Source organism: Oxyura jamaicensis, chromosome 2 (assembly GCF_011077185.1).
Source record: "Oxyura jamaicensis isolate SHBP4307 breed ruddy duck chromosome 2, BPBGC_Ojam_1.0, whole genome shotgun sequence".
NCBI classification, from domain to species: Eukaryota; Metazoa; Chordata; class Aves; order Anseriformes; family Anatidae; genus Oxyura; species Oxyura jamaicensis.
Window position 1 is genome coordinate 94,701,643 of NC_048894.1, and position 72,089 is coordinate 94,773,731.

Consider the following 72,089-nt stretch of genomic DNA (forward strand, 5'->3'; position numbering starts at 1 on the left):
AAGAAGGCACTTTATTCCAGCAGTATTTATAAAATCAATAAAACAAGAATAATGAAATAGAGTGAATACAGTCAGTGTCTGGAAAACGCTTGCTGTTCTTTTTTTTTTTTTTTGTGCTGCTTATTTATGATTAAATAAAGAAACAAAGCAAACCAGAAATTCTTTAGGGACTTTATTCTGAAGTGTACTACTTTGCTGTTTAAAGAACCCTATTCTTCATTAGGCAGCCCAATGTTATCCCCCAAATGATCTCTAAAATTACACCGACTTTTCCTTTGTATCACACTTATGTTGATCCAAATAATTTTCTGGTATGAGCTGAGATAATTAAATCAGTGTCTGACCGAGATGCTAATCTACATTCTGGTTTAAGAAGACTACAGTTGATTTACTGAGAAGATAAAGGTATACATAAAAGTCAAACCAACTAAATGTAGAGTAAAATGATAATGTAAACAAAGATAGCTGTACTTTTTAAAAAAATCATGTGCAAGTCTTCTGACAACCTCTAACAACTGTAAATAAAAAGTTTCTGTTACAAACAGTTAAACTGTGGAGATGAAGTCTGATCTGACACATTTAAAGTTGGAAAAATGAGGTATAATACTCTGATATGAAGAGTATCAAAAATCCACAGGTGTAATAGGATGGTTTACTAAATCATGTAATAGCTGGTGCTTGTTTAACAACAACATCGGTATAGGTAAAAACAGTTTGTTTAATGACAGCACAAAATACAAGTGAGGGACAGTAATATTATGTTTCACTTTTCCCTGTGGGCATGAGAAGCCTCATGGCAAGACATAACTAGTATTGAAAATTATTATCTAGTATTATCATCAAATTCAAGTATCAACTGTAAGATACTGAACTACAATTGTGACAAAGTTCCATTTTTGGCAACATTATGAAGCCTCATGAATAGTAAGTTATATCTTGCTTTTGTCAGGATAAAGTCTATGTTTAAGAATTCTTTGACAAGATACATTATTCAAATGTTTAAAGTACACGTGTCAAGGAAGTACTGGATACCACAAATAAAATGAATATAGCAAAGCATCTTTATTAAGGTGTAGGGCTTTAATGCACCTAAGACATTTTAAAGAATTGCTTTTTTTAAATACTGAAAAACAGAATTGAAAATAAAAAGCTAAAATATAAAACCCCTTAAAACATAAATTATAATTATTCTGAAAAGAGTTTGGCCCACACTGTATTCTTTAGCTAAGGATACAACACAGTAAAACACAATTCCAATTTATTTCTGCACTACCAGTTTGGGTAGCAATTGGTTCTAGAACAAGTATCATTTCAATCCCAAAGTTTAACTAATTTCTAATTAGACTTTGGAATCAGAGACAGACATGTTGAGGACAAGGCATCCTTTTTGAAGTACTCACCATCTATCATCATTCTATGCTATTTACAGTACAATTAGACTGTTAAGTTAACCTGCTCTGCCTCTCAACAGAACTTTCAAAAGCCACGAAGAGTCAGTAGACGAGCCAGGAAGCGTTAGTAGAAAAAAATACAAGGAACAGTTGCCACCTTTCAGCTCATGCCAACTAATATTTGTAAGCTTTTCCAGCCCAAACTGTAGAGGAAGCAAAGAAAGAGGTGGCTCTTCGATAGCAGTCTGCATGGGAAAGGTTCAACATTACACAGAGGAGATGGAAGATCTAAGTTGCCTGTGAGTTAGGCTTTAAGCCCCACTGGATAGGAAAAACAAACAAGCAGACCACTCCAAGCATAAAGACAATCTACTCCTTCTAAAGCAGGAGTAGGCTGGTCTAAGAGTTGGACCAGCACTGTAATAAATAGTGAAAAGAAGGCCATCGAAGAAAGCTGCCTAGCTCTTACTTCTGTTTAACTACAGATGCTTAAACACAGTGTCAGCACTGGCAGGCTAACCAACAGTTGCGTTTAATAGGAATATGGTGTTCAGAACAATTCAGTACTCTACTTATAACCCCAAGCACAGAAGAACCCAAGTACTAGCAGCTTCCCATCAACCTCAGAGTCACAGTGAACACAACCATCTCATTATTGTTCTTCTGTGCTCTAGCCCACCTTCCCTCTCTGAGTTCCAGGATATTCACCAATCAAATTATATAAAATAATTCACATTCCTGGAACTACAAAATTAGAAAAATATTTGGCATTTTAAACAACCATGAAAAATGCTTTAATAAGTTATATTGCAGATGTTTCATTTTACATGGCAGAAAACAGAATTCAAAAATCAATATGGTTAAACGAAGTTGAAATAAAATGTTGTGAACCCATTTTGCACAGACAGGCCTGCTGTTTTTTCTAAAGAGCAAATCTGTTGACGTTGAATATTTTAACACAGTGATCAGCTCCACAACTTGCAAGCTGCAACCATTCGCTGTTTTTCTGATCATTATGTCCAGCTCTGCCCTCATGATGTCTCCAACACAAACGTTTCACAGCAAGAGCATGACTTTGGCTGCAACAAAAAGAAATCCATACATAAATGCAAAATGTCAAGCACAGTTGGGTATGTGACTGTAAACATCAACATTTATATAATTAGTACTCTTAACACTACCGACTGAGAAAAAACTGACTTGTGACAACCAGCGGGTATTAAGTTCTTAAAATAAGTAGGGCCTTGAACACCAGTGACATTTTATCCTCTCACTCATCAATAATTTAAACAGCTATTGATTTCAAGTTTTACCACATTAAGCTGCAGGTCTAGTATCTCATTTATTGAGATATGAAGATTTCTGGCTTTTTGTCTGCAACTTCCTGTCATTTGGTGTTTCTTTTGAATTCACTTCAAGTACACACAGGCCAAAGTAACCATCAACTTTCATTTCTGGTACCATCAATGCCAGATGCTAAAAAGAATCTAGGAAAATGCTCCAAATGAAATATTCAAAGTCTCTCCGCTGAGATTTTCTCTAGCTGTCACCATAGCAGCACCACATATAGCTTAACATTCCCTTGGTTTCTGCTAGAAACTACTCAAGAAAACTTTCTATCATCCACTCCAAAATGCTTTACTGATGTACGTAGACAGTGAATCTTTCCCCCTTCAGTGTTTTCTATCATCTGATTTTACGGTTAACAACGTGTTTTTTTTTTAAACGCAGCTTTAAGCCAACAAAACGGTAATAATATTTCTCAGACCAGGTACATAGCATGAAGTATTTTGGAGTTTAACTTCCCTCCTTCTGTGTTTCATGTTTTTTGTTTTATGTTTTTTGTTTGTTTGTTTTTCTTCTGGGTTTTGATAAAAACATCTGTAGGCTTTCAGAGATCAGCTTTTTCCTAGAAGGCTAACAAATTCTGATATAAAAATAAAGCAGTTTCATATCATTTTATGATATAAGAACAGAATTCCAGTGCTATCAGTATCAATAGGAATACTTCCTTGCTGCTAAGTTACTTCAAAAGACATACCTGTTATCTATCTCAATGCACTTAGTCCAATCAGCTAGTGCTGGTTCTTGCCCACTCTGCTTCCATGTGTACAAGATAATCTTCCCATTCTCTAAGCCTACTGCAACAATATACCTATCAAGAGAACAAATACATTATTTCTAAGGGATTACAGTAGGCAGTTCAGCAAGGCTAGCTCTAATGCAAGCTAGAAAGACCTAGCACTCAAAGACGGTGTGTTGCACCTTGCCCTACAAGTCAGTACAGAGTTTTTCATGAAAAAAAAGTTTAAATCAGAGCTTCTTCATAAAAATGAACAAAGCAGAAACCTGCAAAATGTATTTGGTTAGAATAAAAAAAAATAAATGCAACGCACATAATGAGGTTATTACAGCATCAGACCAGTCAATATTGTAAGAGTGAATGTATTTCAGATGCATTAGCACTTCCCCCTTGCACTCCCCTCCCTTTCTTGTTACACTGTTTGGAGAAATTACCATGTACCTGAGCAAGGCTAGGAAAGAAGAAAGGAAAGTTAATTCTGCCAAAAAACGGTCAAAATATTTGACAGTTAAATTTTAGGAGCTGTTTAGTCACTGAAAATTGACTAAAGGGAGAAAAACTTGAATACTAATTTCAAGTTAAATGTAAAATGGCATTATAGAAAACAGCAATACCTTCCATCAGGAGTGAGCACGCGGCTGATACTAACTGCAGTAACAGAATCCCTGGTATCCAATACTGTTGAACACGGCTTGATTGAATCCAGCATACTCCCTTCAGCAGTCAGAGATAAATCGCACTGGCCCCAGATAATGACCTGTTAGAAAAAGAATCATCTAGGAAGTTCCTCTTTATTCTTTTTGTAAATGCATTCACAAAGGGATTAAGGAATTACGTAGTTAAAATGCTCTCGGAGCACTGAACAAAGGAGATGACCACTAAAACAGTCAAAAATCTCTGTCTACGAAAATCCAGCTTTTAGAAAGTCTGTTGCATTGTATTAAATACACTAATAACAAACACAGATTCCACTACAATAAAAAAATAAAGAAAAACTTAGGTAGAATCCCATAAGAGTTATGTGACATGCTTATCTTACTGTGTGAAGTTAAGACGGGAGAAAGTCCAACTGACAGACCGTTGTCTTGTACATACATATTCAAGCACTTTATTTAGCATATGAAAATCTCCATGATCTCTGTGGCAATACACACTACAAGCTTTTTGTGTTTATAAATTACAAGCCCATGAGAACATAGCATTTCCTAACCTAACATATATTTTAAATAATTCTGCATTTTTAAAATTCCTTTTATATTAATTACCTTTTTGTCTCGACTGCCAGTAACAAAATACTTGCTATCTGGTGTCCAATCACAGGACCAAATGATTCGACTGTGAACAGCTGTATTTTTGTCTGTGTACGCACAGCAACTGAAAACTGGGCCTGGAATAAAACAGAGAGAGGAAAAAACCCTTGCTTCAACTACTTTGTTTATTAAAAGTAACTGTTACCCTCACTTACTATAGTGAGAACTGCAGGAATAGTTGGACATTATTCCACTCATCTTTAAAGCAATTTGGAGTACACTTATCATGCAACTATAATTATTACCCGTTTAAGACCACACCAGTCAGCCCTGATTGTGCGAAAACGGTGGGAACAGTATCTTTTACACACTTACCTGCTTCAAAAGAAATGAATTCCAAGCATAAGACATTGATGTTCTTTGGACGATTTTAGTAAGAACACTGACTTCAAAAGCCTTAGTATAGAGTAACTTTTACCATGTGCACACATACACCCCAATCTCATTACAGTTACTATTTACTGGTAAAGCCCTGAGAACTTAAATCATAATGATCCAATCCTAATCTGCTCCCAAAGAGGCTGCCATTTCACTATAGGTACAATCAGGCAATAAATCTGATTAGCAGATCACTAAATAGGAAAGCTTTTCCTAAATAGAAAGGACTGTCATTTTGGAACACAGATGTTGAATAACCACTTGTTGGGATGACAATAGAAGCAGCTTTGCTTTATACTTATAACAATGTTCTTTGTAGATAGAAAAGTTATCAATGAACAGATGAAAAGAGGGTTTCCTCTACTTACTTCTGATATCAATTTGTACTCCTTAACCCAAAACATTGTTCAACTACTGTGAACAATATGCCAGGCTTTAGAATAGAAGCCTGAATAGAACAGAAATCTCAAGCCAGAACACAACGAGACACAGTCTGATGGGGCCAAAACTCATTGCCAAGTCTCTAGAAAAACTCTACAGAGCTCAGTAACCTTATAAGAGCCCAGTAGTGTTTATGCGCTACCAAGTCAACAGGGCAATGATAATTTTTTAAGCACAAGCATCTGTTCAAGGAATCCACTGAAGTGTTCAATAGCAACCTCCTCATGATTTTACAAGGCTAAAAATCTTAATGACGAAGTAAATGGAATCTTTACTGTCTGCTCTGTTTTACAGACAGAGCCAGCCCTAGTCAAATTAATCAATTGTGTAGGATTACCAGAAACCCACACCAAAGACAGAAATTAATCCTGTCAAGGGTCTCAAAGTGTCATGCTCTGCAAAAAGGGATAAGGCAGTGCTATGCAGGACACCAGTATAATTATGAATCTTCCAGCCTAGCCTGCACAGAACACCAAGGCAAAGGTTTTGCATGGTAGAATATCAGTTCGAAATTCAGACATCACGCTCTGGAATGTATACGTGATTTCAGTAAATCAGAGGTGTACAATCACAAGCAGAAGGCAGGAGGACAAACAGCAGACTTCATTATGTCCATCAATTAAACATCATTTACTGCCTGATTATATCCTTTTCTACATTTTCTAGCGTTTCTATACACCATTAATTGCAGTTCCAAAAACCACAGGAACTTATACCACTATTAATTCTTAAAAGTTGTAAGGAAAATGTCCTTTTTTTTTTTTTTTTTTTACCAAGTTTCTTTCAAATATTTTTAGCCAAAAATGGTGAACAAATGTCAGAGTCTTCAAATTAATATATCCATTTCACATATCTTACCTGACTCTGGTGAGTCCTGTTTCCTCCAGAGTGACCAATTCCTGTCTCTAGAAACTGCTAATAAAAATTGGTCATTAGGAGAAAACGCCAGCTGAGTTACAGTCAGATTGTGAAATGACAAACTCTGTACTTTCTTCCAAGAAGTAGTGCTCCACAAAATAATTGCTGCATGTTCTTTTTTGGAAGCCTTTGAAAAAATATCAGTGAGAATTAAAGAAAGCAAATATAAAAAATCACACGTCTCAACATACTAAAATATTAAGGGGCTTACTTTAAGGCTTACAATGGAGTTGGAGTGTTTCTTCTGCAAATTTTGTTTCACTACCTTCTATCAGAGTTGACAATGTATCATTAAAAATGTTTTGTATCTACATTTGTTAAAATTCATCTTACTAATATCTTCAAATGAACTACATATCATTTATGAATAATACAATTTCTGTATTCACTCTCGCCTTTACAAGTAAACTGTTATTTACACAAAATCTTTCACATTCAGAGCAGATTCAGCTCAGGCTGAATTCTGACACCTGCTCTGTCAGCCCAAGAAATATGGCAGCACTTTTCACTAGATGGTGCTAGAATCTTTTCTTACCTTACATGCCGATGCGACTATAGTGTTTGAATTATTGCAAGCAACACAAAAAATTTCATATCCATGTCCATATCTGAAATAAATGTGAAAAGATATTTAACACATCACAGTCACATTTGTAATATGCACCAAGGTTTTTAGGTTAATTTCAATCCCTTTGCAAAAGAGAAAGGTATAAACCAGAAGCATCACACCACTTTCTGTACTGCATCCGAAATAATTCCTAATAATGCTCTGCATTCAATTTAAAACATCTACATAAATTCTTTCATGCTTAGGAACAATCTCTCCAGCCCATTCCACAGTCCTAAAGCGCCAGCAATGCAGACACTACTGCAACGATTAACAAAGCAGACTAAGACAGCATTTAATGTATTCTTATTTTCTTGTAAAGCAATTTTAACACTTCTGATAAAAATCAGAAGCCACATATTTGAAGATTACAAAATCTATACACCACAGACACTCAGCTAAAGGATGCGTGCTCTGTGAAATACTGAACAATTTCTCAATTAGAGGACAAAAATCATATCAGAAGAAGGAAGAGAACTGTAAAAAAAGAAAGATCTTTACACAAATTCTCTTGGAACATCACATATTTGGGTTGGGGTTTAACTAATAAACAGAAAAACAACACAGGCTAACATAAATTGCAATTAGTCACAAAACAGGCTAAAAGCAGAATAAAATTGGAAGTATCTAGAAACAGTAAAAAAAAATTAGCTAAATACCAGTTCCTACAGAAAACGTAAAGAACCAGTTCCTACAGAAAACGTACAGAAAACCAGTTCCTACAAATGTAAATGACATTTGTACGTGGTCAGCCTCACATGGAGTCTCCTCCCTCTTTTCTAGCTTTTCCAGCACCATTCTTGAACAAAGATGACTTAAGGACACTGTTTTCAGTGTCATCAAGTACAGAGGCACCAGAACCTGGTTATTTCTCCTCATGGCCTTATGCTCAGAGATTGATTGTTACTTCTGCACAGGCAGCAATCAAGTAGGCTAGACTTCCTCTGCCTGGAGAATATGACAGGGGTAACAAAGCTCATCTGCAAAAAACACAAGGGTTGGATGGGAAAACAAGTTTTTGTTGTTTTTTTTTTCTACTACCAAAAATAGCTAGGAGGATTCTTCACACTTGCTGACCTCTGTGAGGCAAGGTATCAAGAGAGTTGCAATTTTACATTGGTTCAAGCAAGCCTACAAAAGATTATGGAAGAGAAAACAAGCGAGTGTTGTTGAAACAAAACAAAAATGCATATTCAGCTTGAGAAGCTCCTGGACTGAAAACAGCTAGGCTGGGAGAACACTCCAGAGAACAACTTTTGTTTGGGTGGCTGCTTACGTGCAGTTGTCCTCTCCTTCTTCAGAAGACAGTGTAAGAAGCGTTCTTACACCCCTGCAAACAGCATCTCTTACTGCCACTGTCTTTACTGGAGATAACACTATATAGGCTTTTGGTCTGACCTATGGTAGTCCTGCTCGTGTGACTTTGCAAAAAGATGTTATCTTAGGTCTTATTTTCTTTTAAGGAGAAAGATTAGATTTTAATGCCTCTATTTAACAAGAGCAAAGTGGTGTGCAGAAGCTCAAAATGTTATTGTTAAATGCTCTGCAGTACTACATTACATGAGATAAAAGCAAAGCAACTGTGGACTTGTTTCACAAGTTATTCCACGGCTTATTTTTCCTTCACTGACTTTCATTGAAAGTATACTTTTCATGGAATAAATTTTTTTTCTGTTCAAGGAACCAGACTTTCAATGGTTTTCAATACACAGTAGCCTCCAGAAATCTGCCTTAAAGGTAAGCATTATGTTAAAACTCCTACTGGTGGCAGGGTGAGAGGAAGAAGCACGTAACTTCATCATTATAAGACACAATCAGATTTGCAAATTAACATTCCAATTAAGCACAGCCACCCGTCCCTCTCCCCCCAGACAGCCTGGACATGGTTACTCTTCATAAAAAGGCAGTGCATGCCCAAACTTCAGACAGAAGTGTGGGAGTCTGTCTGTAGGATGTATCCAGCAGCTACTCTTCTGGACTCTGTTCAACAGATACAGACAGTAATTTGTCATTTAAACAGATGGCTGTTTTGGCTGCAAGTAAAATCCCATGAACATCAATCCCATGTAACGATGTCTTTGCAACGCTGCTGACCAAGGAAGTCATTCTGAGAACTGTCCACCTCTGTAGAGCTAAATCAGAACAGAGTTGTCTCCTAAGCCTTGAGGGCAGAACCCTGTAAACCGGGGGAAGAGATGAAAAGGAAGAGAGGAGAGGAAGGAGCCTCCCACTGCTACAATGGTTGGACATCATCAGCTACATCTTCACTCCCCCAGACCAATCCCCAAAGCTTAAAGCAACGCTGTGAACAAGTGACAGTTTGCGCCATTTAGTTTCACGCAATCCCTAGAAGGCTGAAGGCGATACAACCCCCACCCCCAAGTAAATACATAAATAACAAACTGAACTATAACATGCATCTCTAAAAGCAGGGACTCGTTTCAGAGATCACCAAAGTGTGACTTCATTAAAGACGAAGATTGCAAGTACAGAAGCCCTGGTACAACCCCTTCTTCCGCCCCCACGCATTCAATCTGATCTCTCCCTTACGTAACGCAGCACAAAAAAGCTTCAGAATGGAGAGAGAAGCAACTGCATGAATGAAAAATGAAGTGACATTTCCAGCCACAAGCGATTTTGCCCTAGCAATGTGTAATTCATAATGTTTTTTATGCACAGGTAAGTTGACTGGACATTCAAAGTTTCCAGACAAGTGATTACAGTAATTTTCTAGTGTTGAAAAGGATCTCTCAAGACTTCCAAGTGTATTATACGAGATGTACATACTGCATATAAACACTCCATGGTAATTTTCCAAGCGGATAAAGATTAGCATACTCTCACAGGATTTATCATATTTTTATTTTAAAGTTATCAGATTATGCAAAAAAATTCATCAAGTTCTTCATACTAAAACCCACTCAACCAGTTATCAACACCAAACACTAATCCTTCAGAATCTGGTGTTGAGTTATAGCTGGGAATACACAAATGTCAATAACAAACAAGCTATTTTTAGCAAGTCAGTTCCTCATGCTGTTTTTCTGCTGCTATGGCAACTTGAAATCTGCATTATGTGGTTTCGTGTTACTTCTTTCAAGATTATCCTGAGGAAAAAAAATTGAAAGTATAAAGCCACTCTACATCTCGTTTCCTTTGAACAAAGGAATTGCTATCATTAGCAATTTCTCTAAAAACAGAGGAAAAACTGCTCAGATAAGTCACCTGAAGACAATCATAAAATATGAGATATTTTACTGAATGGAGAATAGAAGAGTTGATAGCCAGTATTCCTCTAACAGAGTATCAAGGATTAACACCATATTAGATGTTCAGAACTGTCAAAGGCAAATGAAGAAAAATTTGCCTTTTTCACTACTTATGTAAGTGGCCACAGCATGCACAGGAGAAGCATTTAATAGAACAATTGCTAATTACAAAATGTACAGATACAGTCTAATTCTGGCCAGCTTCCCTGGCAGTAGAAGATTTTAAAAGCATTCAAAGAAGATTACATGCCCAGTTGAAGGTAAAGTTGACCTCCTACAAAATCTCCTACTCGATCAAATGAAAGCAACTTACATACTGTCATCCCGTCTCTCCCCCCCCTCCCCATTTTTTTTTTTAATTTCCCTTCCAGAGAAAGTCATAAAACTGGTAATGCACAAACGTAAATGTAGTTATCAGCAAAGGGTCAACATTTTCATTTCTGCCTGAGACCACTGTTTCAGGAGATTCACATAAGTAAACCTGTAAGAGCTTGAAATGATTTTATGTTTCTGTGCTGTAGAATCAAGATCAGAAATAAGAATGCCGCCCAATACATATAAATATTCAGTTTCTTATTCATGTCTCTGCTTCCAGAGCAGCATTGTTAACTAAGCTCACTTAAAGCAGTCTTGCAAAAGCTGCAGTTGAAAAACCTTTTTGCAATATCTTCTCCAGTTCCTCTCACCTCCCTAGCACTGCCACTTGCAACCATGCTGAGAAGTTCAAAGAACTGATATGAGCAACAGCCAGACAAGAAAAAAAAATTGATTAAGCCGGTAAAGGTTAGAGGCAGCAACACATAGCTAAAACCAACTCTTCTGGTTGAAGCCTGCAAGTATGAGAACTTTGTAGACTGCAATTCATGTTACTGAGACCCTGAATGAACAAACAGGTTACAAATCTTCCATTGCAAATTGTTATGAAATCACTACTTAAGGTGAATCTCAGAACAGAAGAAACAAAACACAGTAGAATAATTGTAAAACCATGACACCTCAAAACAATTATTGGCATGACCTATTATCTTTGCAATCCATAACCTACCCTGCCAGCATTCAATACCCAAACTAGGTCTGTAAACATCTCACTCAACATTTACCACTTTGCTCCACCACTAGCCACAACACCTGTCTCAGCTGCTGCTTCCACCTATTGCACCTTACAACTCTGTCAGCCTTTAAGGGAAAACCACTTATTTGATACTTCAACCTTTAGCTGTGGCAGTACATCCATACCAGAAAGACAGACTTGATCTGCAAAGTCTGCCATGAAGCAGAAAGAAGCAGAAAATTCCTTACACTGTGAGACCTTCAGTATGGGCAAGGTTTTAAGTAGATGCACTGAGCAGACAGACATAAACCAAGGTTACACAGTGCAAAGAGCCTATCATATTCCAGAGCACAGATAAGACCACAGAAATGTGTAACAGCTCCCTATAGCAGACTAGAGCAATTACTGTTATCTTGGTACAAGGAGGGAAAAACAGGGATCTGTGCCCTACACAGACCTCCAAAAGACAAAAACCCAAAAGGGACAAAAGTCAGATCATTACAAATTCTAAAGAAGAATAGCTTTGTGCTAAAACATGAAAAAATTCACGTGTACAAACCAGTGAAACACAGTTTTAAGACACACAACTCCCTAACTGCAATTTTCTTCAATTTCTTAACTTTTTCATGCATGTATTTATTTAACAAGGTATACACTGTATGAAGTCAAATCAGGTAGTAAGTCAGGCAGAGTTGTAAAAACTGACCAGATCAAATTAATGTTACAATAGTTTTCTACGAAAAAAAAAAAAAAAAATTAAAAAGAAAAGAAAACTTACAACTTCTGAATTTCAGGCCACAAGGTATTCTGCAGCAAGTGATCCTCTGGGGGAGGTTCTAAAAGACATTTGTATGACACGTTCAAAATTTGGTATGAGATAATCTAAAAACAGCTAAATAATGCTTCAAAGCTAACATCCAATGAATCTCATTCTCTACTTCATAAAATCTAAATTAATCTCATACCTGTAAGGATCAAAGGTTGAAAATAAATCTCAGGATACTGATTAGAAACGGTATTAAAAGCTTCTTCATCCTCAGCTGGTTGAACAGGCATATCTCCTATTCAAAACAAGGACTTTATTAGCTATAGAGAACATTTGACACAATGGAAAATATAAGCACATATTACACAAGTGAAAACCCTCTGTAGAATCTAGTTATTTTAATGGACATGAGACTGAGAAGACAAAAAATATATATTAAAATAACACCCTTTGGACCAATTTGAGTATGGGACTGAGCTCTCCATTGGCACAGTCTCTTTTAGAGATTCCTGAAGAGATTTTGATATATCTGAAAGAATCAGTCACTTGGGGCTGAAACTGTGCTTCCCAAAGTTAAAACTTTTTCCTTCTGCACTAGAAAATTTTAAGCAAAAATCTCAGACACAAATGAAGAATTTCCGGGTTTCATATAGACACTTACATGAAAAGCAATACTTGTAGAAGTCTCTATACAGTGTGCAAACTTCAGCAAAACTGCCAAGAACTTAGCCTTTAGCTTTAGGCAAAAGTACTAAAAGTAACTGAAATTACTCAGTTATGTTAAAATTCATCTCTGTCCTTCTCTTTGAAAGTATTATTTAAGAAAAAGATACAAAGGCAGGGAATAGTGCCTTTTTGCCAAAAGCACATTTTAAATACAGTATTTTTAAAAAATCAAGTATAGAGAATTCAGCAGAACAGAGATCATCCTATCCATCCTGCTTTCTCCACTTGAAAAAAAATACATCAGCATTTATCTAATTTGAGATCATCATTCACCATTAAGATTCCTCTGCAGGGTAAACAGGAACAGAGTTATAAGGCACTTTAACCTAAGCCGTCAATGATGACAGCATTTGGTAGACACTAACAGACAATAGAGGAAAATTTGTCAGGTTTTCTATTTATAGTGCTACTGCTGGATGTGCCGCATGAAATCAGTTGAAATTAGTTATTGTATGTGTGAAGATACTCTAGAAGATGGAACTTTTATTTCCCTCTGTCAGTGGAAGGATTGAAAGAGGTGAAAGAGCAAAAAAAGACAGGTTTTGCCAAATTACGTTTTATGAATTACTTCGCGTACAACAAAGCCACTTCTCATCTAGGGGATAGGGAGAAGCATGGAGAAAACAGAACAGCAGGTTGGGGATTCCAGACTCTTCCAAGTCCATCTCAGGAGGGCAATCAGCCCCAGTGCCTGGGTATGAAACCCATCCAGATCAGTTGACAAGGTGCTCTTGGGAGCACTGTACAGACTCAGTGGGGTTACTCCCTCTAGGGTGTGGGACCCGGTACTGGAGGTAGGGAATGAGCATTTGGGGGTTGCACAAGACTTATTATGGCACATTTAGGGGAGGAACAAAAAGCAGATAAAGGGACAATTCAAGGAAGGATTCTCACTTGTGCTGTTTTTGTTAAGCACCAGATTTAGGTGCTGTCAGACAAACACATTGCACAATTTTACTTCTAGCTTCTAAACTTGTAGTCAAGCTCACAATGATAGACCTAACAAAAAGACAAACACTAAAGTAATTATTTTAAAAACTTTACACATGAAGCATCGTCATGATTATTTCTCATTAACCGTACCTTCAAAAACAGCTTTATTGGATAAACCCAAAGCTGGCACAGTTGCACCTTCTGGAAGATCAGATGATTGCTGAATTAAAAAAAAAACAGAGAGGTTTCACAGATTGTCATATAGGATTGAGTTTTAAAGGGCACAGGTTAACGAATCCCTGTGATAATAACAGAGATTTTTCTGTAGAGAAGTAAAGGGGAGGCACTTTGAAATGCTCCCAGACAAAATGAAGAATGATACTCCTCAAAAAAAGTAAAAAAGGGAAAAAAAAAAATCTTTCTCTAAGGCATCAGCATAAGAGTTTGGCCATCAAGCATGCATCTTCATTCCTACTTAAAGGTTTTCTACCACAATTTAATTTATCCTAGAACGCACATGATAAGCACTCAACTGAGAGCACTGCAGTTTTAAATGCAGTAAGATTTGGCACAGTCTGCTCTGACGTGAAATAAGAAGGAAGCATTGGACAGAACGGAAACGTGGACAGAGGGTGAGTGTCTCTGCTCATAACTTCAAACACAATCCAGCACATAACAGATGTGGCTGGAACACGTGCCCATTTAGAGAAGCCAAGAGGAAAGACAAATAATCAGAAAATATTTCCATAAAGATGTGGTAGAAAAACTCAGAATCAGAAAGGGTAAATAAGATTGAGGCCCTTTGTGTAGAGATGGAAAAGGGTTTGATCTAACAGCTATAAAACCCCTTTGTACAAGGGTCTGGAAAGTTCAAAGACTGTTTTACATAACTGGATTTATAATTTAACTGTCAGATTAAAAAAAAAAAAAAACAAAAAAAAAAAACAACAATGCTATTTATTTATATGCTCATAATTTGATGAGACAATGTGTGATACAAACATAGCAGTCTGAGGCTTCTAAAACAACAGTGCTTCTTCATTACAACCCAAGCTATAATACAAGTCCATGGATTTAAACTGAATAAAATCCTATTCAACTGTTTTGAATATAAAGTTAGTTTTCCTGGTTTTAAGTAACTTTTTGGAGGGGGGAATGCACATGAGCTAAATTAAGAAAAAGCTTATGCACTAACGAAAAAAAAGCATTCACATAAAATTATTTAAATTAAGCTATTTAAACGGATCTGTATCATTAGAGCTCGTAAAGCCTTCCTCTTTAAACAAAGTCCATCTGAAGTACTTTGTGATATCATAGATCAAAAATAGCAGTCAGAGGAAGAGCTGATAAGGAAAGTCTACATAAAAGTAAAATAATGATACCTGCCAGCATTATAAAAGAACAATGTTATTTTCACGTCATTAACACAAATGCTTACAAAGACTTACGGAATTAAAGCAATAAATAGCTACTTATGTAACTTCTTGCTATCAGAAATGAAGAGATTTCTTTCCCAGATATTCAATTGTTAAATGAAATGGAAGGGCTAATCCATCAACAAGCAGCTACCCAGAAAACATTTGCTTTTGAGACAGAATTGCAAAGAGCATGCAAGGCACTGAACAGGGGTAGCTACCCTGAATAAGGGCTGCTCTACAAAAAAAAAACAGAGAAAACCAAAATTAGATCTTAAAGTGAATGGGTAGCAAACAAAGGATGGCAATGCTGCAGACATATCTTTCCACAGAGTAGGAAACCATATTTATCTACAAACAGCTATAGACCTAAGAACTGAAATCTAAAGGACTCACAAGAAAATTTACACAGTCAAGAAGAAATAAAGCAAAATATTTATTTATAGTAACTAACAACAGTGCTGAAAGCTTTATGCTTTTTTTAATCAGATGCTTGGAAATAAAAAACAACACATAACCACACAACAATAATTACATCTAGACAAGTCTACTACACCCTTAAATTAAGGAGAAGTACATTTCCAGGCTTTATTGTTTTCAAATCAGCAATTGCATACAGTAGTCTACTTGGGCTGATTTCATAAAAAAAAAAATTACCAATGGTCTTTACAATCTTCAGACATTGGGCCTTGCTTTGTTTCAAAGACAACCTGTTTTATAAGACAGCACCATAAAAATACATTTCAAATAACATACAGGAAGCCAATAGAAGTGAAAGGAGAAATAGAGTTAAGTTTCAGAACCATTAAAAGCATTTTTATGGAATTTCGTGCAATTTGATGTTTTCTAAAGCACTGTTTTTTATCTATATAGAAGAGAGTTGCCTTCATTTTGTATTGCTGTAAAACACTTACCTGGGAGTACAGCTTCTCCATTGGAATACCAGTGATGTTACTGAAATTTTCTATAAAATTCTTGGGAGCACGAAAAACTCGAAGCACTTTTTCATCTGCTCCTGATACAAACTGAAACCGGCCAATCATTGCCAGACAACGCATATCATACCCGTGTACTTGAGGCCTTGCAATTTCATGCCAGGTTACCTAAACAAACAGAAATGCAGTTAAAATACAATTCTTGACCAGAGAAGCAGCAAGATTTTGAGTTGCAAAAAGTACTAATACTACTTGCTGACTTTATCAATGTAAATAGAAAAGTTAATAACAACCTTCTACTGATGTATGTACACATACATCAGTTAAATTTCATTCTTCCATTAAACAATTCTTATAATTAGTAAATGGTGTCCCTGCCCAGGTACTCCAAGGCATTTTCTTACCTTTCTTACTAAAAACCAAGCAAGAATATTAGATTTTTAGAAAAAAAAAAAAAATATATATATATATATATATATATGTAAATAGTTTATTCTACACATGAAAAAAAATGGTTCTTCATGAAAGGATTTTTAGGAAGTATTATGTGCTGCTACTTATATGCGGTATTTCAGTTGGAACAACACAGTGTGCACTTCAGAATTAATTCTAGTTCTGCTAGTTGTTATTCAATTTGAATTACTTTATATTACTTCAGAATCAAAGTGTTTGAAAAACTGCAGTAAATACAGGATTTACATTATGCTAGATATACAAACATAAGGAAAGGCATTATGTTTACAGTAAACTGCCTATACCACACTAAAATTTCATTTGAGTTCATTTTTAAACTTCCCATGCCACTTGAATGGAGTATTTGAGAGAACCTACAAAATCTCATTCTTCACAAGAGTGTGATTTGATTAAAAAAAATAACAGTACAATAACCCTTCTTCCCCTTCACTACGTGTATCTTCACATATTTTAGAACACAGCACAGAATAGGAATGAAACAAACAGGAGAAAACAAAAAACAAACAAACAAAAAAAAAGACACCAAAACCATGGGAGAGTTGCTGAAGTTGTACAATAAACTTCATCCAGAAAAATCCTCGTAGAAGTTTGCATGACAAACTGAAGCTAGCTGTTATCCCTTATTTCTGGTATGTGAACCCAGTACAGCATCAGAACTGGAATTAAGAAAGGATAATAATTCTCATTTAACTCTCAGATACTGAGCTTTATTACTAACTTCTCATAGGTATCTGAACCATTCATTGTATCTTAAGACAAACATCAGGTGTTGCCTATTGCAATTTTTTTCAAATGCTGAACTCTGTATGGTAAAGAAACGGAGGCATTTTAAAAGCTTACATTATCTCATGTTCCATTCCCCTTCAAATGACCCATTTCTACCTCAACCTTTCACCTCACTCCACCTACAGGATACTAGAGTTTTTTCCCAGATCCTATGATGCAAAGTGTTGGCTCTACCTGGCTTTTCACATCGTCTATCCAGCCAGAAGGCTGCTCTTTGTCAGAACGGGAAGGGGAAGTAAAATAATTCAGTCCACTTAGGTATGAAGACTACCATCACTCTGCTACATTAGTTGATTATTTTAAAAAAAAAAAAACAGGGGCAGCAGGAACAGCTGCACAAGTAAATCATATAAATCTCAGTTCTTTCTGATAAAAATGTATCAAACAGTACACATAATGAAAAGTGGTACTTTAGTAGGTTACAGAGGATGTGCTATCAGTAACTGTTTTGAATGCTGCCAACTTCCAAAATGTGCTAGTTCTGGACTAGCTTCCGTATGTCAAATCCAACATACTATCATTTCCACAGAGGTGTTGCACCCTCCAGGTTGGAGATTAGGGGAAGAGGCAGGGAAGGAAATTGAAGATGCCCTTCCTACAAACACAATGCAAAGCTTAGAACTTGAGCCGGGTTTGCTACCACTTATGTGTGGCCTAGAAGTAAATCGAGGAACTGGTGCCAAATTCACTCTTCCCTGAACCATAAGACAGCCTGTGCTGTTCTACACTCCAGAAGCTTTGCTAAGGCAGTTGTAATAGCTACCCTTTACTTTCCCCAGCTAATAGCACAGCTTGCACAGTGACTTCAATCATTCTAGTTTGGGGCAGTTGCCTAAAGGGAACATTAGTACAATCTTGCCAGAAAAAAGAGCTGTACTTCTAGACTACCAAAATGCATGACCAACCAGAAAAAGGAAGTTCTGCATTCCCAGACAGGGTTTACCACATTAAACTTTAGACTTCTTTTGTAACATACAGTTGTTTAAGAATAGCTGTTCCTGAACAGTTGCATACATAGGTGCCAAATGCAGTTCAGTGGCAGGCAATCATTCTGATAAAACAGTAACATTCATAAACAAAATACTGTAGAAAAATCCAGTGAGAGATTTGCTTAGATTAAACATGTGGGAAAAAAAAAAAAGAAAAAAAAAAGTATCTTTATGATTCCCTGCCACAATGCTAAGCCAAATGTTTAATGAGGGCAATAAATGTTTACTAGAATCAGGCAGGTATTCCTCCTCTTGCCTTATTGCAGAAGTTGGTTTTTAAAAGCCTACAGAACACTAACTGAAGGTAATCCAGAAGTGAACTCAAGATTAAACAGCAGTCAAATCATGTGAAACTAAAACTTGCCACTAGTATTTTTAAAGTGAAAACACATACTGAATGACCAAACCAAACATTTACACAAGCAGTTTTGAAGAGATCATGGCTTAGGGAAATTTGAGGTAAGAGTTATACTTGTTCCAAACTCAGGACAGGAAAAACCTCTATAACAACCCCACAAAGTCTTTGAAGACCATACCTCTGTCTCATGTTTCTTTTTCCATGGAGCAAATAGTCTAGTAGTTTGATCAGATCCAACACTGATGATAAATTCTCCTTCTGGATCCCACTTTACATCCTCTACACTGTTAAAATGTCCTGAAATCACAACATCTGGAGTCCATTCTTTCTATAAAAATTAAAGAAGCCAAAGAAGCAAAAAGTTTTCAGTTGACTGATTAGCATATTCTAACCTAAATAAGTAACAAAAAGCTCATTGGGAAAGAAATAAACAGAACATATGAAAACAGCAAATACTTCTAATAGAACTCAGAGTGCCTACAAGGACACAAATGCCGATTCCCTGCTCCAGTTTAGAATAAATTAGCGTTACTGGTTTAGATGCTATTTCTGAGCAAAGCAAAACTACAGATGTGCTCAGTTTACTCCACCAACTTCGTGGTTGTTGCAAGAAGGCATAAGATTTAGAATCTGGGTAATTCCAACCTCCCTTCTATGCAGGAGTGAGGCTCCTGCAGAATGATGTATTCAGAGGATGGACATTTCTATTATTAATTTTAAGCTGCACTGTTACATTTGATATTTTCTGTTAACAATACAAGTCAACTGAAATGACAAATGTAATTTTTTAAGCACTAACAATAATAAATAATAATGTACCTTATTAACCGAAGACTGTTTCCAAAGGTGAAATGCTCCATGAAAAGCATGAGCAATGATCATTGAACCATCTGGACTAAACTGGCAGTCAAAAAATCCAAGGGTATTGCCCCCTACTTCACCTACCCGCACCTGAATTAATGAACAAGTGAGATATCCATGAAAATAGCCATCAGTTCATATAAACTCACCTTAATCTCTTGAGATGAAGATTTAGTTATAGGCAAGAGTTTACATTATACAATATTCTTCACATGTATTTTGTGTAACAGCAAAGCTGAGCACTAAAGTATCAAGGGAATTAAAGCTGCATGCCACTGCTGCACACAGTCTCCCTTCATAAACATCTCGGGAGGGGGATCTTGCTCAGTCTGAGATCTAATCAATGCAAATGGAATCTAAAAAGAAAGTAACGACTCACAAGCTTTACAGCACAACTGCTTTTTAGAAGCTTGTAAATTTAGGCACAAACACAAACAACAAATAGATTCTCTGTATGATCACTCTATTATGAACTAACTCATACTTCAAGTAGAAAGGCACAAGGACTTTTCAATGGAACTGGGAAAAATTACATCCACTACTCTAATTCTCTTCTTTCCCTCGAGAGAGTATTAAAACTTTATTTGTGACCAGAAGTCATAACCAATGGTTGGCATAACCCAACACAAGCAAATTCAGCTGAAATACTGCTATATGTTTTTAGTTAATCTGCTTTTCCAAAGACATCTACCAAAGCATTAAATCAATCTGTTTGTACTACTTGTTTATTTAAGGTGATCCACATTAGAACAGCATTCAAAATAATACAGTGAAATATGAGCATCCAGCTCAAATGGAAGAAAAACCTCATGTCACAACCCATGAACAAGTTACTGTGAATAAAACAAGGCTTGTGAATTCTGTGTCAGCTGCTCTGGAGAAACTGCTTCAATGCATGTTCCCACAAGGATTAACTATAAATATTTCAGGGTGGTTTCTTCCTCTTCTGTCTGAGTACACAGTGTGTGTTACTATATAGCACCTGACTTGTTATTCTGTGAATGACAGTTGAGCAGAAACTGTTGTCAGAATCTCCCCAGTATTGTAATAAGCAAGCAATAAAAATTATACTGCATCAAATCATTTTTGATAAACATAGTTTTACTTGCAACACAGTGTCAGAATGAGTATTCTGCAAGAAAAAAGTTTTTCTCTCCCTAAAAGAAAAATGCCTTTCTCTCCCAACATTTTATAGAGTTTGTGTTTCCTCCTCTATACGTATAATGCTGAAAAGCCACTTTTAATACAGCATATATTGTAAGGAAGACTGGCACTTGCCTGTTCTAGCCAAACTCCAGATTCCTTATCAGGTTCCCAGAGGATCACAGTTTTGTCCATTGAAGCAGACAATAACCTCATTGGTTGCTGTATGCTGCCACCTACAGTACAAGGAAAAAGATTACCCTACAACGTGAGAATGCTCGCTAAAAGAATTTGCTCATACTGAAATGCAAACATGCTAAGAAATCAGTTCAGCAGTGGGGACGTGCAATGCCACACTTTAATGCCACACTTTATAGGCCTTGCTTACTTACTAGGCCTTCATTAGGAGGTACTGAACTTTTTAAAACCGTAATCTTACAAATGAAGTGTAAAATACATACATGCGAACAACCATATTCTACTGTTTATTCACTCCAAACAGATGTTGGAAAAAATTCTATTCAGAAGAAAAGCTAGAGCTTCACAGAGAGACCACATAGAAGTCAGTTCTTTTCTTCACCTAAGTTCTTACCAGGAGATTTCCAGTTTAAAACAAAATAATCTCTATGCCAATACTCACTGTTTTTTTCAAATTCAGTGTTAGATTCACTAATGGATTTCAGTTGACTATAGCACCCTGCAGTAAATACAGCAGTAAGGACAGCTCCCAGAACTCAGTGAAACTTCCCAGGGAGCTAGATGGTTCACCATGCATTGGGGAAACACATAGGATAACTGTTGAGGAGCCCTTCAGAACAGAGACATCGGTGGGCATCTCCTGAGGCAGTACCTATTGTCAGCACCAGATCTCCTAGCTGCTGCACTGAGAAGTCGTAAGCAATGCCCTGAATCTGTCTCTCCACTCAGCCTGCCTCTATTGAACAAGAAAACCTATTCTGGGGAATGCAAGGTTGTGTAGGACCAGAACGCAAGCAGCTGTATGTATGTAAAAGATGGTGTAAGATACCTGGAAAGCTTCACCTCTAACATGACAAAGGTTTTTGGATTGCAATGTAAGATTTGCATGCCTATATTTTGCCTAAACCTTGACTTAAGAGGTAGAAATCTTGTATTGTCTTGTACTGGTGTACCCCTGTTTCCTCCCACCAAAAAAAAAGAAGGAAAAAAAAAGGGTGTGGTGGGGAGAACGGACTAAGCCAGCATTTCTAAAGCAAATGCCATGTCTTTCACTACAGCTATGTTACCATCCTAATTGCACTCTACTGTTCAAGTGCTGTATACGTACTGTCAAAGCTGTACTTTGTACTGGTAAAGTCACCTGCCATCACCAACTAAGACATCTCAGGAAGAAAAAACAAAAGGCAGCTTTGCCAATAACAATACACAAGGACCTTTTGATGATGCAAGCATATCAAGTCAAGAATCTCAATCCCTTACACACCAGGCAGACATGCACTAGCAAATCAGTACTGCAAACAAGGCTGTCAGAATTTAAGGATTTAAAAAGAAAAATAACAACTAGATCAAGATATAAAATTAAAGTAACTAAATAACAATTTTTCAACAAGAGTCAGTGTTAATGCCTTAAAGCTACATGCTAGCTAGAGAAAACTGATACTCAAGGAATTCCTGGTATGTTAAATTAATGCATGGAAGACTGGAGATTAATCTTCCAAATGTTGCTATTTGTTCCTTTGTAGTCCAAGAAAAAGAAAGGAGTGCTCTTGAGCTAATACTGACCTTCCAAAAAACATACATTTCAAATACATATATCAAGAGAAAATATTACAGCTATTAATTCAGTTACAAATTGAATTTTTTTATCCTCTAATAAATCAATTACAATGAGGCAAGTGGAATACTGCATCTTGCAACAGACTGAGCCTGTGCAGCATGAACAGCAGATGTGCTACTGGCATGTTCAGCCAAAATATCCATTTACCTATAAAACATTATTTTCAGAATTTAAACATTTTCGTAGTCCACGCTGACAAGTGAACATGCAAACGCAATGAAAAGACACATGACTTTAGTCATGCGTACAATGTTTAATATAACTGCTATGGTGTTTAGTACCCATTTACCTTTGGAAAAGGAAGGTTGCCAGTGGACTGCATACACCCAGTTTTCATGACCAGCCAACACAGACTCCAAAGTAACTGCGTATGTTGTACCAGTATCTAGCAGAAATCAGAGAAAAGCACATTTCTTTCTAAAAGCCAAGAAAAGAAACAGACCATTTCTGATACCTTCAGTGATAAAAGCAACTACTTTCATCATCTATCAGTATTTCAATAGCCTATTGACATTGAACAAGTCCTTGAAAACGTACTTTGCTGCAAGCCCTGCATACCATGTTGACACTAACAGGTCACCTATTGCCTCAAAGTGGTATCATAGAACTCCTGAAGAGGTCTCAAGGAATTTTGAAGTAAACTCTCTGACATCATCTCTGCCCATATTCTCAGACATATCTATATCTCCAAACGACTGTAAAAACAACGATCCATTAGAATTTGGAGAAAGTATCATGAGCACTTGTTACATGCATCATACAAACATCATTATATTATCTAAGTTGTCTAGTAATTTACCCCATTATGTCAAAACTGCAACCCTCTGACATTACAGTGCTCAAATAGTATGTTAAATGACCACAAAGTAAGTCTGCACATACTTACCTGTTGTCTCCAATCCTCTCCAAAGGTTTAAGTAACAGTGGTACCTCTTAATGCATTGAATTTAAAAGGAAGTAAGAAGTATGTTATTAAACTGGAGGAGAGCTGCCTAACAGCATACCTCCCACAGACAAATATATCTCCTGGCTACGTACTGCATTTGGAATATGCATAACAGTACAGGTTGATATTAAGCTCTCTCACTGCTTTACCATTTTTGTAATACATTGTTAACTTCATACAGCCGCTGCTTTAAAGTCCACTTTTTCTAACAGCTGAACAAAATAATGCAAACTGGTTTCTGATTCTTTTAATACAAGAAACAAAACAAATTAAATGTTAACCAGCTTGATAGCTCCCCCTGAAACCACTATCAGATACGCAAGAATCTATACATGAGAATTTTACAGCTGATACCTACCTTTAACAGTAAAAACATTTTCTTTCAGTCTTATGGAATAATCTTCAGTTTCTGAAGATTCCTTCGACTTCATACACACTTTCCAAATTCTTATCAAACAATCCTGAGCACAGCTTGCTAAGAATAGGTCTTCATCTATTTGGTTAAAAGCATGATAATAATTAAAGAGCCGTATTTTCATTGCAACCAATGCCATGACAAAACTTCTGTCTTTCTGAACCAGCATTATTCTCATTTTCCCCATTTTACACATACCATAAATACTGCTATTTTATTTCAACATCAACTTATTCTACCATTTCAAACTCTACACTTGTTTAGAACATACTGACTATGGACATTTCTCTGCCTAGATAGGGAAATGTCTTGTGGCAATACTATACATGAGCTTCCCTGCTATGGCCTTCACTCTCCCAGTTTCAACATCCACAATGAGTAACCTAATACTAATAAGAACTTCTTTAATACATTTCTTTCTTCAGGACTGTAACAACCTCTAATGCTTTCTATTTTATTTTTGCCATTGCAATAAATATTTGATTAGTTAATGTCTGAATAGGTTCTCTTCTTAATCTCCTATTCTTACAAAAAAGAAAAAACATGGGAGGAAGAAGAAGAATACTTTCACTCTATTTTTACCCCTTTGAAGAAGCAGCAAACTATTTCTCATTCAGATATAGACACTGCTATACTGAGAAAGACAAGTTGCTAAAATTCCTATTTGTTTGCATTAGGCAGCAGTTATGTAAACACACTTGAAGCAAGCAAAATAAAATGAGGAATGCAAACACAAGTATGTTCTGTATCAATCTTACTGTAGTAAGATTGGTAATTTTGAGAACTGAAACATGGTTGCAGTATAGGTTCAAGAATTCTTGTTTTTAACAGGTCAAAGTTCTACCTTGATTTTTAATATTTATATCACCATTTCAGAAAAAAATAAATAAATACTCATTCACAAGAGCTACAGTGCATCAAAAACATCTGCTGGAGTGGTAAAATATCAGTAATGTTATTAAACCGGTATTCCACTTTATTTATCTTTCATACTGACCACACACTGCCCATTCAATGCCTCTTATCCAATCTTCATGGCCAGGGAGGATTAATGTTTTCTGAAACTGAACAGAATTTCCTGTTAGATCATAGAAATATACTTAGTTACCATGCACATACGGTCAATTAGCTTTGGATTTTGAGGTCTTTTATATTTACAGCTTTTATTATTTGAAATTGGAAAAATAACCTGTTACAAAAGATTGCAATGTAATGATAGGTTCTAAATAGGCCTTTCTGGTTTTGTCACCGTTGTGTAAACGTGTTACACTATGGCACTTCCCACATATGAGCAGGAAAGCACAAGATTTTAAGGAGCTGAATTTATTTTATTTTAGCTTTTTAAGTTAATCATGCTGACGGTGGTACACACAGTATAACAGAATTAAAAAATAACACAGTACATAATTTGTATTAGACAAAGTGGATGCAACTAATGAACACAGGTAATGAATACAGGTAAATGAATATAGGTAAAAATCAAGCATAAAAGGCTAGATGTGCCTTAATTTATTTCCATCGTTAATTTTTAATATGATACTGTTAAGAATTACTACTTAGAGGGCTAGAAATATTCCCTATGTTTCTTAAGTTTATTACTAAGTTTCAAAGGGTGTTATCTGCACTGTATCTGCAGTGTTACCTGAACTGTATCTGCATATGGAAACCTGTGTACGAACACAGGAACACAAACACAGTCTCTTTTGAGAAATTTCATTAGTAGTATGTTTTCACCTGTAACGTATGTAATACTACCACTTTACAGACTGGAGTGGTCTGTAACTGTTACTGGGCTGATATGTACCTCATGAAGTTCAACAAGGTAGAACTGCCAAGTCCTGCACCTGAGGAGGAACAACTCCAGGTACCAGCACATGCTGAAAGGAGCTGGAAGCCCTGGTGGGTGCCAAGTTGAACGTGATTCAGCGGTTTGCCCTTGCTGCTAAGAAGGCTAATGGCATTCTGGGCTGTATTAGGCAAAAAGTATAGCCAGCAGGTTGAAGGAAGTGATCCATCCCTTCTACTCAGTGCTGGTAAGGCCACATGTAGAATACTGTGACCAGTTCTGGGCTCCTCAGTACAACTGAGACATGGAGCTACTGGATAGAGTCCAGTGGTCACAAAAATGACAAAGGGACTGAAGCATCTCTCCCACGAGGAAAGTCTGAGACATCTGTTCAGTCAAAAAGGAAACTTAGAGGAATCTCATCAATATATACAAGTATCTGAAAGGAGGGTGCAAAGAGGATGGTGACAGGCTCTTTTCAGTGGTGTCCAGTGACAGGACAATAGGTAGCAGAAGTCCAAGTCTTACTGCTTTTCTCTGCCAGGCACTAAATGTGAGCTCCCTCCTCCATATAGCTGACAACCGTCATGGAATTAGAAAAAAGCCCAAATTACCTTGACTCTCTTACTTCACTTTTCAACTAGACTGAATTATTTCAGGGAAAACACACTCAAACATACACAGCAAAATCTTCTTACATAAGCCAAGCTCAACATACAGATGTTGTTTTAAAGCTATATTTTGACAGCCTGGTTTGCTTTGCTTCCCCTTCACAGGGCCATAATATCTCTAGCAGGAAGACGTAATGGTTTTTGAAGATTTTTCCCTGAGTGCTTTTATAAATCAATACCTTCTTTCAAGAACTCAGAAAAGTAAAGAGAGAAACATTTTTTCTCTCTACTAAATGCTTTAAGGGATCTTCAAATAAATTATCTTTAAGGATGTGAAGTTTGCCCTCTGAATTTCAAAACCATTTTTATGAATAAATATATTTCAATTGTAAGATTCATGAGATTACCCAAAAGGCAGCCTGAATCAGCTAGTGAAAGAAACCTGAAAATACCTCATCCTTCCTCTAAGTATAACAAAACTGTCTGAATTTCATTACTATTTCCCACAAACTCACATTGTACCTTTGCATTCCTGCAATCTTTGATCATGAACTAAAGGAAGAGATTTCCAAGAGTTAACAGGACAGAGCTATGGAACCTTACCAGAGAGGGAAGAAGGCAAAAGTTCAGGTTCTAGTCAATCTCCTACATCATGTTTTATTGAAAAGCAGCAGGACAACGTTAATTTCTTCAAATACCTCTAAAAGTAGAGCTACAGAAGCCACAAAAGGTGTCAACAGATCTGAGAGAACCTGACTAAATAGGAGAACCAAGCAAACTGAAAGTTTGGTCTGGACCATAGAAGTAAACAAGTTCCAGATTTTGAATCTGGAAAATCAGCTGCACATTGGCAGAGATAGAAGTCTTTCTTCAGCACCACTGCACGCTAAGAATCATGAGAGGCATTCTGCCACTGCTAGCTCTTAGAGAATGTCAATAAAATGATTTAATTCATGAGCTTCCTTTTTTCCTTCATAGGAAAAAATAAAGCTGAGAAACCATTCCTCCCTTCCTGCTTAGAGGTCAAGATATCACTGACATAGGAGATAATAGGATGAAGCATTTTTTTTAAATCAACAAAAAATGTCTTATTATATACTTGACAGCCTGAACAAGCAAAATAATCCATAAGAGACATTCATTTGTCTCAAGAAGCAAAAAGGAACACCTATTTTTCAAAATCTCAGAAAACTGAGAAAAATAATTGGTTCCTGTACATGTTGGTTCAGTAAGGGTTTTTGGTTGGTAAGCTCATTTGTGCATTGTTGAGGGGAAGGGTGTGATCCCTGTTTGTTTTTTAAAGGGACTGATAGGAGACATTGACTTATGTTTTGGCAGCCAAGTCCTGCAACACCTTCTTTAGAGTCTAACAAAAGAATAGCTGCAAGAGAGAACAGAACTTCTTTGTAGTGCACCAAAGGAACATTTAACTGTATGAAAAACTAAAGATTGCCAGCTTCCAAATAATACATGAAAAATGTGTATGCCTATAGAAGGTCAGATACTATTTTAAGTATTTGTTTGGACATTCAGAAGCATTCAGCACAAACGGCATACTTAACAAAAATAAAGTTCAATAAATAAAAATCATACCAGTTTTTCTGTAACAATTTATAGACTGAAAATAATATTTCCATGTGAAACACTCAGTGCATGGATACTGAATAAAGACGCGGCCATAGTTGTTATTTCATGTCAGTAGGGACAGAAACACAGGGTATCTTCAAGTAGGGAAAAATAGGGAAAATAACACTTTTACAAACAGAATCCACTTCAGCATTCTGAACAAGCATTTCACCATTATGAAGAAAATGAATGAACTTTTTGAACAGGGGTAGTTTTGTGTGATGGTTATCACAGAGACAGCAGATATTGAAGAACTTCAAAAAAAATCAGTAGCACATATGAAAAGAAAAGCAGAACTGTGTAACGTTCCGAGCAAGACAGGAAAGCTATGATTACCTGACTGTTCTGCTGTATAAACAAATGTATTTTGCAATCATCACCACCACAAGCCAGTATTGGTACTGAAATGGAAAAAAAAGTCCATTACTAAAGTTACAATCTGATGTTCTAGGATATGAAAAACTACATAAATAAAAGCAAATACAATAACATAAATTCATAGGAAGGCATTATATCACTTTTTAAAAACTGTTTTCTAAGACACACACCTTATATTTTTAAAAATAAACTAGTATTTCAGGAACACAAAACTCAGAAGTTATTTTGACATGTAAGTAAACACAGCTCCCTGTTCACACAAATGCTACAGAGCCCTTGCCTTACACAGGGCTGAAAATATTGGACTAGAGGTAATGAACTGTTCTGAAAGAAGACCTGGTTTCAGGTCACAGAAATTCAGCAACAGTGAGTTTTCTTTCCACGTAACACAATACATGTTCTTGGAGCCTGTATCGTGCTTTCCTGGGGAATACATTTTATGGGCCATTACAGTGATTACATACTTATTCAATAAAAGTTTGAGTAAGAAAAACAAGAAGAGAATTGTGACCTAGTCGCTGTGTCAGACAAATGCAAATATTCTCGTTCAGAAAGTTCTATCAAGAAGTATATAACTGGCAAAAAATGGACTATTATACATTTTTTGCAGAAATGCTCTGCAATAATGTAATTTGCATTGATTGAAATGAAATCCTCCAAAAGAAAAAGAAAAAAAAAAGTTGGAAACTGAGGACCAACTGTAGTGGAGATAAGACAATTTGCAATACTTTTTCAAGTTTGCTCTCCTTTTCACCTGTTACAATTCAGTTCTGAAGAGACGAATGGTTCCCAACATTTTTTTAAATATATTTCAGCAACAATCAGTTAAAATACTAGGCATCATGAACTTCAGTGTCTTCTGAAAGTTAAAGCACCCATTACATATGAAACAATTTTCAATGTGAGCTTTAAATTTCTTTGATTGGTGAAATCAGAGTTTCCTGTAAATGCTTCTAGATCAGGAGTGTAGCCTATGACTTTCAGAAAATTAATTCTGTATTTAATTCCTGACTTCAGAGCTGCAGGTTGCCCTCAACATGAAAGTTTCCCTAAATCTTAATACAGGTGTCAGCATAGCTTTTGTAAAGATTTCAGAGCAACTCCAAAAGTTATCATACATCATTTTTTCCTGAAGCTCATTAATCTTCTGAATTGCCACTATATATTAATGTTTGATTAAATGATCAGCAATTAGATTTTGAATATGTTTTAAGCTATTTTAATTTCATACATAACCATACACAACAATCCTCTGAAGCAGTTCAATTGCATGGACTTTTGGGGGGAGGAGGTGAAGTACAGAATATGATTATGCTCTATTAAAAGCTTCTTTTCTGGGGAAATATTTCTAAATATATATTTACAATTCTAAATTTAAACTGTTTCTGGACAATCGTAGCAACGCAATCCTTTGTACTGAACCTGACATTCAAAAGAAATATAGAGACTTTTTTTGTTTAATTTTTTGTTAATTTTCCTTATAGAAAGTAAGTTAAGAATTTTTGATTTGAAACTAGTGCCATCTCTTCAGAAAAGTAAAGTACTCTTTTTCAGGTTATGAACATTGTGCTATTTGGATAACTAATTTAAGTCAGGATGGGAAAGAGGCCGTAATAATTGCCGTGCTTTGAATGCAACTTTAGGCTAAACTAGGCTTTGGCTCTGATAGATTTTCCACAGTAAAGCAAAGTGTTTGTTATTCCATCATTTCAAGATTTAGTATAGTAAGTAAAGAAATAATCTATTACTTCACAGTATTAATTTTATCCTCTTTAAACTGGTACCACAGACACTTCACTTCTAAGGAAAATTCACACTGGAGTTAATATGATTTAACCTAAGCCTTTTAACATCATCTCAGCAAACACCTACTAGTGTATTTACAAGAAAAATAAGAGAGGTTTGAAGTGTAGATGCCACCAGTGCAGACACTGTTTTCGATAACAGATGTGCTCTGGAAGCAGATATAAGTATTTCTAAATGCCACCAGTGCAGACACTGTTTTTGATAACAGATGTGCTCTGGAAGCAGATATAAGTATTTCTAAATGGGACAACACATCTTGAAACAGCTTTCGTATCTCCCAGAATTATCTCAAGCCAAAGAATAAAATAAGCTTCTGCAATTGCCTTGGAGGCATAGAATCTAAAAACACATCAGTGTGGAACACATGTAGCAAGTAGATGGAACTCCAGAAACTGTAAGAAGCTTCAGTATGTTTCCTCTTCAGAGCCCATCACTCACTCACTCCTCCATCCAAATGAGGGGCTCTAATGATACTTAAAACACAAACCTAACAGAGCATAAGTATTTGGCTTGTATTGTGCTAGAGGATACACCTAGTTTTAAAAAAAGACTTCTACAGATTTCCAGCAGAAGAATATGTCTCTGGTAGGACATGAAAGCAGCTTCACTATCAGGGAAAAAAATCAAATAAAATAAAAAACGAGATTCAGTTCTGAACATTTACATTGGCAGAAAACTCTGTAAGGCATACTGAAAAGTCAGGTTAAACTTGTTCAGCACCTTTTTTTCCATGTTTAAGACTGGACCCATGCTTAACACTGCTCATTAACATGCAATTTCTGATGCAGCCCTACAGATTCTTTTTATTTATCTTGCCCTTCAACCCAAACAACAAAAAATATAAAGTGCAGCACCACAAGGAATGAGTGAAACCATCAGTTATCAGCCTATCCCATTCACTTCTATCTCTGTTACCCCGTTTTTGTGCTGTCTTATAGTTCAACTAAAGAATTTTGAGCAGCATTTTCAAAATGCTGCAATCAGCCAGTAGTTTTCTAATTCCTAAGAAAAGTTCAGATTAAATCTTTAAATATAGGCACCAGCTTAGGCTAATTCCCTAAAAAACAAAATATATGACACAAGGGTCTAGAGTTGGTTAAATGAAAATCCCGTTACACAGTTGGGAGATAGATTTCTTAGATTTTATTTTTCCTGCATTGATATTCAAGATATGCAGCTTTACTTACCATTGCTGCCAGGCAAGAAGGATAAGGAGACATCCATAACAAATCCATTTCCGAATTGCAGAATGTCAATGCATTTAGCTGAAAATGAGAACAGAATGTGTAGATCTCATTCATCATATTACTGTTACATTGTCATCTTCTATGTTATGTAGTTAGTATTCCCCCTTCAATTTTATTTTAAGGAGCTGAAAAACTTCTACATTTTGTCAGAATCCATTGATTTTTAGAGAGAAAATAACCCTCAATAATAGTGTTATCTTTTAAGGGGTCATGGCAATCCATCCATAGTTAGCTGAGTTAGAAGATAAGTCACTATTCTCCACTGGATATTAAAGTTTTACAGTTTCACTCTGGTGAAGCAATGAATATTGCAAATTGCATCCTGTGGCAACAGCATTCACTACACAAAAAGCTAAAACTGGACTCGCTACAAGAGCAGACAGAGATAGGAGCAAAAACCAGACCTCCTCCTAACACCCTTGAGACCCTAGAAGTAATTAAACTGGTGACACATCAGGATCAGAGTAACAAGCAAGATGGCTGAACAACCTTCCTACAGAGGCAAAATTAAAAAAAAAAAAAAAAAAAAAATAGAAAGGAAAGGACAACTTTTATGGGAGCATGAGAAATGCCTTCTAGAACACAAGGGTGAAGACTGGCAACTCCCGCCTATTAATCTCACTTAAGTAGAGCAAGGGGAAATCCTCAAGTACACCAGGTAGCAAAAAGTAGCATGACAGATGTAGTCAGTACAACTCAACTATCAACTACTAGAATAACACTTTAAACCTAGATTATCTGTCCTAATTATTTCTTATGTATTTCAAAGAGCAATTCTCTGATGCATCCATACAAGGGCCTAGTTCAACAGAAGGTCAAGATCTATTATCCCACACTTCACGCAAGCAGGCCCAGAACTAGTTTCTTCCCAGTTACAAGGACAAACAGTGGTTCAGAGAAGCAGATTCTGAACACACGTTAAAAATAAAGTAGTAAGTTCAGCCAACATATCACTGACAATAAATAAAGATAAAATATTCTGAGGAATAAATCTGACCCAATGCTATTAAATATATCATTTTTATTAAGCCAGTATGTTGTTGCTACATTCAAAAAAAAAATTTACCTTCTGAACCATTCCGAGACCAGATTCGCACGGTAGAGTCAGACGCTGCAGAAGCTATTAACAGATCTAAATCAGGTTCATCTGACTGGTAGACAGCATCGACTGCACAAACAGCTTCAGTATGACCTTCGAGAGTAATGCTTTTCACAAGCTGAACACAACATCAGGAAGTTTTACAAAGTCATACAAACTAACAAAATTAAAAAATCTCTCAGAAAAGTTAATGGAGTTGAATGACATTTTAAGGAAAGGGGAAACAAACAGTACTGAAAACAAGTTACATGTTTGTGGTAGTGGTGCTTCTGTCAAACTACGCTTGAGCTAAAGCGCGTTCCAGAAAGTGCAGAGAAGGGGTACAGCAGTAGCAAGCATTAATTTGACAGGACTGAATCAAAGCTGAACAGAATTAAATGTTCCTGTGCACACTATACAAATTCCTTGAGGAAAGCTGGAAATAGTACTGAGGTTAGGAAGAGTAGTTTTCCTTCCTTTCTCTTCTTCTCTTCCCCCTAACCCTAAGAAACATCTCATCAAAGTTTGGAGAACCTTAGTGAAGGAGATAAAGCAGAACACAATGGAATAAATAGCAACTATAGCAGCTCTGTTTAGTATGTTGTGATTTGCAAGAACACTTCTTTGTCCTTTAAAATACTGACACAAAACCTGAAACCTCTAAATGTAAACTTAAGCTTCTCAGTGAATGAATACAGGTGATTCACTTTGTAGTCTGTCATAAATATAAACAATGAAACAAGAAGATCTTAATTCTCTGACTAAAAGATGTCTAGCATTTATCCAGATTTTGTCAAAAATGTACTTGATATATCTTTCAAAAAATACGACAAAAATTCATAAGTCCCACTGACATTTTTAATTGGTCCAATGCAGAACTTTACGTGTTTAAGTATATAAGCTAGTATAGAAGCGTCATTAAAGTATGCACGTTTAGTCACATCCTTTTTCAAAGACTGCTATAGAATCACAGAAAAATTAAGGTTGGAAAAGACCTTCAAGATCATCTGGTCCAACCATCCCCCTACTGCCATCGTCACCCACTAAACCACGTTCCTAAGCACCATGTCCACCCCCTTTCCCTGAACACCCCCAGGGACAGTGACTCAACCACTTCCCTGGGCAACCCGTTCCGATGCCTGACTGCTCCTTCTGAGCAGAAATGTCTCCTAATTGTTTTAAATGTTGAAGAGTAGTGCTCTTTGGTCAGTTCTTTAATTGCTGAAGAGTAGGGGCATGACATTTCCATTTTTCCAACCAGGGACATCACCCAAATGCCAGGACTTTTCAACTCTGATGGAGAGAGGCTTGCCAGTTCCCTCAGGACCCTGGGATTCATGTCATCAGGTGGTGTTGAACCTGCTCTTCACTTACAGTGGGTGGGACTTTGATTCCCCCAGACTCCATCTATGGGTTCAGGGAAATGAAAGACTTGGGAAGCCCATCTACCAGTGCAGACGGAGGCAAAGAAATTGTTGAGTACCTCAGCCTTCTCCATGTCGGTCATTACAGATTACTCAGATATAGAAACTCACTTCTAGTATAAAAAGTTAGCCACCTATGATCACTTACACACTACTATTTTCACCCCTCAGTCTATTTTCACAAATGGTAAAGGTGGATGGTGGCCATCAGGGACTCCTCCTGTCACCCCAGTGCAGCAGCCCGAAGGAAGCTGGGTCCTCTCCTGTGCTCTTCCTCAAGGCTCCGTGCACAAGGGCTGGGGGATGGAAGAAAATACTCACACAACCCCTGAGAATCAGCAAGAGTCATTTATTGCCAGGACATCTTGCAGGTGAGTCTGCAGGATGTCCGTGGTGTTTGGTGGCTCCAAGCTAATGCTTGGAATGGAGCCTGAGCAACAAGTAGGGAGCTGGACGGGCACTCCTGCGATGTTGCTGGTGCTCTTGGATGGAAGAGAGCAATGACATGCTGCAGTAGTCCCAGGTCTGTTCTGGTGGAGGTGGATCCACTTCCATTTGTTCCTCCACATCTTCTGGTGGATCCATCTCCATGGGCTCCACAGTCCTTGGCAGAAAGATAAGCCAGTCTTTGCCCGGGACTGCCCAAACAGGATACCTTCCATCTGGAATGTTTTCGGGCCAGGGTGCCGAACCAGGGGTTAGTCCAGTTCCACCCCCAGGTCCCATGCCACTGTCAGCTTGATTTTCACGCATGGGTTCGAGGCTGCCGTCTGTTTTACATCCATGCCTGGGTCTCACGCTCCGTTACAGACTATTGGCATGCCTCTGCTCCTCACGGCTGTCTGCGTGATGCTCCTGACTTTGCCCCTCGCCACCATTGGGCCTATGGGAAGGCCCAGGCCCCCTGTCACTGGGTGTTTGAGGGGGCAGCCTGTTCCCCGCGTCGTTGCGGTACCAGTGGTACCGCTTAAATGTGTCTGTGGGCTGGGCGCCAGAGGTCCCTCGAGGACTGGTGTCTCTTGTGCTGCTGGCACTATCCCTCCACCCACAACACCTCTCTTTCCGCTCAGGTGCCTTCCTTCTTGGTGCTTTCATGGACTGCATGGCTGTCCTCGCACAACAAGGAGGGCCACTTCTCGCCTTTCTGCTTCTAGTCATCTTGCTGCTGCTTACGCTGGCTGTCAGAGGAGCTAGTCGCTGAGCGAGCGGTGGGCCAGCAGCAGGGGCCTGTTTTATAGGGCCCGCAGCAAAGGCAGGGCATTGGTGGCCACTGTGACCTCAGCAAGCCTTTGTGTGATGGAGTGGCCATGCATGGCCAAAGGCGGCTGTGTTGGGAGCGGCCTGGAAGATGCCCTCATGTAGAAGTTGGGGGGACTGAGAGACCCTTTTGTGGGGCTGGCTCCCCCGGGCCATTTGGCTTGCCAGAGAGAAAGGCTGCCCCTAAGCCACAAGGGCTGCCCTCCACCTCCCATCCTGTGCCCTGGGTTTATTTTTAACACTGTTTTTTATGTAATTTCATTCTATCATTTAGGGAAAAGAACAGAAGCAAGGTGCATCTTCAGCCATAACGCTCACATGCACTTTGTGCTCTGAGTGAAGAATTTCTTCCTCACATCACATCTAATCTAAATCTCCCCTCCATTTGTTCAAGGCCGTTATTCCTTGTTCCATCGCTACATTCCCTGACAGAGCCCATCTCCAGCTTTCTTTCATCTGAACCTGGGGTTGCTCAGAGGCTCTAGATGTCTAGGGACTCGAGACCTCTTCCCAAATAATCAGTATCCACAGTACACAGCATTAGCTTTAGCTGTCCCCTGCCCCAGTGTCCCCATCTCCAGTGACAGCAGGAACGCTACCTGCTTGTGTTCACTCAGGTTGCAAAGACGTGCAGTGCTCCTACTCCTGCCCAAAGGCACAGCCACTGTCCTATGACTACAAAGCATCATTACCACAATTACCAGCAAGCAAGAAATCAATATTTTATGCTAAGCCTCATGTCAGCAAATAGCATTATCGGGGAAACTTGCACAATTAAACCATAAATCAGGGGATGGATGTTAAGTGGATGGATGTTATAGATGAGCAAATTAAGAAAGCATTAGCCACAGGATTCGAGGAAGAGGTGACAAGGGTGCCAGCTAGTGACCAGTGGTGTCCTGTGTGTGCTCCCAGTGCTCAGGAGGGTCCCAGGCAGCCACCAGGAAGCTGCAGAGGAGCCAGGAGCCACCTCCTCCCCTGGATAATTCTCAAGATGTGGAGGAGGAAGTAGAGACTAAGAAGGGGAGACTTTAAGTCAGAGGCACTGCAAATAATGCAGGATTATGTTTGCTGAGGAAGTGTCTTTATTCCTGCTCCAGCATGCAAAATGTTTGCAGTGCTGGATCTGGACAAAACAACCAGAGCAGCACCAGCTGCAGATAGCTCCTACAGGGCCAGAAAAGCACCCAGGCTACCAGGAGATGCCACAGTTCACTCAGCTACATACCCACTTAGACCTGACTGAGAAAAAACCACTCCTGATTGCTTTGCTTCAAGCTGCTAGGACAGAAACAGTTCCATATGTTGCCAATAAATCCCCACCACCAGACTGATGGACAATGGACAACTCCAGCAGTCTTCCATTGAAATGGAAATATTTGTGCACACGAAAAAAGACTGGTAATGGGTGTTGTGGGAACATCCATCTCCTGTCCCATGTGCTGACACAGGGGAAGGAGGGAGGACAGGGACAGTTTCCTTACTTGGGATGTAATGGAGAGCTTGGCTCTTAACACATTTGTGGCTGCATCAGCCCTTTTCCATGGATCCCCCAGAGCTCAGGGATCGGAACCGGCCATCTCCTGGCAGCCAAAGCAGCGAAGGATGCCACTGGCTTCAGGAAGCTCTGGCTCAAGCTTTATGTATTTCAGATATGGGTGACTTTAAGCTGTTTTCCACAGTCTGTGGATTGTTTCTCTTGCTCAAATAATTTAGCCTTAACCTGAGGCTCTGGGCTCAATCCTTGCTGTCAAAACCTGATGTGTAGCGTTGCGGGTATGGGGGAATACAGCATGAATCTTTCTGACTCCTTCAAAGTCTAGCAGAGCTGCTTTATGTTTGTAGAAATCAACATAAATAAAAATAAATCTGACAGGCTTTAGTCTACATTTCTCCAGTATATCCTCCTCTGCACTGGATTTACCTGACTTGGTTTATATCTAACAGCTTTGATACAGATATGTTTACAGTGAGACAGAACCCAATAAATATTAGCGGGGATAAGGGTTCGCTCAAAAAAAACATCCAAGCAAAGCAACCTGTAACATGCAGCCTATGGGCCCTGGTGAAAGCAGAGACACAACCAAAATCCCAGGCTGGGTCTCCCAGCTGGCCCCCAGCTTGTTTCTGGGGCTGTGGTGCCAGGGAGCACACATCACCCCGTTGGGTACGTCTACCCAATGCGCTCAGCAAACCAGACTGCTTCAATTAGTATTAGGCTGTGTACCATGTTAGTGGAAAAGGTTAATAATGAAATCCGTAGATAATTTTAAGTAAGTATGCAAAGAGTTAAAACAGATCAGGATCAGCAACTATTTGTTTCAAAGAACATTCCTTCATCAAAAAAGCCTGATGATTATGGTATGTGCACTTTCCCCTAGTACATTTCTACTCTTGCGCATTTTAAAACTCACAGACTACACTAGTTTCAGATAACCTATAAAACCTACACAGCCATTCACAAGCTAATGCCTAATAATCAGTATTTTAAAAACTAGTTAACAAATTATATAAAGCATCTTTTTTTTTCTAAAATTCAGTTTATACTGAAGACTTTTATGCCATACCACACCTTTCCCTTTTATTGATTTCTACAGTACGACTTATAAATTAGGTAAGTCACTTGTCTCATTTTTTCTGACAAAACTCAATTCTTGCACATGTACTTTTAAACACCTACTCCAACTTGTATTCCATCCTTGTAGACGGCCTATATATAAACACTATACTGTTATACAGATTGACCAGAAACCACTACAAATGAATATAAAGAAATGAGGAAGAACTAAGGAAATGTGTACTAAAAATGAACTTCATAATATCCAGATTTCAAGGTCATTTAAAGAAAAGTGTTACATGAGACCAGAAAGCAGAAGACTCAGAACAGGATCTTTTAGACATGGTAGACAAATCAGATGATGACTGGTTAGCTAATTTCTTAATGAAGTCTGATTTTAAAAGATAAACTACACAAGAATAAAAGACATTTTAGATTAAAACATGGCATGACAACAATCTGAAGGAGATACACATTGGATTCAGCAGTCAGAGAACAATGAAGGCATGAATAGGAAATACAGAGAAAATAAGTACTTTCACTTCACAGATAGTTTTCGATAAGAAACAAGAAGTGGAAAAGTTTTAAAAGGATGCCATTTCTACTTACCTGATCATTCCACACTCCCTTCCCACTCCATTCCCAAAGGATGAGCTGTTTATCAGATCCACCAGAAACCAGCTCCGTTTCAGTTGCTAGAAAAACACATCCGCATTAGTTTTGTGAGCCCTTTGCAACAGAAGCCAACAACACGTACCGGTGACCTTGGTTAGGCCTTGCACGGCACCACACCCGTGAACTGTAAGCAAAGTTTCCATTAAAATAAAGCGTGAGCAACACGAGTGGCATCATACAAGACGCCTCAAGAGCAGTGGCAACAGCAAGCTCCAAGCAGCCGCTCCCGCAGACCCAGGGCCACTCACCTCCGTCCCGCCGGCGGACCCAGCGCACGCAGTTCACCCTGCCGCCGTGCCCGCGGAGGGCGGCGACCGTCCGCCTCGCCTGCGGGGGGAAGAAAGCACCGAGCCTCAGCTCGCCATGTCGCCGGTGTCGCCGTCGGTGTTTTTCTTACCCCCGACCGACCGACCGACCCTACGCCGCCTCCCCCCCCGCCAACCCCGGCCGCTCACCGCCGGCTGGTAGAGGACGACGTCTCGGCAGCTGCCGAAGGCGAGCAGCCCCCGCCGCCCCCAGGAGACGGCCCCGCCGCCCGCCCGGTTGGCGCAGCAGGCGACATGGCAGAGCGACACGGGCGCCGCCATCTTGCCCCGCCGGCCACGTGCGCGGCCGCACGCAGTTCCCATAGCAACGACCCCGCGCCGCCAGGGGGCCGCCATGTTGTGGTGGCGCCCTCCGCTCGCACCTCCCCTCCGCCGGGCACCGCTTGAAAATAAAAGCTGTTGCTGTTTCTTGTAGTCCTTATTACGCTTTTCATTAAGTGCCCGCGGGTTACTGCAAAGTCGTGAAAGGTTAAAACTTTCCTGGGTTTGTTTCTGTGTGTTCATTCGTTTGTTTTAAATAACAGCCTGGCTACTCGCCTAACAGCACAGCCAGGAGCTGTTGATTCCGTAAAAGTTGGTGAAAGAAACTCTCCAAGACTCATTTCAGAGTATTATAAAGAAGGCATTATTTAACTGCAGTGCCAGACACACAGGAGATCGCTCCACCTAGCGTGCATACCAAGTTGCTCAACTGCAAAGGTTATATGCAATCAAAATACACGTACTCATTAGATTTCCAATTAATAATTGTCATATTCATATTATTTCCCATAACTCATTAAATATGCAAATGCCCCTGGGGCATGTGCATTTGTTTCTACTGGTGGTCTTTGGGGGTCTTCTGGTGGTCAGCGACAGTCCTCACTGTGTTCGCCGGTTGAACCCAGTTCTTGCGCATGCTCAAGCCATCTCGTTCTTTTTTGTCTTATTGTTTCAGTTTAGGCATGCATACTGAGCTTAGTCGGTTACACGTCCAAGGACATACGCACAGCATGATTTTCTCAGCTAATCTTCTGACACATCCTCCAGGCCTAGGTCCTCTTGCTCTCACTTTGAGATACAAGTCTATTTTCTTACAGATGAAGCTGGCTACGTAATACCAAGTTTATAAACTTCCTTTTACCTAACTAAACATAGCAAAAGTAAGACCTATCTGCTCATAAAGCATTTCAAATTTTGCTCTGTCAAAACGGGGGGGAACCATAGATCCTTTTGGTTCAGTATCACTGTGGCTGCCTACACACCATCAGATGACCAAAATGGGTACACAAATAGATACAAAGGATTAGCAAGTATTGAAAGGTTTAATTCTGTAAAGTCGCATTTTATGCCAATAGAAATAAATTACATCAATTGAAGAAGAAATGGATGCAAGGGGCGCAGAGGTTGGAGTCTACCAGACTACTGGATCCACAAGTGGTATACAAATACAAAGTGCTAGCAGTGGACCAGATTAACTGGATTTCTTGTGCATATAAATTAATGCCATGTGTGCTAGGAAAGACCTAAACTGAATGTCTGAAATTATATTCCTGTGGTTATTATCCTTTTATCCTTTTATCCCTTTTTTTTTTTTTTTTCTGATTTCCCTTCTCAGAACCGTTTCAGATGTTTTGGTGAAGTATCCTTTTCCCAGCATTTCACATTTTGGACACTGGAAATCATGGGCCACAAATACAATCAAGGGGCTGGAGCACCTCTCTTATGAAGACAGGCTGAGGGAGTTGGGTTTGTTCAGCCCTGAGAAGAGAAGGCTCCAAGGAGACCTTGTAGCAGCCCTCCAGTACCTAAAGGGGGCCTGTAGGAAAGCTGGGGAGGGAGTCTTTGTGAGGGAGTATAAGGACAGAACAAGGAGGAATGGCTTTAAACTAAAAGAGGGTAGGTTTAGATGAGATACTGGGAAGAAATTCTTCACTCAGAGTGTGCTCAGGCACTGGCACAGGTTGCCCAGAGAAGCTGTGGCTGCCCCATCCCTGGAGGTTCAAGACCGGGTTGGATGGGGCTTTGAGCAACTTGGTCTGGTGGAAGGTGTCTCTGCCTATGGCTGGGGGTTGGAACTGGGTGGTCTTTAAGATCCCTTCCAGTCCAAACCATTCTGTGATTCTGTGATTTCCTGCTTCTAAAGAGTTCTAGGCCTGTTAGTCCTTCCAGATATACATTAACAAATTACAGATTGAACCTGTTACCTGTGAAGCATCCCTCCAAGAATGAATTACCAAATTAAGTCACTGGGTACAGACTGTGTTTAATATTGCAGTTTATTGTGATGTCCTGGAATAACTGCCATAGAAATCACAGGAAGCTGCAACTAAGCAACAGCAGATGTACAACAGGGTGATCTGAATATGTCTGAGTACACCTATTTTTCAAGGGAAAAAAAAAAAAAAAAAAAAAAAAAAAAAAAAGATCATAGCAGATTAAAGAATTCCATCCATTACATTTTTATTTCTTGATTTATTTATGTTTATTGCCCTCCTTGCCCAAGAAATTGAAACCAAATCAAGAGACATCCAAAATATGTATATACGTACACACATACATGCTGCCTTAGTATTCTAGTTTTCATTGTATGGTAACTGGCTTAAAGAAATGGGATCATTGGAGCAGAGCATAAATGAACTACACTGAGACAGAAAGTGAGAAATATGAAGTGAGGGATGTGAAATACAGATGTGACTGCCTAAAGGTGTTCTTTCCCTCTGTTCCCAAAGAGTACCTGTGACATCCTGAAATAAGCGAAGCTGCTCTGAACTGGAAAAGCTGGAAAGCCCATGGCAGAGGGAGGACAGCTCTCCGTGGCTGTGCAAAGGACAGTGATGGGTGGGAAGAGAAGCAGCAGAAGGCAAAGAAGCAGGCATGCAGGGGAGGCAGCCTCTACTTTGCACACTGAATACTTGGGCCCTAAACCACTCCTGCGTGGCTTTTCTCTCCCTGTGTGCCTGCATGTTCATGAATACTGGCTGTCAGCTGCACTGTAACCTGACAAGACTGTTGCAGCTGGGCACAGTTTTTGCCAGTGGGTGCAAGGGGAAGGAATCTGTGCCTGATCGCCTACAGCATACAGCTGGAAATGTTAGCAGCTAAGAGAAGAAATGTCTCCTTGAACAAAAATGCATGGATCCAGTCATCAACGTGCTGTAGTTGACAAGTGCTGTCCAGAGGATGGCTGTGCAACAGCATCCCTTCTCAGCATGCCCTGCCAAGGCCAGAGTCAGGGCTCCAGCAGGAGGAGGCCTGGTGCTGCCAAAGAGCTGGGGCATGTTGCAGGAGTTGTGTTTGTTATTGCACAAATGAAGCTGGATCTGAGTGCAACAGTGGGCATAGGAAGAATGTTTTTCAAGACAGATTTGGGCTGGGGACTCCTCTATGACATATGAGCTTTACTCTGTGGAATAGTATATTAGAAATTTAGAAGAACAGATAACTACAGCAGAGCCATTACACTTTTTAAGAACACATGCATTGTAAGAAAGTACTGATGGTGATCAGTACAAGGGTGGAGGAGGACTTATTATGGGCTAGTCACCAACTGCCAGTTGTAAATCATATCTAGTGACCCTACTGAATCTAATTTCATTCTTGCTCATTTCCTTCCCATAAAATAACTTCTTCATTTTTCAGAAATATATGTAAAGATATCCTCTTTTTTTCCCTCTTTGGTGTAAGTTTTCTGGCACAGGAAAAATTTGATTCACCAAATATCAGAAAAGGTTGTGATTATGCCTAAGCAGACTTTAGAAATCACTCTATAGCCTTCATTACAGGTTTTACATGTCCCACTTTGGTTCTGCCAATGGGGTTACGGTGACAAATCTCAACAAGGGAGTTACTACTTACACAAAAAAAAAAAAAAATGCTTAAAACAAATTCACCGGTTACACTGGAGTAACTTATTTTTAGCAAAATAGTAGTAAACTAAGGTCTACAAGTCAAATTTTGCAAGTAGAGGTGACTTAGTGATCTTCATATATACCCTACCCAACACAGCTATACCTGCAAGCTTTTATACAGAGATCAAGAAAATACAGTTCATCAAAAAACGAGGAGTAGTGTTGAATATAAACATTTTTCTGTCTAAACAATGATATGAAAATGTAATAATGTTGCAAATATGCTTTCATTTCCTGCAGAATTAATTCCAGCCTATTAAACAGCATATTTAGCCTCATCTTTATTTTCTTGACTCATGAGGAAAATAGTGTTGGGTCCATATTATATGCATTGTTAATTGAATGTGTGTTGAGAAGAAATCTGATCTTCAATAGATTAAAACAAAGTTCTGTGCTTTTATCACGTGGAGTTTTGTTGGTTTTGTTGGCTTATGTATTAACAGATCATTCTGCATGATACTGTGGAAAGCAGCAATCATATGTTAGGCTTAACATTTAATTATATCCAGTCTACTTCTATAGAAAAAAAAAAAAAAGTTCAAAAGTTGTTAAAGTAGCAAAGCCAAGTACTTTAAAGTTGGCAGTCTAGTTGTTCCTATAGTTGTTTTACTTGACCTATCTTTGTTTGTCTTCATTGTATACATGCCTTATGAAGTAATCATTAATGAAGTTACCTCGTACTCCAATTACTGCCTGCTATTTTTACTGTAGTTTGCTTGCCACCAATAGCAACCTGCCTGAATAGTGCCTGGCAAATGAGGCAGCTATTCAATATTTCAATTTATCCTCATTAATTATATTGTGGCCCTAGGTCTAATTTGCTATACATCATTTGTAGACAGCAAAGAATTATCCTTTCCCTCATAGACTTTTTTTATTATTATTTGTGTGATTTCTGCTACTGCAGTGCCTGAATGTCTCAGAAAAACTGTGCAAATTATATTTTTCTTTGTAATATCACTGTTAGGCAAAGGGGTGTTATTATATTCCTTTTCTGAGCTACAATTTCTTCCTAGGACTAGAATTACTAACAAAAACCCAATAGTTACTCAGTGATGAGTGCCCAGTGCGAAAGGCACAGAATGGTTTTCACAGAAAGGTTAGGGGGATTAACCACCCCAACCCAGCACCCCTCAGCTTTGGCTGTGATTGCAAGTGTTCAAAACTTGGAGAACAGATCCCACAGCTGGCACACTTTTGATGGCTTCTGCAGGGCCAGGATTTCACCTGAGGGATCAGAGCTGGAAGGGCTGTGAGAACAAATGAGAAACAGCAGTGACCAAAAACATAAAGATGAGTTTAAATTATTTGGCATCTTCCCATAGGATACCTATACAACAGCAAATAACAAGAGGGAATAGCCTCTTGTTGTGCCAGGGGAGGTTTAGGTTGGAAATTAGAAGACATTTTTTCTTGGAAAAATAGTCAGGCATTGGAACGGGTTGCCCAGGAAGGTGGTGGAGTCACCGTCCCTGAGGGTGTTCAAGGAGAGGTTGGACGTGGTGCTTAGGGACATGGGTTAGTGGGTGACATTGGTGGTAGGGGGATGGTTGGACCAGATGATCTTGGAGCACTTTTCCAACCTTAATGATTCTATGATAACAACTCCACTGCCATAGATGTCTCAGCCTTTCCCTTTTTTCCAACTACGTGATGTGCTTCTGAAGGAATTTCAGTACATAACGAATGCTAATTCTTGGGTTTATTAACCAAATTCTTAATGGCATTTCTTTCCCTTGAACCTACAGCTACCAGATTCACTGCCAGAAGAGATGATCAAGGACAAATGTAGTTTGTAACATTGCTGTCTGGGTCCATTAATATTCGTTGTCAGATTTCATTTTCCTAAGACTGATTTTTAACTGCCATTGGTTGATTCTGGAGCTGTTGGTCCTACATTCAATAAATGTTAAGAATGCCGCTGTATCTTGAGCATAATGTAAGCCTGTGGCATCCGGCATCCTTTTCAAATTCATGTCTCAAGATTAAAAAATACAAAAAAAAAAAAAAAAAAAAAAAAAAGATATTATTGCTTGAATAGAGTTCATTTAAAATGTTTAGAATAAGTTTTTAGACTCAATTTCTCCTTTAATTCATCTTATTGAAGACTGAAAGTCTGATGATGCTGGTGAAAAATGTTGAACTGAACAAAAGTTAACTATAGCTATTTCCTTATTTATTTATTTTTTTCAGAATGTATTTTAAATATTCTATGAATACCTCACATTCCCACTGCTTAAATATATTTCTGATTTTCTGAAGAAAAAGGAAACTAATTATTTAGAAATATCATGAAAATTAGCTCTCCTAACAATGAATGTAATTGCTTGCGGAAAGAAATTCCACAGAAAATATCTCAGATTATTTTTTGCTTTTTAAAGGAAGAGGTGATGCAAACATGACCTAGAAAATTACTTGGGAGAGAAAAAAAAAAAAAAAAAGGAAGGAAAGAAAGAAAGAGAAATAGAAAAAAAAAAAAAAAAAAAAAAAAGGATGAAACAGCTTGTCACACAATCAAACTGATTATACATTATGTTTTTGAAGCAGAAGCTCTAAAAGAAGATGTGATAATAAGCATGCATTCCAGAGGGCAAGTAAAAACCAAACCAAACCAAACCAAAAAACTCAGAAAGGCAATCTTTAGTAGCTAAAATCCTATTTTACACTCAAATTCTGTATTCGCAGCAGTTTTTATATGACTTAGATAGGGTATTGTTCCATGCTATAAAAGAACATCTTGCAAATATATATATAATATTTTTCCTGACAAATCTCTTCATGCTCATTAAAAAAAAAAAAAAAAAAAAGCCACCAAAAAAGAAAAAAAAATGAGTTAATATGGGGGGTTTTATTTGCACACGCATGCAACCACATCCACTCTATGTGTATTTATGATGTGTTTAATCAAGTCAGATCGTTGTACAAGTTATGTGATATATAATAAACTCCAGGAGAATGAGCCTGATCCAAAGCCTTCAATAGTCAAAGAGATGCCCATTATTTGATCAGGCTGTAAATCGGGCACCCGCTTACTGACATTAGATGCTGGCAGCCTAATGTGTCTGTATGATAATTTGAAATTTCCTTTCTACTTGTTGCAGTCTTACAGTCACTCAGTAAATACAGGTATGGAAAGTAGTACACTTCTAGCCTGAAAGTCTACATCTTTCACAGATTTTAGTTAGAGGGAAATGCAAACAGCACGATGGAGTTGTATTAGAAATGCACGATTGCCTGTGCTAAGTGCAGAAAGGCAAACATCTGAGAATCCCAGCACTACAGGGGAAAGAATACTGTACACGATATTGACCTGTCACAGAACAGCCTGCCTGTTACGTAAATCTTCATTTCCTAAGACAGGTAATGGAGAAATTCCCCATTTTCTGTCAAAATTCAGCTTTCTTTTTAAAATTGGCTTTTTTTTTTTTCTTTTGCCATTGGTGTATTAACATACAATGTCTCTGTAGTAGGCAACAGTTTACTTGGAGAATTTCTTGAACTGCTTTCCCACTTGAATTTCTGCTTTACCACTTACATTTCTTGAACTGCTTTTTTATAAGTGAGGTTGTAAGGAGTGTCCGAGTCTGTCCCATGCAGAGGTCACAAAATGACCATTACCATTAAAGTAAGAGCATGAATTGCAGGTGCCTGGTCTTATTTCCTCCGTCATTACGCAGCATCTATCCAGGCTACATTCCCTCCTCCTAGCTGGCAGTACCATCCATGCTATTATCCAAAAGACTGGCTACAGCAGTTCCTGGCACAGCCTGCCTGCAGCCAAGTGGTCTGGACTTGGCAACATCTGTAATGCAATCTGTTGGCACAAAGAGGCCGTGGGCTTCAGAGACACTGTGGTACTGCACAGCAACATAATGACTCCTTTTTTTATACACCAATAAACCGAGACTACATGTCATTCAACGCTAGGCAGCTCAGTGCCAGGAGGAAGTTGAGAAACTGGGTATAAATGGTGGCTATGAACTGGTTCCTGGGTTCAGGAATTACGTTTTGAAGCAGAGCTGGGAATTGCTTTCCATTTAATATGGCCCAGCTGAAATAAGCAGCTCAAAAGCAGACTTCATGCCACACTAGCTTGCAGAAAACATTAACAAGGAAACAAGGAAAGCATTATTTCTTATTAAAAAACAACAAACAATAACAAAAAAAAAAAACACTAAGACCCTAAGACCAAATAATGATAGTTGTTGAGAAATAAACTTAGAAATTAAAAATATTGACTGAACATGAGGAAAAAAATCCCAAGTGTAAATCAGTCTAACTATTCCAGATATAGGAAACTTCAGTGTTAGAATAGAAGTTTTAGATGTATGTTCAGATTTAAGTCAGTAAGTTCTGCTTTGCACCCAAAGCTGGAATTTAGCCTCCCTCTTATACTTAAAAGTTCTGAAAAACATAGCCTTTGAACACTGATTAAATATATTAATAGTTAAATAAGACATCAATCAATAAATTTCATATTACATTATGAAAATACAGATATTTTTCACATGTGAAGTTATACAGGTAAAAACTTTAAACAGCAAGCAGACAGACAGTACACCACAAATATCAGACATAATTATTGAACAAAGATATATTTCATTATCTTATTACTGTTTTCCAACTCCTAAATGGAGAAAGCCACAAACTAAGCATCTCATTCCATTACCATCAAGAGACGAAACCTGCCTGATTTGTCTAAGTAACTGCTGAAGAGGTGAAGAGAACTGTTAAGACCATGGTCTAAATCACCAAAATAAGTTAGGAACCTAATTTCTATTCAATTGCCTAAATGCTTCTGAGGATCCATGCCTACCTTGTTCAGCTTAATTTGCAAGTAACAGTTATTTTGAATCACTAAATGAAACAGGAAAAAAAAAAAAAAAGCAAAAAAGCGAGGTTGCATCAAAACACCATGAAATGGACAAACTGTGAAAGAACATTTTATAGAAACAGTGAAAGAAGTAGCAGGTTAATAATTTAGACAATTGCCTACAACATAGCTCAGGTTGACATTTCCAGATATGAGAGCTTTAACTCTCATGTGCTAATGCATTTTGAAGCAAATTATTTTCTTTCATATTTCTTTACATTTTCAGTGACAAATATAAAGAAATAGAATACTGAAGCAGGATTGTCTAGAAAATGAGGGCAAAAGCAATCTCTGCACTAGCAAACCTTACCAGACATTTTGCAAGTAGCTTTTTATTAAAGAACCAAGCAGAAGCAGCATATAACAAATACAGCCTGCAGCACACACTGAAATTCACATATGAGAAGCAACGTGAGGTAAACTTTTGCACAGTCAGCAGTAATAATACTTAAGGAGTAGGTATATACCTTTCATGCTGCAACATAACCAAACTTAGGCAAGGCTAGAGTGAATTTTTACCTCATTTTGAGTACATGAAAAATTGGCATTTCACAGATGGCAGACTGGCAAATTGGATTGCAACATTCTTCATAGTTCCGTCCTCAGTTCCTCCATCCAAAAAGTCCATCTCCCCTGCAAACAGCAACAGCAAAACTTTTCTTTTGCTTCAGACCACCTTCTCTGGATGTGGAAACCTGCATCCACCACCTCTGCTCCAGCTTCTTACTTGAACCAGCTTTGGATTCATCTCAGCGTGGTAGTCAATTCAGCTCACTAGTCCAGAAGAATATTATTAACCCATTTCTTTGGCCAGGTTGGCTTTGGAGAAAGAGGAGATGCCAAAACAGTGCCAGCCCCTTGCCCCATTCAACTACAGGTCCACACTTCCCTTCCTTTTGCTGCTGATAGACCTGTAGGAGTCCTTCTTATTGCCCTTCACATCCCTCTCCAGATTCAACTGCAGGTGATCTTTGACTTTCCTAACCTTACCTCTGCATACTTGGACAAGGTGCCTGTATTTTTCTGTGGTCACGTGCCATCCCATTGTGCATCCTGCTGTGCTGGTTTCCCATAATGGATATGAGAGCTTTCCCCATAATGCTGTCCTTAGACAGTTCCTCATTTATAAGCACGTGCTTGGGCTAAACCCGCTTCAGCCCCTTCTGATCAAATCACCCTACAAACCTTTATTTGCCAACCTAGTCCTCTACTTTTTCACTTGATTGTTATCCTCACTCTCTCTCATCATCCCTAATTTAAAGCTCTTCTTACCAGTTTGGCCAGCCTAAATACTCTTCTGCTCAGCTTACCAGGTGAGTCCCATCTCTTCCAAGCAATTCTTCATCTTCAAAGAGGGATGCAGGGTCATAGAAACCAAAATCCTGCCAATAACAGCTGTAAAAACAATTATTGGCCCAAAGGACCTTTGCAGTTTTCTTCAAGCTCTTTCCCCTCACTGGGAGGATCAAAGAGAAGACCACCTGGCCCCATGTCCTTGACTATCACCCCCAGAGCCCTGTAGTCAAGATTGATATGCTCCAGGGCTCCCCTGGAAGTATTTCTAGTGCCCATGGAGAAGCACAGCAGGGTATAAAAGCCTAAGGGGCAAGCTGCAGCAATCTGTCACAGTCCTGGATCCACCTACTTGGACAACAGGTCAGGTCAGCAAACAGATGCCTCCATCACCCACAGCAAGGAGTCTCCCACTGCTAATGCTCATCACTACCTTGTATTCTTGTGTGGCTCAGGCCAAGCCAGCACAGATGCTTCAGCAGACACAGCTTCTCATCAGCTATGACAGCAGTGAAACCACTCTGCAGCTGCAAATCTTCAGATGGAGAAGGAGTCTCCCTCATGGTGCCAGAAATCAACAGCTGTTTGGTGCTGTTTGATGCTTCTGTCACCTCCTTTATGAAATGTTTTCCTGACTGTGTAATTTATCCTCTCTTCCAGTAGGCCCTCTTGTAATAGCAGCAGTTGGATCAGGTGACCTCCAAAGATCCCATCCAGCCTAAGCCATTGTATGTTTCTCATAGTTGTCCTAACAGCTAATTGTATTTTCTACAGCCATTAAATCCTAAGTCTGTTCATCTCTTCTATGCTGCCTTCTCCCTGTGGTTACCTCTTTCTATTTCTAATTTTTTTTTTTACCTTCTACAGTCATTTTCTCCTTCTCATGTTCATTTCCTTCCCTATTGCCTCTCTACTGGGAGCCTCACAGAACACGTCCTGTAGAAGGATCTAGTGATCCTGCTGTGGGTGTTAAAATCGAGATAACCTCCCAGCCTGCCAGGACACTTTCTGGTAGCTGAAGAGCCAACCAATATAATGAGTAACTTACAGTATATTTGAGACAGGTAAACTGTGCAAATGCAGGGGTGGATACTGACCGGGAGAGAGTTGCATGTTGAGGATGCAGTGACCCACGTCATGGTTAAGCTGTGCTGGCACAGGTCTGTGCAGTGCTGCAGGTCCAAGCCCCATGACCACAGCACCACCTCAGCCAGCTGCTCCTAGCAGAGGAGCCTGTGGGCAGCTCCCGTGTAGTGCTGGCAGTGATGCCACCTGTGTGACCTTGCCTTTATCCGACAGCACAGAAAGCAGTTCCCATGTGCACATCCTTTCTGTCTAACATTAGAAATGATGAACAGAGCTTTTGTGTTGCAAGAACAACACATAATAGTTCAAATGACCAAAAAGGAGGATTTATTCACAGATGGGATCTGGACAGCTTGCAGTGGGTAAATCCATCCAGGCTCCATCTGCTGCTGCATGAATAAGGGGTTCTCCCCAGAAGATTTACTCACAGTCTATATGCTTCTTCTTACTCTACTTTCCTAAATCAGCTTTTTTATTAATCCATTTATTGTTGGGCCTTTCTCACAGACATTCAGGAAGAGCCTTGCTCCATCCCTCTTCATCTATCTCCTCTACCCTGGTGCAGAACAGCCTCCTCTGCATTTTCCTCATCTCAAAAGACAGATACCTCAACCCTGCCTTCTCAGCCCTCCACATTTACACATACTTAGTTCAGGCTCCATGCCACAGCCCAGAGAGCTAGTGCAGACTGTAAAGCTGCTCGTGACCCAGCATGGAATCGACCTACCACCAACCATGGGCTGAAAGAGCCCATGACCCACTTCAAGGAGCATTCATTGCATTTACATTTCTCAGATTGTACCATCTCCCCAAAATGCTTTGAATTAGTAGTATTTATACTAGAGGGAGAAAAATTAAAAAATAAAAAGAAAAAATAAAAAAAAAAAAAGAAAAAGAAAACTTATAGAAGTTGGGAGATCTGAGCTGACGAGTTGCATAGGTTCTTCATACAAATATCAGCTATACTGAGCTGGGGAGCTGTATATTATTGGCAGACTAGGAATAGTACATGTGCTTGATAAATGATGTCAAGTCACCCCAAAACATATATAAAGCAAGAAACAAAAGGGAGCTGCTGAGATAACTTTTATCCACCCTCTTTTCTGCTTGTTGTTTTGCACTTTGTGAGAACGGCTTTACATTCTTCTGTTTCCAAAGGCCTTTTGCCTAATTTTTTGTCTGTCATTAGTCATTACCTGACTTGTACTGGAAGCATTCAGAACCCCAGGAAGCCAAGACATTTTAGTTCAGCTGTTTCCACAAGACTCGCAACAGATGGTAAAACCTTATTCTTAATTAGGATTTTATTTATTTATTTATTTAACCACAGTTCTTCAGCAAAGGGATGCTCTGTATGAATGAGGGGAACCCAAGGTCACTGAGGTATGGCAGCATATCGGGAAAAAGGAAAAGCGCAGACCCTCGGGTAGTCTGTAACAGTCTGCACGCACTGTGGGCTTAATAGACTGTCTTGTCACCTGTAGCACAATTCTGCCTTGTGAACACCAGGGCATAATACTAAGGAGAGCAATAAAGGATAAAATTTTACCCTCAGGGGAAAGTGAAAAAGAAGCAGGCACATTCTTACTGGAGCCAAAAAACATTTTGTGTTATTTACTTGGACTTTATTACAGCCTGTATCCAACTGCATCAAAGATTAGTCATCTTTATCAAGCTTTTAGTAAAAGGAATGACTAATATAATTATAAAAAAATACAACAAGCTTACTTTATAATATGGTATAAAAACAACTAAAATACTAGCAGGTAATTTATAAAACCATGGAGCCAGATTCTCATTGTGTTTGAATGACATAATCTATCATCATTTTGTCATGCTTAGGTATATTTGTCCACATTTGTACCAATGGAATGGTTATCATAACCTGCCCCAAGTTTTCCTGATAAAAGGCATCAGTGTGAATAAAAAATTATGGTGTGAGGTGGTGATTAGCACAGGTAAGGGTGATTGTGATCTCTGTTTTGAATGTATGTCAGTTCCTATATCAAACGTTATATCTAAACAGTGTTTGCTGATTCCCTTTTAAATACGTAACTTCTGATAGGAAGCAAACAGATTTTCCCATACCATGAGAGATGTTGATGTTCTAGAAAATGCCAAAGAAATGTTTTAAACATTATCTTTTTAGTTTTTTTCCTGAGATCTGTGAGGAGAATATGTTTTCTTTCTTGCTGTTTCCATCACATATGGGAAAATGTTATTTTCCCTCATTCAATCAATTCATGACTCAGAGAATTCCTAAAATAAACCTAATCTCCCTCTAGACATGCAAGGCATATAAGAGCTGAGATAAATTGTTATACTTCCATTGGAGCAAATCGTTGATTGCATACATCTTCTGAGGTCTTGCCTCTAGAACCGTGAAAAGAAAATGGCATTGTATTCTTAGTTTTAGTAAGTGTTTGGTATTCCTGGTAAACTATGACATCATCCAGTTTGGGTATCTTGTTGTAGCCAGATTATATTATAAAAATATCTAATGAATTCTGGGAGTATGATCTACCTTTTTCAGTGATGCAGTTTAAAAACAATTGCCATATTAGCATATATTTTAGGTGGGTGTTCATGAAGTAGGAAAAATGGATCAGAGGCCTTGTGGGCTGTGTTCTTCCTTTCTATTATTGGCTGATTTTTTAACATTTTTTTTAAATGTGTGTGTGCTTTTTTTGGTTTGTTTTTTTTAATCATATTTTTTTAGGACATAAAAACAGGATCTGCCTTACCTATTTTGTGACAAATAATTGCATCCAAATCTTTCCAAATACTAAAAATATCACATCTTCATGCATCTGTGTAAAATACTTTTGTTGTTGTTGTTGTTGTTGTTGTTTTCCTGCTTTCTGCATCAATATTATTCTAGATACTGCTATTTCCTTTTGTCCAGAACATTTTTCTTTATTTCAATAGGGTTTATCATATGCAATTTGACAGTATGTTGGAAGAAGCTTTAGTAAATAAAGGAGACTAACAGGGCTTTTACCATTATTTCACATCACTGTCCTTTTCCCAGTGAAAATATTATGGAAGCTATTTGTACGAACAGCCTATTGGCTTGTTCAAATAAGCAGAGTAGGGTTAACATTTGTGTTTTTGTCCATGTTATCTTATATAGTAGTTTCATTTCTTTCTAGCTATTTTATGTCCTACCTTGATTCTTATAAGCACTTTTTTTCATGTGAATATTTTATTTTTCAGTACATGAATATCTTTTGCTTTTAGCTTGTATATACTTTGGCATTACAAAACTTTATAAATTACTTTTGTGTCTAAGGGGATTAAATATGCTAATGTGCATTTTGCTTTACTGACAATCTGCTTCATTCTGAGTATGACTGAATTCTAAATAACATCTAGTGTCAAACCAAATCATATGCACCATTACAAAATATATTAACCTACACAATTGAGTAATGTGGCAATCATTTAGTCATAAAGGAGAATCACGTTTTAACTCAACAGTCCTTTTGGATCTTCGAGTCTGAGTTAATCTGTTTTAGGATTTACATTTTGTGCATTGCTTGGTTGGTTTGTTTCTCTTGTCAAGAAGGTCTCTGTCTGAAGATAAACTGTCTTTTTGAGGTATAGGACAGGCAGGTTAAAGACATTTGAAGTTTTTGCATTTTTGGAGGGTGAAACTGGGCTCCAAATCCAAGTTAATCACCATAAAACAGAGGTGACCTCCCTTGTAAATTTGCTAACTCCTAGCCTCTGTGGACATAAGATGTTTCTACTCAGGTGCTAAAACCCTGTGTTCTTCAGGACAATTTCTTCATCATGCTGTCCCACAAATATCCTCATGTCTTGTTCTCTTTGCTCTCTATTACATGTGGCATGTCTTTTCTGCTCATCCTCTCACTGGATACTCATCCCTCAATTTTTAACCCCAAACCTCTCTTCTCCTTAAAACCTTCCAGCAAAACTTTGTGTATCCTTATATATCATTTTAAATTCCATACAGAATTTTAAAAGTCAAGCCAGCAAGTAAAACATAACTATGACCATAGTAAAACATAAACATGACTTCATAGTCTGTCCTCCCATAATCTTTTTTTGTTGTTGTTGTTGTTGTTTTTTTGTTGTTGTTGTTGTTGTTTGCCATGATGTATTATTTATTTTCCCCTCACATACCCTGTATAGAGATTTACATTGTTCTCTTTCTATAAAAAGATTTCCCATTTTGACTTCTTTACAGACAACTATTTATTCCAGGCTATCAAGCTCTTTTGTCCAAGCATACACTTGATTAAGCCCTTGCTTCTATCAATCCATGACAAATGCTCTCCATCCTGTAAATCTGGTTGAGCTTGGTCCATTGCAGTTCTTCTCTGCACAGTTCTTCTATGACAAGTTGGTGGCCAACAGCATTCTCAAACTAAACTACATCTTGTAGTTAGCAATCAAACAAAATCTCACTCTAAAGTATTTTGAAAGCAAGGAATACTCCACACAACTGTGTGTTTCTTAACACCCCAGTATCTCATGGTGGCAACATTAATTAGATCTATCTTCTTCAGATAGCCTCCAGCTCTTACCAGTGAAACTGGGGTTCTCCTTTTTGCTTTTCTGCGAGGCCAACATTTTTAACCCTTACAAGGTCTTAATGTTCCTTTTTAAACTAAAAGTGGGCAGATCTAGATTAGGTACAAGGAAGAAATTCTTTCCTATGAGGATGCTGAGGCACTGGAAGAGGTTGCCCAGAGAAGTTCTAGATGCCCAATCCCTGCTGTATGTCTTGCACATCCCAATTTCCTTTCTGTAGGACTGGGATCACAGTGGAAGATACTACATTTCTGCCTTCTGCCTCCCCCACTTCTACAATGCTGTCCTGATGTGTAGTCAAGGATATGCACACTAACTCATGAGACTGAAGATTACCTGAAGTCTAATGACATAAATGCAGCTTAAGATGGCAGGCTTTGCACCAAATTTTGTAGCAAACATTTCTTCCCTGTCAGCTTTGCATGTGAGAACTGCTGCCTGTAGCTGTACAGCGGGTTGGTACATTTTGTTATTTCTTAAATTGCTGCAGAAAGTTTTGCCTGATTTTTTTGATCAATCCCCTAAGCCCCAAAAGCTAGTATAATAATCAGGCCAAGCCACAAGATTCTTAAATGAGGAAGCTTCTTATCTGTCAGAAATGTTGTTATTTTTTATATTGTTTTCTTGTTCAGCAGCCTCATAATAAGATCCAGAGTTTCAGAACTGGCATCTTTTATCCTGAATTATTGTGCTATTCCTACATCTAGTAAGTAAGACATAAGTAACAGAGTTCCTTTGAGGCAAGATGTAGTTATGTTTTCCATTAAAGCACAACATCATACATTTGTTTTCATTCCTATTTCATTGACAGTTGTTGGAGGTGAAGAATATATAATGTATTTTTGGTCTGGTTTGCATTCCGTGGTCCAGGTACTTAAGTACTATTCACAGAATGGTACTGCAGGGCCCCTATGTCTCAGAGTCTATGTAGCTTCTCACTTGTTACACAAGTTTGAACCAGCATGTCTAACTCTCAAAAGTTGCTCCATCCTTTAAACATCACTTGTTTTCAAGTAGTGATTGATTTCTGTCATTCTATGTCATTTAGGTAATAATTGTGACACCAATGTTCTCCTCTATTTTAAGTACTGAGATGTTTGATCTGTTTGAGCAACTACCCTCCTAAAAAAAGGCAAGTGAAAGACACAGTTCTGATCTGCACTACCTGGACAGCTACTGCTTTGACAGAAAAGTATTTGGTCCTGTGCCAGGGCCCAGGAAATATTTCTACATTTAACATTTGCATCTCTAATAAAAAGCATTGTCAATGATACAAATCATATTGGTGGCACCTAGGTGCAGGTTTTATATATGTAGCTTGGTTTAAAATATACTGGGTTTATTTAGCTGAGCATCATCTATATAGGCCTGGAAGGAGGCAATAAAGATATCTGAATGTGTTATACTCTGAGCCCTACATCTGGGGATGTGGCCACAGTGTAAGCTACACTATCTATATACCTTGTGTGTATGGCACTGGCTGTGTAGCCTTCAGCATGGCAGTATACTGAGGTTGTAACTTTGCTAATGACAAAACTTAACTGCATTTAGTCTCCAAAGTAGGAACTAAATCCTTTCGCTTGTTTAAAAGTTGGGGTTTCGGGAATTGCAGAGCCAGTTCTCAGTGTTGTCAGCTACATAAAATGCAGATCACCCAACTCTCTATGACACATTCTAGGAACTTTCCAGAGCTTCTTCTATACAGTCTACAGAGACTGTCTTTGGCCTCCCACTGACAGGCTGGTCAAAACCCTATGTGGGTAATTTTGTTAAATCTTGGCATGTGGATCTCCTTATTTCTTCCCATTAAGATGAGCTTCTGCCTGGTGGTTGCTGGTTGCTGTGCTACAAAGGCACACATTTTCTGCTAATGAAGTATGATAGCCTTGCTGTTCTTTGCCCTACTCCTTGATTTTCTTCCTTAGTCTTCAGCAAGGATTTTCAAATCTTTTGAAAATAATAATAATGAGAAAGACTTTTTGCATGGCTTATCCTCCCTCCCACTCACAGTGGTTGTTACCATTTTCTGCTGTTATTTGAGGCACCAATATTTCTAAAGAGACATTACTTATGGGGAAACAATATTAACTGGAAAATCTTATCTTCTCATACTGCTGTTTCATAGGTTATCAGATGGGATCAAGCTAAAATGACTAATCCTGTGTCCACCTTGCAGTCAATAAGCCACGTATAAGAATCTGAGGTCACTACTTTGAAGTCCAGCAGCAGAAACAGGAGGGGTTGAATGACTCAGATTAAAAAGGCTGTGTGTGTATCAGGAAACTTTTTCTTGGTCAGTCTGTTGTACTGGGTTTACGTGGCAAAGCTTAGGTAGCAGGGTGCTGCAGGGTGCCCTCTGTGAGCAGAGCCCAGCAGCTGCCCCATGTCAGAGCAGAGCCAGCTCCAGCTGGCTCCAAAAGGGACCCACTGCTGGGCAGAGCCAAGGCAATAAGCAATGTTGTTTGCACCTCTGTGAGAGCTGATTTAAGAACGGGAAACACAAACAAACAAAAATCAATCAATCAATCAATCAAACAAACAAACAAAAATGCTGCAAAACAGCAGCTAGGAGAGAGGGGAGAGAACCAGTCCTGCAGCCCCCCAGGTGAGTGCAGCAGCAGTGCAGGAGGTGTTCCAGGCAGGCAGCAGCAGATCTCCTGCAGGCTGTGGAGAGGCCCCTGGTGGAGCAGGCTGTCCCCCTGCAGCCCATGGGTCCCACACAGAGCAGATCTCCACGCTGCAGCCCGTGGAGGAGCCCCCGGTGGAGCAGGTGGATGTGGCCTGGAGGAGGCTGCGGCCCATGGAGAGCCCCCGCAGGAGCAGGCCCCGGGCCGGAGCTGCAGCCCGTGGAGAGGAGCCCACGCAGGAGCAGGGGGCCTGGGGGGAGCTGCCGCCTGTGGGGGACCCGTGCTGGAGCAGTTTGCTCCTGGGGGATGGACCCCATGGTACGGAGCCGTGTGGGAGCAGTTCTGGAAGAGCTGCTGCCTGTGGGCAGCCCCCACAGACTCAGTTTGGGCAGGACGGCATCCTGTGGGAGGGACCCCACGGGGAGCAGGGGCAGAGAGGGACCGTGAAGGAGCGGCGGAGACAAAGTGTCAGGGACTGACTGCAGCCCCTGTGCCCTGTTCTCCTGTGCCGCTCAGAGGGAGGAGGTGGAATAGGGTAGATGAGGGGAAGGTGCTTTTAGTTTGCTTTTAGTTTCTCATTGCTGCTCTAGCTTGTTAGTAATAGGTAATAAATTACATTAATCTCCCTCGCTGAGTCTGGGACTCTAATTGTTGAGTGATCTCCTTGTCCTCATCTCAACCCTTGAGCCCTTTCCATCGTATTTTCCTCCCCCATTCCTTTTGAGGCAGGGGAGTGAGAGAGCGGTTGTGGTGGAGCTCAGCTGCCCAGCTGGGTAAAACCACAACATCTGTAAAAGATTAAACAACATTTTCTCCGGGAAAACAAAAACAAAACAGAACAACAACAAAAACTTGCCAGTGGCTTGAAATGTTGAAAACAAGGTTGGATGCAATAGCCTATAGAGGAAAAACATTGTGGCAAGGCAGGTAATAAAGAAAACGGCTTGAGAGTCCTTTCTAATGTCTCACATCTACGGTAGGGCAATTAGGTGTGGGCACAGTTACAAAGCACCTGGCATGCATTGTGTTTTCCTCAGTCAGATTTGTTCTTCTGTTCTAATTTGGCTGTAATTAATACTAACACAAATAGGTGTTGGATTTTTTGGTTTGTGGTAGTGGTGTTTTGATTTGTTTCAGAATAAAACCAAAGATATATACTGGATTGAGGTTTTAAATCATGTCAGTGATTCATCTGGACAATTTCTTTTAGTGTTAGGGAGAATACCACTTTTTATTTATGGGTGCAGGTGGAGCAAATGGTACCCTTGGGTATAACATTGATAGTCATGCTCCAATGCACATGTGAAATTTAGAAGAGGGCATTAATGACTGAAACAAGTGCTCCCACATAAAGAATAATATTAAACAAATCTAGATTTAAGTCCTAACCTTCCTACCCATAATTCCTGTCAGGAGCCTTTGAAGTCTCATACTTTAAAGGCTGTGAAGCTTTGAAACTGAAAACAGAATTTCACAGGTATTAGCATGATAATTAGGAGTCTGTTTTACACATAATTTTAATTTGAAAGTAAGTAATCAGAGTTTAGATGACACTTTGCTTAATTATGTTGAGTGTTTGACATGAAAGTAAATTAATGGCAAATTGATTTCCACCATCTGCTACTATAAACACGGGGAAAACCAGAAGAACTTCAAACACCGTATCTTTATCCATTTTTAATATTATTACCTGGAATAAATCTCCCATTATTTTTGTCAGGTTTGTGTCGTTTCTCCTCTGTAAGAAATAGTACAATGCTCTTGCCAAATCCCTTCCTGATGAGGAACAGAGTGGCCAAATCAGCTCTGTAGAGACACAGGAGTGTGTGGCCGTAGTTGAGCCTGTAGCGTGTAACTCACACACTGCCCACGACATGTGAGATGAACTGAGTTTTCAAAGTGTTAAGCTTTACAGACTGTGCAGAACATTTAGGGAGCAACTGTATAAAAAAAAAAAAAAAAAAAAAAAAAAAAAAAAAAAAAAGGAGAGTGCCACTCCAAACACTCAATCCTCTACAACATGGAGAGAACTGGAAACAAAGAGCACACATATTCAAGTTTATTACTAGCCCTTCTTCTTAAGTGAAGTCTTACACATCCCAGCCTGAGGTCAGTATCAAGTATTAGCATCCCCCAGTTTTACAGACAGGTTAGTTTTTTTTTTTTTAATCTCACAGTGAAAATTACTTGACAGTTTAAACACAGGAACCATTGTCACTCTAATGTTTTCCTTATGAGAAATATGTAATTGGAAATTGCTTCCTCTCCTGAAGAGAACAGCTTTCTATATAAAACATACAATTCATATCCAACAAAAAAGAATACAGTAAGAATGAGTTATAGCAATAAAACACTGAGGCTATTTTAGAGTGCTAATATTTATTTGCTTTCATGATAGAATTTGAAAAAGCTATACCAAGTCTAGATTATTTCAAAGGCAAACACCATTTCCCACCTAGAACTATTGCCCGTTGTTATGCGTTCTGTCACACAGTGGGTACACTTAATTTAAAACCTAGGACTATTGCATGCAGCAAACACATGCTATTTCTGGAATTTGATAAAAGTTAAGACATACCATGTTCACCTTATGGCATGTGGCAATTTTAAAATATTCACATTTCTGTGTCCATAATGGAGAGACACCTGACAGAGTATGGTACTAGTTCTTGGTAGTTTAGGGTTAAAATGGAACAGCTGTGTTATAATTCTTGAGATTAATGTACTTTGGGGACAATTTTTAAAATAATGTGAACACTCTAACAATGTAGGTCTCTTTTCTCATTTTACTAATCAATGTGCAGGACTACTGTGGTTGTGCTGTCTTCTTTATACAGCCTTTGGCCAATGGTTTACAGATCGCTTTAGAGAAGAGATTATGTAAAAGAGATTATTTTAGAGAACCTGAAGAACAGATAGGCCCTGGAAAATGAAGAAGCCCAAGTGTGCGTGAGCAGAGACATTTGACATATACACTACCCTCAGCAGAAATATATTAATGCCTTTGATTTATGCTGCAGTGACAATTTAAGCTACATGGATGTTAGGTTTGTGTAGGTTTGTGAACAGAAAAATAGCAACTTACAAACGATTCTGTACTGGCTGACACTTCTCCAAACAAATTAATTTATCTCTCTTAACTCCAGTGGCAAAATTCATGTGATCTCTTTATGAGAAATATCCTTTACACCCTATTTCATTTTCAGATAGCTAAGAATGGTTATTAAATTGAGACCAGTTTATCAATTATCACATTCACAGAATAGCAATTTTAAGTCCATTTTCCCTTGGAAGTCTCTCAGATTAGGCAGGCAGAAAGATTGAATGAGGGAACTAGAAATAATTTCCCTTTCTCTCTCTTGTATTTTTTTTTCCCACATTTAAATAAATGGATAATGGTTTTTCTTAGATGCAAAAACTAATACTATTCATGAGCTAATTTTCCCTATCGTGAACATCCCACGTTTGATTTTACAGTGAGCCAAAAAAAACAGGTTTTTAATCTATGATTAATTCTTCTCTTAGCATTATCCTGTAGTCCCTCACAGATTTTCTTGCTGCCCACTGACACCACATTATAGTAAGTGATATATCACTACAGTTCTCATATACACTCCCATATAGCATGACAGGAAGGAAGTCTAGTTCCAGATGGCTTGGTCAAAACTTCAGGCAAAAAGATCTGGCCTTCTGAAACAGTCCCCAGGTTTCTGTTTGCCATCAAGCATCAGAAGAAGAAACCCAGAAGGTAAACCAGGAGTCATTATATGTCAGCCATAATGTTATTATTGCCATAATATAAAGGCAGAAAAATGCTTTTAACAGAATAAATAGATTTTCTATGCTTGATTTTCATGACAAGATTGGAATGTTTCCACACCAAAGGGGTATCTGTGCGTGTACAGTAGAACTGCACAACTTGTGTGATATTCCACTGTGGTGTTTCCTTCTCCAAGACACATAGTGTTTGATAAAAAAACTGAAGGGATGAGATTTAGAGGCTTAGATTTTTACAAAACCTGTTTGGCATGAAATTCTAGGGAGACAGTATTTGCAAACGATGGTAGAAGTAGGCAGAAATTATTAGCAGATTCTGCTTATCTACTTTGCATCTTTGGCATAAAAATAGTTTATCTTTTTTATTTCATTAAAAATGTCGTTTTAAAAAAAGGTAAAAAATGTGAGAAGATGCCACCAGCCTCCTTTACAAAGTGACTTTAACCACAATCACATCCCAATTTTTGCGATTGGCTGCTCTGACCTCTATAACCTACACAGAAACAGACAAGGAAAAAAATATACCTTACTCTCCCACGTCTATCTGTACTTGGAATTTAGATGATTATTCTTGCTGGAAGCTTACCTTGTCCTTAACAAGAGAAATTACAAAAAGATACACCTGCATGCAGGGTAAGCCTGCAAAATCTTGTCAAGTCAGTGGGCCATATTAGGATACACAAGTTTATTTCCTTGGATCTCATGAATAAAAGATTAGTCTATTACACCTGAATTAAACCTGTATTTCTAAAAGGTTATGGGTTTTGACATTCAGGATGGCCTTCAAAGGCAAATTTGTCATTTTTACTTACCAATTCACATGTCTAATTATAAAGCTACAACATTCAATTGCAAGTCCTTGAGGGAATATAGGCTCCCAAACACAAAAATATATTCCTGAAGTGACTTTTAATGCATAAAAACAACTGCAGTGGTCCACACTCCCAGGCCAGAGTGTTCTAGCAGCTGTACTTATATGAATACAACATTGGAAGCAGATCTGTTTCTATTAAACACACAGTCCTGTGAACATTTGTTGGTCTGACCAATATTTTTGCTTGCATTTGCACTGGGAGCCATCTGATCTCCCCACTGAGGTGCAGTTGTCAAAGACACACTGGCAGCAGACCATGTTTCCCCAGCATTTAATAAGGTGGGGGCACTGATGACCATGTCTGTATTGCCAAGGAACTGCAGACTAATAGTGCTGGGACCGTAGAGAAAAACAGGACATCACCGTCTCTGCTATCCACATTTCAGGGAGCTTTGAGCATGACTTGCCTAGTCCCACAGATTATATGCCCATATGAAACTGAAGTGCATTAAAAACCTTTCTGGAGAGCTTCTCGCAGATGAGTTCCATCTGAGAGGAATCCCGTTCATACACACTGAGACCACTCCATGACATGAAATGACACACAGCAAGAGTGGGCAACTGGGAAATTTTCTTCAACAGTGCGCTCAGAGTGCTCCCCGTATATACAGCCTCTCTCCTTTCTCACCTGATTTCTTCAGACCTATAGGAAACACACCTCTTCGAAACATTTGTCTTTTTGCTTTTTCAAATTTGGTTGAAATATCCAGACAGATACGTTGACCTTGGCTGTGACTTGTGTTTAGAAGTTGCTATAGGGAAAATGAAACAGACATGAAGCAATAACGCATGTTCTAAGTACATTAACAGGGGGCACTATGGAGTTATGTGGGCTTCCTTGTCAAGCATATGAGCAGAAAAGTTAACTCTTAGGGCCAGGATGTCAACTTGTTTCAGCATTGACTGACTTGAGAGTATATGTGGTGTTTTACCCAAGTCAAAGACTTGAACCATTGTGTTTACAAAGTGCAAACTCATTTAACTGAATTGATCTGAGAAGGACTCCTGATTAAAAAGACTTTACTGGGGATAGCTGTTCATTATGCATACCCACAGCTTCCCAGAGAAACTCATTCTCAGCACCCTGCTGTGGCAGAGATTAGTCATTATGCAGTAAAGCTGCACTGCTGGGACTGTATTTGCATTATTAAATGAATTTGAGAATTACTTAGTAAAAACAGCCACATAGTTGTGATCACCACCCCAGAACCTAGGCTGATGCGGCTGACAAATGTTCCAGGTACCTCACAGTTTGGAAAGAAGTGCATCTTCAGCTCTCCTGGTTCATCAGACTTGCACCAGAGTCTATAAAGCACAGTATAAAGGAGGCCTCAATAGGAATTTAACATTAATATCCAAGTACCTACTACCAAAATCAAAGCTACAGAGGATGTTGTTTATAAAACATTACAAGAGTGAGTTTTCAGGGCTTTTTTTCCCCACTACATGAAGTCTGTGGCAGCGCTGAAACAAGTCTGTACCAGAGCTTCTCCCCACGCGCTGCCTCACCGCTATGCTCTGGCCACATCAGTGTACGGGCAGGCCCTCCTCAGCCAGCACCACTAACATGGGATGTGCCAGCAGGGAAAGCTTGCAAACTGTCTTTGCACAGCCACCGCTTCTCTGGGAAGTTCTCTCTTCTTTTCAGCACAAGCTTGAAGTGCGTGTGTGCAAAGCATCTTTGTCAGTTTGAGCTAAAAGACGCTCGAAGGACTTATGCTGTCCATATCACGTTTGCTTTGGGAGGCCGTGTAAATGAGCTGAGGCGATTCACCTTCTTAAATTTCCTCTTGGCCTCCCCAGGCCACTCAAGCTTTTCCAGTCCTTTAGAAGGTAAATTTGAACACAACTGTAATGTATGAGACTTTGAGCTGATGTGAATTAGGAGCTTTCATGAGTTCAGTGCAATTTTAAAAAAATAAAAATAAATAAATAAATAAATAAATAAACACACCCCCTCACTCTTCACAGCTACTGACCACGGCTTTATAGCCTCCATGCTTGCATGACTTGCTCATTCCAGCCACGTATTATGCAGAATGTGGCTCATGGCCACCTATAGAAATGCTGGCTGCGTCTCTTGCCTCTGCTCTGAATTGTATCCCCAAGGGCATTTCAAGAGCTAAGCCAGAGCGAGCTACAATCCAGGGCTGGTAGTGTGGCTGGGCAGTCAATTAGGGCACGTGCTTTCACTCAGGTAAAGGTTTAGCAGTTCAGGAGTCATGTGCTGTAATTCAGGCAGCCCAAAAATGCCATGTGAGGAAAACCAGGAAGGGAAACTCAGCTGCAAGCACGTCCCGGATGTGCAAAGGGGTAAGAAATGGCTGGTGGCCAAATGCAACAAACTGGTGGGTTTTCGGGTACAAATACTGAGTTCAGTATTATCTTAGAATGAATAAATAAATAAATAAATAAATAAATAAATAAATAAATAAATAAATAAAAATCATGCACTCCAGAAGTGCATAATTCCTGTTTGAAATGCAGACAACTTTTTTACCCCCTATGGTATCTATTATTGCAAGCTGGGAGCAAATGGGTGACATAAACTTGGTTCATATCATCAAGGTTACCACCATAACAACAATCCCATAGACCCAAACTCAATAAGGTGTAGATCCTAACCATTGCCAAACTCCAAAAAGCAATTAAATCAGCAGGAAGTTAAAAGTTTAATAAAATAAGAGGAGCTCACATGTTTTGTAAGTCTGGGTCTAAATGTCTTAACTATGGAGACCTTGGTCTGTTGTCAATCAAGTGCAGACCACCAATGATCCAGACTGATCAAACAGGCAGTGCTGATCCTGCAGCTCAAGTACTTCTTCCTCTCCTCCTCCTCATTTTTTGTCACTGATGCCCTCCATCTCACCCCAGTGGTCCCAAGATCTTCCCTGGGCAAACGTGGCAATATATCACCTCTAAAGAGGTAGCTGAGTGTATGGAAATGAGATAAGTTAACTTAAAAAGAAAAAGACCTATTTTTCTTTAGCAATAACAGACTGTGAAGTCAGTTCAGCCATCTCATGTGATTGCGTTGTTAGTCCTGCTGAATATAACACACACCAACAATGGTAAAAAAATATGCTGAGGTTTTAAGACCACAATATATGGCAGGCAGAATGTTCCCCTTCTTACTCTTGCAAGGTTGTATGAAGGTGCAAGAAACTAGAGTCTGGCTCAAGACATGTACAGTCCCCCTGTGCTGATTAAAAGTGGTCTCTCCTTGCACCGGTGCCAAGATACTGCCTGAAGTTTCGAGTGGTTTTGAAAACAACTACAATTTCTTACTTGAAATGAAGGACCAACAGCTTAATATTTAACCTGTAGCTGTTGTCAGCTATTTAACCTTGTCCAGAAGTGAAGAGGTAATTCCCCCTTGCTAATGAAACTCTAAAAAAAATTAAAAAAACCTGTGCCAGTTTTCTGGTGGAACGTCACAGTTCAGTAAAGCTGCGCTGCTAACAAGTGTTGACCTTTTGTTCCTAGCCATCCAAATACATTAAAATCTTACTGAAACGCAATTATGCAATCTTAGACACAAAGTGAAGGGAAATGAATAGGTATACTTAAATGAAACAAGGAGAAAAAAAAAAAAAAAAAAAAAAGCTGTAGGGAAGATCAGACAGACGCAGTCAGAGCAGGCTATGCATTGCTTTCACGGCAGGCCTGAGAAAGAACTGTTCTAATTTTATCAGGTTTGTTCTTGGCTGGTTGTAACGTTTTTGTTATCAGAGCAGGTTTCTTTATTTGGACAAAGAGTGACTAAGAAGGGGTGATTTATTCACATTAACAGACAGTCACTACTAATGACTCATTAACATATGATCAGAGAGGGTTGGTAACCCTCCAGGCCTGTGAACAGGGCAGTACATATTAACAGAAGAGACAAACCAGGACGAGTCTGCCTTCAAAAATTTGTTTCAGGAAAGTAAGCCCGATAAGGAGGTTGTTACTTATTAAGCACTAGACGGACTAGTGGATATGCCTGCTCAAGGAATGGGCAGAGAGAGATTTCTCAAACTCCTTGAAGTCATACTAAATTTGAGACTTACACAGCACCCGGCTCTTAATAGCCTGGAGGTGCCAGCCTCATGTATCCAAAGGGAACAAATGAGGTTGTGAGAAATGCGGCCCTGTACCACAAAACCTGTCTGTGGCACCGAAGGCTGAAACTTGCTGTTTTGTTTCACTGTATCAGGGTAGAAGCTACCTGATGTAGCCCTGTAAAAGCTGTAAAGGGCAATTTGCTTTTTAGCCCACTGCTCTGCTGCACCCTCATGATAGGTTTTAACGCGACTGGGCTTATCTGAGCAAGAAATCCCACTTCTTACATCTCTTGGTCCAGCAGCTCTCCTGATTTCCACTAAATGCCATCTTTGCGAGACCTTATCTCTCTCGTTAGAGAAGGAAAAAAAAAAAAAAAAAGCAGTACAGACCTCTGCAGAGAAAGTACTATTGCCTTCTGACTCAATGACACACACACACACACACAAAAAAAAAAAAAAAAAAAGAAGAAAAAAAAAAGATTTGTTTTGATATAGAATTGTTCCTGCATGTACATAATCAGGCAGAGTTTGAAATTTTGGTGCAGAATTTGTTCATTTGGCGCAGCTTGCTGTCTTGTGCATAATTTTGTTTTGAAATGCTCGATTTCATCATCTCTCTATTGCTTGTCTGGATCAAGTCCAAGTGAGCTCTTATCATCCCTCTTCTCCTGTAACCAGGCTGGTCTCACATCCCCCATAACCAGAGCAATGACTTCATAATTTGAAAGAGGTGAAGCTAGCTTTAATTTCCCAGCTCTTAAAAGTGATCATCTTCAGACTCCCTTGCAAAGCCTCCAGCAGCCAGAGGTAGGATCACACTGCAAGTTCAATCTCCTCCTTTTCACCAGTTCTGGGAAGGGATCGCTGTGGGAAACACTTGTGGCCTGGCTGTAGGTCCCAGCTCTCCTTGTGGGCTCTGCAATCTCCCCAAGAAGAGAGATCCAGATGCCAAAAATATCTGGTGCACATGTCCAGCTGTCCCTTTGTTTTACCACAGATGATCTCAATACCAGTAGGGACAAAAGGATGCTGCGCTGTTTTCTGCTAAATACCCGTGTCCCATCATGTTCCCACCTCAATTATAAAATTTGCCTGGGAACCTGGAATGAGTAGTGGCTGGAGCACATTTAGTATGGTCCTGAAGCACGTTTGGTTTAATTTCATCCAAAAGGAAGTTCCTTTCAGTAACATTAGGAAGACCTAGTTCACGCACTCCAAACATGTCTGTGATGCAAAACAAAGTGCAGTAAGTGGACACAATCATGAGAATAACCTTAAAAGCACAATTCTGATCTGGATTATAGCACTAATGACAACACATTTGGAGTGACACTGCACCTGTCTGGGCATGGCAAAGCAGAGGTAGGTTTAAAGGACAATGTCAAAAAAAGGGCAAACTGATGCACTGAAGTCTGTAAAGGCTGATGAGACCCTACAAATGTCATCACTCCCTTCTGGCAGAAGAACTTTTCCACCGTGGGTACACTCTATCCTTAATTTTAAGGTACATCTCTTTTCTGGTTTTGTTTTTGTTTTTGTTTTTGTTTCATTTACTTGTCAGAAGGCCATGGGAAAAAAAAAAAAAAAAAAAAAAAAAAAAAGCACTCAGTCAAATGCTACTGGGATGAGCTTTGCCAAAAAAAAAATACCAGCCAATCTAATTGCTGACTAAACCTTGTTTCAGGCTGGAGTTTAGCCTGAGGGAATGAAATCTTGTAAAAATATCTGAAGACAAAGCCTAGGAAAAAAAATAACCTTTTCTATTTTTTATTTATTTTTTCCTGTGGCTATCCTGAACTGACTTGAAATATAAGGTGATGGCTATGGTGGTGTATTGATCTGAGCCTTGCCAATTAAAGACAGATGCTTTATTTCTGCACTTTTATTTCTGCATCTGTAACCCAGTGAGGGAAATGGCATGCAAGAAAGAAATCTTTCAAAGGCTTCATGCAGGCTACATGAAAGGAAAATACTTATGTTATTTGAAGCCTTATATGTTTTATTGCAAATGTGCAGTGAGTACTATGGGGAAGGCAGAAAAAAAAAAAAAAAAAAAAAAAAAAAACATCCCCTCTGGTTTCTATAATTTAAGTTGTGACTTTACCAAAGCTTTATGGAAGTTTCATAACAGGTTCAGCATCCTATAAATAAAGGAGAACTTCAGTCACTGAGGGGTTTGCTTTGGCACTGATATATTCTCCCACATACACTGCACAAAGAAGAGTTATGGTCTTTTGAGGGAACTGGAAAGAGATCTGGGATCCCTCTGAGCCCACAACAGAGGCCACATGTGAGATGCAGAGACAGCAGAGGTAAAGCATATCTTCCAAAACCCCTGAAATGGAAATTGCTCCTCTTTTCCAAAGACTAGGAGAAGCTGAGAGGTATGTGATGAATGTTCACTTCCTACAGAGACTTCTGAGTGATTGAACTAAATCCTGAACCCGATTTCATAAGTTTGTTTGTAAACTTCACATGGAAAGGATTTCAGCTGCTGCTGAAATGTAAGAAGATACATCAGGTGTCATCCAGAAAAACTCTGTCCTAACTGAAACCAGGACACTTACCAACAAAATAAGCTGTTTATCAGGAGAAATGTTGGGACAGATTTTATGATTTTCTCTTTTAACTTGCTGATTTCTGACAATCCAACATGCAAATTTTGAAAACTCTTGTCTTTTATTTCTTTTACAGTATGTTAAGATCTTTTTTTTTAATTGTGTAACCCTTGAGCTGCCGACTGGGTTAAACTACAACAGTCCTTTTAGCGCCCAATGTGGGACTCAAAGTGTTGAGATAACGACAGATCTGACAGTAGATTGTGACAGTAGAGTATTTAATCTGAAGTGGGTGACTTTTACCTATAAATTGGGGGTTGTGAGATGGGTGAAAGCTTTACATCTTTCAAAACCATATTAGCTCCTGTTTTAAAAGGAGAAAGAAATTAAAGACTTTGATGAAAAGGACATGCTTTTCTCAGTGACCTTTGATATTTTAGATAATTGGTAGGAACATAGTTATTATAGTCATGTTTAATACAGGCTTACAAGGGGAATATTCTAGTATCTGTGTGAATAACTTGAAGTGTACTTGCTCCCATCTGCCTGCTCAGATCATATGCTGTGTAATACAACAAAGAATGTTACTGGTAACTCTTGATTTGAAAGATACATAAAAATCTCTCAGAGACCAAAAAGTTCAGGAATTTCAGGATATGTATGGAGTCTTATTCACCAAAAATGTTTGTCTTTGTCCCATGCCATTAAAAGGAATTTGAAAGCTTTTCCAGATTCTATACGTTTTCCCATTTCTCTAAGTTTCTTCTGTATGTTAGGTGAGGATTTCTCAAATTCAGTCTTTGAATTGTTTAAAGATGATGAAGGTATGGATGATGGCAAACTGCCATTGGTAACTGAATGTGACTTTTATTTCTTTTACAGTATGTTAAGATCTTTTTTTTTATGGTGTAACCCTTGAGCAGCTTCATTTTATATGCCAAGGTTTCTGAAGTGACGCGTTCTCTGCAGATGGTGTTATGGCAAAGAACTGATGACAAATTCTTTTGTCATAATGGTAACTCTTATCTGAAAACACATCAGAACAAAGCACAAGGTGTGAGAAGGGATTAATTCAATAACATAGCTCTCAGAGACCTGACTTCACATGTCGGTATCAGTAAACGAATTTTCAGCCACTTCCTGTGGAAAAAATATCAATTTTCAGTATGTCATAAGTATGATTGAAGGGCTGAAGAGTGACAGAAGGCTGGCATTGCTTTGTTTTTTAATAATATGTACAAAAAATAATACATATTGAAAGATTCAGTAAAGGATTATAAGTCTGAGGGAACTGTGCACATACACCTAAAGCTTACAGAGTTCCTGCTTAAAACGTTTTCTGATTTTTTTGCATAGTTATCCTCTTTCCTCCTTTCCAGAGGTGATCACAGCATTCAATTGCTCTTACAAAGACCAGACTTCTTTAATCTTGCCTGACAATTCTACCAATATGGGAGGAGAGAGAGAGAGAGGTGGCACATAAAAAAAAGACATATGGGCTGCAATACTTGGAGATCAGAGTGACCTGAATACTTCTGTCCTGGCATGGTGGTTACCTCAATCGAGCGATACTTAGGAGGTGAGGATAAGAACTTTACTTTTGAGTTCAGGAGTTAGTAGCTTTCCATTAGGATCTTACCAAATGGTGTACATTTTCAGATATAGGACTAGGGATGGCTGCACTTCATTTTTCACTGACAAAATCACAGACTCACGGCATGGCTGAGGCTGGCAGGGCCCTCTGGAGGCCCCCTGGTCCCAGCCCTGCTCCAGCAGGGACACCCAGAGCAGGCCGCCCAGGGACACGTCCGGGGGCTTCTGGAGATCTCCAAGGAGGAGACCCCACAGCCTCTCTGGGCAGCCTATGACAGTGCTCTGTCACCTGCACAACACAGAAGGGCTGCCTGGTGTTCATACAGAACCTCCTCTGTCCCAGTTTGTGCCCACTGCCTCTTGTCCTGGCACTGGACACCACTGAAAGGAGCCTGGCTCATTCCTCCCTTCCTTTGCACCCTCCCAAATCTTCTGCAGTAGTATCAGCTACCAGGGGTCTTCCAAAAGTGCAGTTATTATTTCTTGCACTGATTTTCCAAAGCAAAGTCACTGTTCTCTTTCAACCCAGTGGAACTGCTCACCAGGCAGCTCATCACAAAAGAGCAGGCAATCTTCTTGTCACTCACGAGTGCTCACCCCATGCCTCAGACCCTGAAGTGATGCATTGTCATGAGAAATAGTTCATAAATATCACAAAAAATGAAAGATGCGTATCCAAGAAAAATGGCATGAGACAGCTGTAAAAAAAATAATTATGCAGCTGTTGTTCTAAATTTCCAGCTCTCTACCATTTCCCCTACTTCACAACAGCTGCTGCATAGGCCTTGTGGCAGATTTCCAACATCTTCAAGAGAAGCTCTTTTACCCTATGAGAAAATGGCAATTTCATTTTTAATTCCAGTTTCAGAAGAGAACAGCACCAGCTTCTGTGGGATTTAACCCACAACCTCCTAAACCCTGAAAAGGCTCTCTAAAATCACCTGCCATTGAGAGAGCAGTTCAGCACAACCCAGATCACTGAGGACAAAAGGCTGTGGTAGTAAAATTAGCAATATTTAAGGTTTGGGGGGGGCTGGCTGAGAAGTTTATCCTAACTAAAATCTCTTTCATCCAAAAGCTAGCAGTTCATGACTGCTACCACTCACCACGTCTGAGCTAACACGGGGTGTGCCACTGCCACAAGTGGCACCAAGCCATCTCCCCACACTGCCACGTAGCCACTGCTCAGTGCCTTCCCAGAGCTGTGGCACTTAGCAAGCCTCTGCAGGAGTCCTCCCCTCCCAGGGATGGGTACCTGGCCTTGTTGACATTGGGATGGTTGGTTTTCCTCACCACTTTCTTTTTTTCTCAGAACAGTGTATAGGTCGGGTCTCTGCCATCACTGTGCAGTGATGAGAAGCAGAGAGGGAGATGGTGTCCACTTGTGCTCTCACTGTGCTCATAAAGCTTGTGTCTGACTTGTCCTCAGTTGTGCTTGCATTATTATGCACTTGAAGTACAAGAAACATAAGTGCAGTTGAACTGCTCAGCTGTGGCATAACATTCCACTTTTCATATTCTGATGGATAGCATGCCTTCAGACAACTCAAATTTAGGTCAGAGTCTGGACTCCAGAATCCAAGAGCTACATCTTTTCCTGCTCTCTTATACTTCACTGAAATGACCTCAGTCTGACCACACAACAAGGATTGTAAGTTATCTCCTAGCAAACATTTTCTTTTATGCAAGCAACAGGAGTTTTTAGAAACCGTTAATGGTAGAGTAGCAGGATGGCCCCACAGGCATAAGCAGGCTGTCACTGCTGCTGAGTATTCACATCAAGAGGTTGCTGCCTCTAGCTGCTTCACTCTGTCTGCAGAACTGCTCTGTTACTGGCCTGGTTTAGTCACCGTAGCTGTTCACTTTGTTCTCCCCTAATGAGTTATGCAAGATGAAAAGCAAAACAGAACAGAACAGAACAAAACAAAACAAAAAAAAAAACTTCATCCAGGTTCAGGAGCCATGTAAACATAAGTTAAATAGGCAGGATTCAGGGGCAATTATCTCTAGCAGACTGGGAAACATCTAAATACCATTCAGCAGCAACTAAAGCAGAGTAGAGGACTACTGAAACTGTCTTAGCTGAGCACCACCTGCAGAAATCCTAACTTCACATATCTCAGCTGTATC

At 39.0% G+C, this 72,089-nt stretch overlaps 1 protein-coding gene across 1 annotated transcript; it reads right to left on the reverse strand.

Annotated features, from left to right (window-relative positions):
* Nucleotides 1-1,038: 1,038 nt before the first annotated feature.
* Nucleotides 1,039-39,082, reverse strand: ELP2 (elongator acetyltransferase complex subunit 2). The gene is made up of 22 exons (XM_035318435.1): nucleotides 38,912-39,082; nucleotides 38,705-38,783; nucleotides 38,391-38,476; nucleotides 32,532-32,682; nucleotides 31,406-31,483; nucleotides 28,371-28,435; nucleotides 25,009-25,075; nucleotides 23,955-24,089; nucleotides 22,940-23,035; nucleotides 20,970-21,070; nucleotides 19,650-19,781; nucleotides 19,009-19,158; nucleotides 16,203-16,391; nucleotides 14,024-14,093; nucleotides 12,414-12,509; nucleotides 12,227-12,284; nucleotides 7,057-7,129; nucleotides 6,462-6,648; nucleotides 4,740-4,861; nucleotides 4,089-4,231; nucleotides 3,433-3,546; nucleotides 1,039-2,470 (listed from the first exon to the last, which is right to left on the reverse strand). Exons 1-22 carry the CDS (start codon nucleotides 39,041-39,043, stop codon nucleotides 2,314-2,316), a joined length of 2,481 nt encoding a protein of 826 aa, XP_035174326.1. The 5' UTR covers nucleotides 39,044-39,082; the 3' UTR covers nucleotides 1,039-2,313.
* Nucleotides 39,083-72,089: the final 33,007 nt, after the last annotated feature.

Bases quoted from the DNA above. Each gene is read 5' to 3' on its own strand.
- ELP2 (XM_035318435.1), bottom strand. From the start codon at position 39,043: ATGGCGGCGCCCGTGTCGCTCTGCCATGTCGCCTGCTGCGCCAACCGG. The intron at 31,484-32,531 runs GTAAATTTTTTT...TCTCATTTTCAG, and splicing joins GTCTCGGAATGGTTCAGAAG to CTAAATGCATTGACATTCTG. The intron at 7,130-12,226 runs GTAAGTTTTCTT...CATTTATTTCAG, and splicing joins TGGCCTGAAATTCAGAAGTT to ATATGGACATGGATATGAAA.